Here is a 72,089-nt window from a genome sequence, read left to right as displayed (position 1 = left end):
ATACCACCCCCACACACACACTTTATGTTCTTCATCCTAATGTCCATAATATTAATACAGTATGTGAGACAAAAGGACTGTTGTCACAGGTGTCTTGGCTTGTAACACAAATGCAGAACTTTGAAGTCACTCAAAGTGTAGCTAAAAGTAAATATTCACCCAGTTTGTGCTTGAAAGGTTATGGCTCATTTCCCTCACTCATACAGTTGATCTACATGATGCTTAAAACTCGAGCTAGTACAATTATTACTGTTCTATGCATAACCAATAAATTTGCCATATTTTCTGATGAAGGTTTTAATGGTACAGTATTTAAAACCTGATACTATCGGGGCTTTCTAAGTAGGACTCTTACTGTTTTAATGGAAAAAGTTAGAAAGACATGGTTAACCCTCACCACTGAGTAAAAATACGAGGTAGGCTGTGTACAAAGTGGGGACCAGCAACATAACGTGCAAAACCAAAGATTAAAATGTATTTCCTGGGTTCATACATTAAACACATTTTGCCCTCAGAGAAATTAAAGGGTCAGTAGTAACAGCTATGTCATTAGAGGTTCTTACCAGTGATGAACAGTCTGGTACCATTTCTGGGTTTAACTGGTGTGCCAGCTTTAACACAGAAGTAAACAGCAAGATCGTCCATGGTGACATTTCTTATATATAAACTGTTATTAGCGTGAAGTGAATATTTCTCTTTAAAACTAATGTTCTCATACAGTGGCACTGGACTTATTTCAAATGAGCGGAAAAGCTGTATCGGAGAATAACATTCCTGTTTGTACCAGTATATCTCCCCTACAGTAAGATTACAGTTTATAGTCACATTCTCTCCAATGTTGACTTGAACATCTTCAGAACACACAACTGCTCCACACCATAGGATCAGACCTGGAATCAACACAAACACAGACCTCTGTTTTCTCATTTCTGCTGAGGCATTAGTTAGGTGTTGGTAAAGGTGTAATGTTTTGTACTTACATAATTTAAGTTGCACAAGCTTCACGTTGTGTTTAAATCCTGAATGAGCCATTCTGCCCAGAGACAGCGGAGTCTGGGGGAGATCACGGTCTCTGCATGACTAAAGCAGTGAGAGTCTCTACACTCAGTGAGAGGAAGTGAAACTGCTAACTAAAGTCTACAGTCAGTGAGACCCAGAATGCAGTGGTGTTTCTTCTGATGCATGAGAACATGCGCACACACACACACAAATACACAAAGGATCACACAAGTTAAAATTTACACAATTTTAATGCAAAAGTAATGAAAATAGAATAAAGTGCTCTTTGCATAAACAATGATATACATAAGAACATTTACTTTGTCAATATTCAAAGCATTTCAGTGTCTTGAAATCTCACATGTGGATGTATCACAAAAATCATACACAGACATATGTACAGACGTAAGATTGTTAGGATTCACAGGCCAAAAGAAGTAAAATCAAGTTTATCAGCGGATGATCCAAACCAGGTGGCAATCTCAAAAACAATGTCCAAGCCAGGTCAAAATCAGTAGTCCACAGGTCAAACAAATCAAAAATGTTAGGCAAAACACAGGTCAAGATTAACAGGGTCAGAATTCTGGTTTTCAGATGGCAAACTATACAAACAGGCTCAGAGAAACATACTAGCACAATTTGACAGTGAACAGGTACAGACACAGGACTTAAATACACCGAAAAGTTAACAGCAAAGACAGGTTATTGGTGGAAAACAGGCGATAACAATTCAGGTAATAACACTGATCAGGTGGTGGACAGAGACAAGAGCACACGAGAAAAAAACAGAAGCACAGGGCAATACCAAACACAAAAAAACCACTACTGACTACTGACAATGACGATTTTAAGATTTTGCTTGGAGTGTAAACTGTGTTACAGTATAAAACAGTTTAAACAGTAATGTTCTGTCATTGTCATCTGATGAAGCCAAGATGAGTGAAATTGTAAAGCACTGTCAAACAGTGCCCTCTATCGATCTCAACAGTGTAGTGCCCTGACACAGTCCCATTTACCAGTCTCAAACGTGTATGGTCATTACTATAACATGGCTTCAGGCTGTTGTTGTCATTGTTTCAGTACATTTAGATGTAGGGCTGAACGACTACAAGACACGTTGTGGACTAATGTGTTCGATACTGTAATAATTATTAACTGAAATTAAAGACTGTATTCCAAAAGTATTTTTCTGCTGCAATAACATGGCTACATCATCTCCTTTGATTTCAAATTAGTTCCAGAGAAGAGGCTGCTGTTTTTCTGGATTAACTCCTTGTGAAAGTTTAGAGATCTGCTTTGGTTGGTTGGGTGCACTTACCAAACATCTAGTCTAAATGATGAGAGAACCTTACTGTTTAAACTGTCTTAAACCTCATATGTTCAGGTGACAAGGCCTCAAACATTACATTTACATATATACATATTAAACTTAACTTACATATCTAAGTTAATTATTACTGAGGACAAATTACAGGAGACAAATGGTGCTTAAATTAGCAGCAAATGTCTCAGTAATACATGAGGAGTCACAAAGATTAAAGCACATCACTCCACTGCTCAGTTAAACAGTAGGATTTGTCGGAGGAGAGGGATCAGGAGAAGTGTGAGTACTGATGCAGGACTTGTTTTCATGCTGTCGTTTCTGGCTTCAGCAATTAATCTTTCATATCGCACTGTATGGAAACACATCAACACACAGTAATGGTTAGTATCATGTCAAAACTTCAAAATTTAACCCCTTGTGGATTCAAACTACTGAATGCGAGTATAACAAAAACATGTTTCGAATGGCTTGATTTTATGGTGTTACAACGGCAAATACACTTTAGATAAATATAGCTTTACAGATACTTTTGTCTATACTAAATATAGATAAGATTGAACAGTGTGATCACACTTCAACTAGAAATGGTTATAGAATAGAGTGTGTTCACAAATTACATTTCATATTCATTGTCTATCAGCACAGCAATACTTAATAAACAAACAAACAAACAAATAAAAAAATCCTTCCATCATTTGAAGAAAACCAGTCACAAGGGATGGTCTGATCTATGACTAAAAACAGTGCTGAGTCTGTTCAAATCATTCCCTACATGAGTAAATAAATCACACAACGACTTTTCAAACGAACCTTCATTGACCCGCAGCTCTATCGGTCGCCGAACATGCACAGGTGGAATAAAGCACAGGTATAGCCCAGCGTCTGTGGTCTGCAGATCGCGCAGTACGAGAGAGAAGTTGCCTTTGCTGTACTCTGTGGGGAAGGTGTCCACTCTGTTCTTGAACTGTGGGTCTTGTCGAGCCAGCGAGGTCGTGCTGGAGATGACGTCATACACATTCTTCTCATCTTTGAATCGCCACAGTATCATTGCATCTTCGCTTTTAATCGCTTTATGCGTGTATGTACACGGCAAAATAACCTGGCCTCCCGCGTTAGCCTCTACCGTCCTTAATAACGATACTGCAGACAAGACAGAGATCAAAAATTCAACTTTTGGTTAGAGTTTTGAATGAGAACGTAGCAGCGTTTTATGAACTTAAAAGATAGTTCAGTTACAATATTGATAATACAGCAATCAGACATTTTTGTACATTTGGTGATTTCTTATGGTTGTGTTTACCTTCATCAATCAGAGACATCAACAAATGTATCAGCAGGTACCTGTGGACAAAACACAAAAACAGAGCACGAAAGTTAAGGCACGTGTAGGCATACTTTGCGTGTAGGCATTGTGTTCGTTAGGGCGTCATGGGGAGTGGCCTGACCTGGACCAGCGCCAAAGGAGCTGGACTGAGACTCCTGACCGTCGGACAGAAGTCTGCTCGAACAGTTAATACGTGACGAGATGTCACAGAATAGCGTGGGTATCAAGAATAATGTATTTGAAACTAATGTATGGAAATGTATCCTCCATACACAGTCTGCTAGGCAAATAGAAAGTCGGCGCGGAACGAATTTTCCGTCCCATAAAACGGTCTGATACCCCTTTTCCACTGCCGCGGTGCCGGTGCCTGATCGAGCACCGGGGCCGCGCTTTTCCACTGACAAAATACTGGTGTCAGAGCCGAAAAGCCGGCACCGGCACGGCACCACAGAATTGCTGGTCCCAAAAGTTGGAACCGCTGACGTCAGAGGCTATGCAAATAAAAACCACGCGAGAACCAATCAGTTCAGCGTTTGATACGTGACGTTCTCTAGGGAGGCGGGAGTAACAAAAAACGTCTGACCAAGTAGCGGTAGGCTAAAGGATATTTGTAGCATGAAAATATGTATATGATTAAAAGATGTATGAGCAACAATTTGTGTCTGCATCAATACGGGCTGTTGTTTACATGTTACATGAACGTAGTCGGACCCAGAGTGGTAGAAAAAGACATTCTCTCTCTCAGCTCTAGCTGGTGCAAATAAACCACTTCAGACCTTCATTTAAACACTCGTTTTAACTTTTGAGCTAAGTGACAGACTTAATATTTTCATGAATTTTGCTCTCCAAGCGAAAAGTTATAGGGCAAAAATCGTGAGGTGTTTCGCTGTGTGGAAGCCTAGCGTAAAAGCAAATTTATAAAAAGCAAGCAGATGCGTTCTGTCCGACATAATTTTTTCCCCACGGAAATTACCCAAACTTTCGCTATGTAGCATTCGGTTCCCAAACCAGTGGAAATGCGGGCCGGTTCTCAAAAGGCACCAAGGCAGCACTGGCTCCGCACCGGCACCGGCACCGTCCTAGTGGAAAAGAGCTATGAGAGAGCCAGTTTTGCACACTATCTTTTTTTTGTAGCTCCCTCATTCGTCGTCTGAGAACTGGCAATTCAGTTTAATCCATTGCTGGGCAGCTGAGAAGGGCCTGTCTGCCGTCTCGCAGACTACACAACACACCCACTTTACTACATGACATACCCACTTCAGCAGAGTGCGAATTATACAATGACAATCGTGGGGGTCAACTTTTTCTCCAGGGCTATATGGCATAGGATATATAAATGTTTTGACCCCCCCCCCCCCCAACTGTTTTTTTTTTTTTTTTTTTTTTTTTACCTCTTTATTTTTTGGGGTTGGGGGGGTCAAGACTTAATTAGGGGGGTCAGAACCATGCACTTCAGTACACAACACATCTCCTTAGTTAACTTCCTAGATTACTATGAGACGTCACAGAACCCTCACCCTAACCTTACTACAGCCTCATCTATAACTATAGCGGGCATCTCATATAGTAGGTGTGTCGTGTAGTACTGAGCATCCGCGGTCAGACTTACTTGGGGGGGGGGGGCAGCCGGAGGCAATTAAGGAGTATAGCAAATATATAGAAAATAGAAAAACGAAACGGTTTCAAAAATAAACATGTAAACACGCACTTCCATTTGTGAGCGTTTCCTAAGGACAAACTCACATTCCTACAATAGAATTTTAAGAGAACTTCAGTGTTAACGAGAATAATTATTTCAATAATAATTAGTGTCTGCAGTCCTGGCCCCATAATGCAGCATAACACTTGAAAAAAAAAAATTCCGGGATCATGTGACTCAATTATTTGTGAACTTCGTGCAAATCGGTCCAACACTGCTCTCCTGTAATTTATGGAACTATTTTACATACAGAAGGGAGGACAGTGTTTAAAGTTTAAGAAAGTGAACAAACACTTTTGTGGTGCCCCATCAGTGCACGTTTTCCAATAAATCTTCTGTATAGAATCACACCTGAGGGTGTGGCCCATTGTCAGAGGAAGTCACATGTGCTCCAGTCCTCTGCTGTTTGGAGGTTTTGAAAGTAAACAACGCCCACTTTCAACTATGATGGCCATTTAAACTCTGGGTTGCATGGGCCACAAGTGAAAGTTGGTCATAGTAATTATTATTATTGTTAAACAATGTGCAGTGAGAATATAAGTCAAATATCATCTCATACAGGAGACATTAAGGTCTCTTTGGAAGGTGAAAATATTTCGTTAAAATATTTTGATGAAGAGTTCTGCATGTTTGGCCCTGTCACGGATGGCCCGTGATCTATGCAAAAAGAATAATTATAACTGCATAACTAACTGCTGAATTACATTTTTAGCATGTGCGAAGCAAGTCTTTCGTTGACAGTACATAAATACATTAGCCAAACACATTCGGTGAGTGCACATTGTGCACAGCGTAACAGCTAAATCCGAACAAAAACTGTTCGATATTTTTGAAATTCAAAATTAATATTGGTTTTAATCGAAAACCAATAGAAGACCAGAGACGATGATATGACAGGAAACAACTCCAGCTGAAACTTTCTCAAAGAATCTTACTCAGCCCAGTTTAATATTTTCCGCTTTGGAATAAGTTAGTTTAAACAGTTGACATCCGTGCTAATTACAGGACCCATGTATTATGTTTGTTTTGGTAAAAACAAATAAGTGAGATATAACTTTATAACTTTTCAAGCATCAACAATAGTCTTACCTTAGGGAAGCGCTGACAGCTGTATTTCGTACGACGATCATTCTGACGTCTTAGACACGTACAGTTCATTCGAATTTTCACAAAGGTGTTCACAAAGGTCTTTATAGATGCATTTGTGCCACACCTGCGAGGCTGATCCACCCAATCACACCAGAGATGTACGACACGTGATGCACCAAGCATTTCACTCTTGTTTTTCTTTAAAATGTGTATCATGGTGATATAACTGTCAGTGGTGTATGTTTTTGAAAGCCGCGTCATGATTTATGATCTTTGTCCCATGTCTTAATCCCAAAGGGTGTATGTTTTACTTTATACGATGTTGAAATAAAAATAGTTAAAAATGTTTCTGTCCCTACCTGTTGTAACTTTTCCTGATTATTGTTGCCCAGATCCTCAAGTCTGTAGGGAACTACATCTTCTAACTAACTTAAAAAAAAAAAAAATCCGACTTTTATCCGATATAGTTCATTAGTATCTTTACTGTCAAACAGTTTTAAGACTGCTTACTAAAATCTTCTTCTGTTCTCATAGGTGCACAACAACAGTGGACATACAGACAATATCACTCAACCGTTCTCAAAACCAGCACGGACTGAAGGATTGTAAAAACTGCAATCATTGCAAACAAATACAAACATTCCTGTTGATAATCAAATTCTTCATGATAGTGCTGTGGGTAAAATGTCCTCCCTAAAGACATCATGTAGTTGAACCCTACACATAAACTAAGCAGTTGAGGTAGTTTCATTCAAAGTTGATAACTGAATTTGATCACCAGGCCTTCTTAAAGAGTTTTATATGCTGGACATTCCATCAGGGAAGTAAAAACTGTGAACTAATTTCCATAAAACAACAACAAAAAAGTAACACATTGTCAGTATGATGTTTATTTGTGGTAAATTATCTTAACTTCTTACACTTAAAAGGACAAAGCTGTTTTCCTGAACAAAAGATTGCATTGTTATTAATCAATTAATATTGTCTAACATGATCTAACCTTCACCTCCAACTAGAGTGCAATTTGTGAAAAAATCAGAGGAGTGGGCATGTAAAGCCCTTTGAGACTGTAAACAGTGATATTGGGCTTTCAATACACTTGAACTTGAACTTCAACTAGATTTAAACATTATGAAAATTTGGCGCCCTCTAGAGACAAAGAAATGCCATTGGGCAAATTCCCAAACCACGTTAGGGAAAGGGTCAGAGCAGGTTTAGAAAATGGTAAGTTAATGTGTGAATCTGTGATCAGAGTAAATGAGAGAGCTTTCACAGTTTAGTTTGTAATAGTAAAGTACCATGTGCTTCACTGTCAGTAGCAGTGCTGTCTCAGGTTGTATTCAGCTACCAAAGCACCTCTGTCACTCATGTTGTCTGTTACACAGTCTATGAATGAAGCGCTGCCTCTGGGGCCAAGTGACTACTCTTTTCACGTTTTCCTTTTGTCCTATGAAATCACAAATCAGGATATTACCGTAAACCCTTTTTTGGATTTTGGTGCAATCACAAAATGAAATTAGTTTTATCAAATTTTACCTGCGTACAGTAACATTCTTTTATTGTCAGTTGATGACATCACTTTAGGTGACGTCACTTTATTTTGTTTTAAAATGTCACCAAACGCTGTATTCTGTTATGGATTTGACATGTTGTCTTACATCACATCAAACCATCACTCATTAAAGTACTATCAGTTACTTTTCCTCCCAAATTTCACATGATATATGTTACAAAGGTGAACAGCAGAAAAAAAAACATACTCACAGATCTAAGTATTACTGATGTCATGTTTAACTGAAAAGTAGAGGAGTACATGAATAGATGATTAAACATTGTTCAGAGTGTGACTAAGAATGTCTGAAAATGTCCCAGAGTTATACAGGTTATGCAAACTGTCCAAAGTGCACTTTTGTAAAATGAATGGTTTCATGTAAGAGAAGGTGGAAGGTGGAAGATGGAAGGTGAAAGGGTGGAAGTCTGGCATGCAGTTGCAACGACATGCTTAAGTTGAATCATAATACGGTAGCTCTTTTGTCAGACTTTACACTGTAAACTAGAGAGCCCTTACAACACTGAGGCCGCTGGATACAACTCTAAATATACTGTCACATTCAACATTGTACTACAGTTAGTGATCACTGTGGCTTTAACTATCATCACTATCTCCTACAACCTGTGGAACAAAACCATAGCATCGTTTATGTATAAGATGAGAAATCAGAAGATCTGAGAGGACTGCCCTCTCCATACCCATCCCTGTAAAAACTGTATTCATAATTTGACATGAAGACTTATTTCCCAATATAGACCACGTAACGGCCGGAATTATCAATGATGTCCTCACAGATCTATAAATCTGACATTGTCATGGAAGGCTGCCAGTCTACTGTGTAAATTTTTTTTGGTTTTATTAGCATGCCAATGCAGCAGACCACTCAGAATATGTATATGTGTGTGTGTGTGTGTGTGTGTGTGTATATATATATATATATATATATATATATATATATGTGGGATTAGATGGCTTTTTGTGTTATATATAAGGTATTACTGACTAGTATTTAGTGATGTGGCTAAAGTCAACTGTGTAAAAAAACAGTTTCTTTCTTTGCTTATATGTAAAATCTTTGTAAATACTCATGATCAATTAATGATCACATTTTGTTTCTTTGTGCTTTTTATTCTGTAAATATGAAACATATTGTGACAGTATCTTTCCCAGGCACAAGTCAAATTATGTTGGCGCAGGTTGTCATAATTGTTACTTCAAGGATTAAAATGAGATGTTTCTCTGTCATACGGCTGTCTGTGGTACGGTATGAAGTCTAGCATTCCTCTAATGTCCACAGGTTGGCCAAAGGCAGGTCCAAGTATACCAGATGAACTCTGATCATCATTTGTGCCACGTGAAAAGGAAACAGGAAATGGAACAACGGTTCTAAGAAAAGAAATTTTATCTGACGATCAGTGTGTCTACTCTTTTAACACAGCGCAGACGGTGCAACACGGTCTGGCAGGCAGAGTGTGAGTGTCTGAGGGTAGTATAGGGGAGGGGTGTTTAAAGAGACATGTTTCTTTTTAACTGTCACAGTGGAGCCTATGACACAACTTACACTGAGAAGAAAGAATTAAAAACAGGCGTAACGCTCACACACCTTTGCAGTCAGTCACAAAATAACCTCTAATTTGGTTTCTAACCTCTGATTTGGTCTGTTTTCAGGTCAAATATGGCATTTTTCGTTTGATCTGAAGTCTCTACAGTGGGCAGTTTCTCTCACTGCCTCACAGGAAACTAAAGGAAATGAGAATGAGAGTTTAATTCTGTGCTCTTACGAATAAAGTGAGAAACAAGATGTTCATTGCGCATTACTAGCTCCAGGTTATCGTATGAACTTTACGACAGAAATGAATACACCATACACAGCTTCACCCTTAACCTTTAAACAGAGACATAAAGCTGGTAATAGTGAGTCACGCTACTCACAGCTGATAGAGTGTCTTAGACATCCCCTTTCCTTTCCTTTTTCATGAGACTGGAGAGAACCATTAACAGTCATCCATTTTTTGCTGACAACATTGTCTGACTAAATCAGTGATTGAGCAACTATCTCCTGTTGTGGAAAATAAAAAAAAGTTATACGTTTTTTTCCCCCCTGAAGCACAATAGCCAAGGCGTGAAAAAAAAAAAAAAAAGCATTGTCATCTTTGCTTATGACAAAAAACATGAGACAACAGAAATTGAAACAAAATTGCCACACATTTCACATTTTCAGTAACGGAAACAAAACCTTGCGCGATACGACACATCGCGTACAACCTCAGCCATCGTATGTGCATCGTAACAGCCATCGTGTTTCTGTTGACTTCTTGAGTAACATCCTCCTCAAGATCAGTCTGTTCGATTTCCTCAGTTTACAAAAAAAAAAATCAGGCAGAGCCTGAGTTGTCAAAAATGAAGAAGCAAGATAATAAAAGTGAGAGGGAGAGAAGCAAACCGCGTGAGACCTGCTCATCAGACCTGACTCATGGTTGACGGAAACTGCAGTAAAGCATAGGTTCTGGTCAGATCACTCGACCTGATGCTGTTGGCTGATGGAGGCAGCTGTATTTCTGAATACTGCAAAAGCAATGGGCATGTATTACAATACAAACGTTAGTTTGATAACCTACGTTCATTTTCAAATTAAAACATGTTGATATGTTCCTCTTTACATTTATTCATTAACAGAACACAATCATTTCTATGTAGAGTATGGAATACGGCATGGACTAAGTCATATCACGCCTCTATTTTCTCTCCAATATGCACTGCCCAGTGTAACTGGGTGGTACAACTGCCATTGACATTAGTTTAAACAGTTTAGCTTTTGGTTTGAACAATGTTCAAGATTACTGGTAAGAAATTTGGTGAGTTATTTGAATAAGGACAAATAATTCAGTCAGTCAAGTAAATTCAGCAAACATGCTGTCAGTCTGGGATCATTTTAACTAACGTGTGTCAGGTGAATGATTAAAGTGTCATTAACCTTCATTAGTTTTGGCTCTTTATTAAATAAGTTAATGGACAGAAATGGATACATACGTGGGGAGCATCCGGGTCCTGAGACAGCTCCAAATCAGTGTCTCGAGGTTGTTCTGAACTCCCTGGAGGTTTTTTCCGGTGGCAAACATACCTCCTCAACAACACTGAAACAGTAAAAATGACCCGAAATTATCAGGTCAATAATCAGTGCTGACACTACAGTTAGGCACCAGCAAACTGCTGGTAAGGTGACGAGTTCATGTACTTTAATATTTCTACTATGAAACACTGACATCAAAAAGCTGTACAGAAAGGTTCCACAGAACTTTCTTAAACTTTCAAGTGACTACCCAGCCTCCAGCTATTCGGAAAAGTTAAATTCATCAAACAGGAACAACATTAAAACATTTATAATCATTTATATTCATTTTGTTTTACTTCAGCGCTATTAACACACTCACCTAATATCACAATAAACAGAACACAGTTTAAGAGACTGGACGCAAGGGTGAGAGTTTTCCACATTGCCTCAGCTGACATTGGATCGTTGTCTATATGTGACTGATTCCGGGGTTTTGAGGAACCTTCTGGAAAAAGGCAAATGGCAGTGAAACACATTTCAGAAAAGAACTTAATTGTAATTACATCACAGTATTCACACATCTTATTTTGGAGTTCAAAGGAAGGTCCTCAGAAAATCACATTATACCAAATTGCATTATGGGGACCTAGCACTCACAATGAAAAAAAAAAAAATCAAAGCTTATTGTTAATGTCAAAAGACCAGTACAATATGAGGGACAGTGGTAACGCTTTTTGTTTTATTCTCAGGCTCCTTACACTACAATTATGAAACGTGTATCCAGCAAAAAGGAGTACGTCTACAAACTGCTGATAATGTGTTTAAGCCTTTGTTCCAAATATAAAGTATTACGGCAATAATACTATTCAATGTAATATTCAGATGAGCTGTTCCAAGCACAGGATGCATTCACTGAGGAAAGTAGATAAGCAAAATTGACAAGTGGTTCTAAGGACACTCAGAACAATCCAAAGATTATAATACCACAAATAGTTCAGCATTAGAGCTAGCTTAACAAACATTTTTAGCTTTTCATCTCTTCACTGATAGCATTGTGATGAGAAAATACTGCAAACTTTTTTGATGTGTCTGTATTTTGCCCTGTGACGCATTTAATGCTGAAGTTCAAGACAATTGAAATTGGTCAAATGCCGCTTAAACTAAGATGGCCGATGGCAGTCATTCGCAGGATGTTCAGTTGTAATACGTGATCAATTTGATAATGTCATTAGAGGCTCTTACCAGTGGTGAACAGTCTCGTACCATTACTGGGTTTACCTGCTGCGCCAGTCTTAGCACAGAAGTAAACGGCAAGATCGTCCATGGTGACATTTCTTATAAATAAACTGTTATTAGTGTGAAGTAAATATTTCTCTTTAAAACTACTGTTGTCATAATGCACAACTGGAACACTCGCATCAAATGAGCGGAATAGCTGTACTGAAGAATCAGACAGCTGTTTGTACCAGTATATCTCCCCCACAGTAAAATCACAGTTTACAGTCACATTGTCTCCAATGTTGACTTGAACATCTTCAAAACACACAACTGCTCCACACCAAAGGATCAGACCTAGAAAGAGTAAAGACAAAGTAGCTTATTTTGCCAACTTCCTGTTAGTTAATATATGGAAAATATACTTAAAAAGAAAAACAGTCTACTTACATAAAAGCAGCCCAATCCTCATTTTGTGTTTAAATCCTGAATAAATGATTTAGATTTAAAAGATTTAAAACTTCATCACAAAACGCTTTTTACACGCTTTTCTTCAACGCTACTGTGTTGAAGAAGTGAAACTCCTGACCACAGTCAGTGAATCCCATAATGCAATGGTATTGCCTCCTACATAATAAATAACACACACACACACACACACATACACACACACACACACATAAAAAATAACCCAAAAATAACTTACTAATACAAAAAGCCTTTTAATACAAAGCAGACATAGCCATAATACAAATGTATACACAAACTGTCAATACACTTAAATACTATTAAATAAGACACTACAAAGTAAATACGAAGGAATAAAGCTGAAATGTTTTCAAAGATTTATGCAGGTTATATCTTCAGCTTTTTTAAACTGATACACTGAAGTGCATGCCTGCAGAAATGGGTGTCACTGAGCCTCATCTGAGGACAGGAGCACTCTTTTTCAATCAAGTGACATCATTTGGGGTGATAACCTATCATACTCCCTATTTGTGAACTGTAGCATTGAACACAGGCAGAATTCAGGAGAACTGTTCAAGAAATAAAGAGCCAATCAAAAAAACTGAAAAGAGTGGCATCCTATGAGTATAGCTCAACAACTAATGACTGAGTTATGTTTAAATAAATTCCTATTAAAGAAATACCACAATATTTAAATAAATAGTGCAAGCTCGAGGGACCTGGGAGAGCAAATAAGTGTTTGACATGCAAGAGTCAATTCCAAGTCCCTATAAGTGTGTGGTGGCCTTCTATACAGCAGCTTGCGAAAGTATTCCTACCTTACAGTTTTCAAATGTTGCTGATCTGTAACATCTCTTTCTAGTATTTAACCACAAAGTCACCTACTCAGGCAAAAAATGTTCAAATACAGAATGAGTTATTTGACTGCAGATGCCATACACAAAGGCTTAAAGCGAAATATGCTGTGTGCATAAGTATTCAGATCCCACACATTAATACTTGGTAAAGTGCCCTTTCGCTGTATTAACATCTCTGAATGCTTTGAGCAGGTGTCTATCATTTAGGCATACTGGTAAAGGTTAATGTTAACCCACTTCATGCAAGTGCCATATTTTACTTGTAGCCTTTGTTTAATAAACCATTTTGGCTTTAAACATTTTCCGTCTTAGTCTGTGACTTGAGAGAACAATATTAACTGGATAAAGACGTGTCAGTGTCATTTGTAACCCACTGACATTTGAAAACCTTTGCAGGGTATTAATTCTTTTGCAAGTTACTGTAGAAACTTTAGTAAGAATTTTCTTGCCAAAATCAGGGCATAAAACAATAACAACAACGTCCAATAACCGAACAATAAATAAACTCTGCAGTAAAAATGTATAACAAATGACTAACCACGTTCTGTAAAATGAAACTGCATTTAATGGTCCAGTTATTACTATTACTATTATTAATAATATTAGCAGCAGCAGCAGCAGTAGTAGTATCATTGCTGTTGTTGTTAGTGGTAGTAAAACAGATTACACATTTTAAGAGATGTGTATTTCCAAACAAGGTAAGAACTGTGTGCCCTGAGTTGAAACACCAGCAGATAAGCAGTTCAAAAGAAGAGCTTCAGTAACTTTCCAAAGTTGTTTTTTTTTTTTTTGACTAGAGACATATAGCAACAGCACTTCTCTGTATTGCTCACTGAAGTGGTAGCACATATTAGAGGAGCAGGATGAGGCAGAGTAGCACAGCTGGAACAAGACTGGCTCTCATGCTGCTGCTTCTGGCTTCAGGACCATCTGTACAAAACAAACAAACAAACAAACAAACAAAACACCCCCCGGGTTATTATCGATTTTAAATATGTAAGGTTGATCTTTTCGATCACAAAAGTGTCTTGGTGAGAACAACATCACTTAATCCTGTTCAGTTTAGTTTTGTTAAAGTAAAACAAAATTTGCACCTGCTCTTTTAAGAACGGATAATTGTCCCAACATCTACCCAAAAGAGCTGCAAACTACAATGTCAACAGACTTCCCCGTAACCTTAACCTCATCTGTTTTTTATCTCTGCAAATTCCTCTCATGTCAATTTCCAGTTCCAATTCAGCAGCATGAAACAAAGAGAGATCTGAATCCCCGTTTGACTGCATCAGAAACCACACAGAATAACCACAGAGAAAAAGACTGAGCTATTTCTGCAATCTGAATGTTTAAAAGAGTTCTAGAACGTGCAGTGACAACAACACGGAACTAACATTTGATACAAACCTTCAACGTGAAGCTGTATTTGTTGTTTCACGTTCAGGGGAGGAATATAACAGAAGTATGTCCCTACGTCTGTGACTCTCAGATCCCTCAGCGAGAGAGAGTAGTTGCCTTTGCTGTACTCCTCTGGGAAGGTCTGAGCTCGAGCCTTAAACTCCGGGTCTTGTTGAGTTAGGACTGTGTTTCCCGCGGCAACGTCATAGACCTTCTTCTCGTCGTTGAGGCGCCAGAATATGGTCACCATGTCACGTTCCATTATGGTTTTTGTGTACACGCACGGTAAGACAGCTTTCCCTCCTTTGACGCCTTCCACTTTGACTTGTGAAGACACTGCAAAAGAAAACCACATTGAAAACGGATCTTGATTAAACGACAACGCTGTGGTTGTTTCATAATTTCGGCGATTCCTTTATGTTCTGTTTTGCTGCGTTTATTCCACCACTGGATTTGTCACTGTTGCATGAAAACAGAAATGACTGAACCTTGAATATTATTTCTGTTGTTGATCCAAAACACGACTTGTTTCTTTAAGTTACCGCAGCCGGCTTTGTTGTGGTTAGGGACTAGTAAGACTGTGTTGGGTTTGCTGCTTTGCAGGAGCATAATGCACTGCAACCAACATTTACAGAAAAAAGACAGTTGTCAACGTGAGTGCTCAGTACACTGTATGTGAAAGACATAAGCTATACACAAACCTGCAGCTATACATAATCCTACAACCTGTTCCTCCACTGGGAACTTTCAGTTTCATTTCCATCACAACTGTTCTCTCTCAATGAAAACTCAAATTACAATCAACAACTAATTCACGAGTTTATGAAAATCAGAAAAGTGAATCTAAATTGCTATATTAAAGTAGTAACTGGCTAATTATCAAGACTGTTACATCTAATGTGAAATTACACTTTAACTATCCTCAAGTTTCTTATATGTTTTATTGCTCTGGTAGCAATGCATCTGCAACCATGGTGATCTGGTAACAAGTTAGAAATCAAGTGTAAATGAGAGAGAGAGAGAGAGAGAGAGAGAGAGAGAGAGAAATACACAGTAAAGTAAAGTGGATAGGATTAAATACTAAATGACAATGGATAAAAAAACACAGGGCATCAGAATAGGAAAATACCTCCCACCCTAAATGTTATGCTATGTTTAATTGTATGGCACTACTTTGTGTTACTGGTGCATGTATACACTGATGCATACTGTGACACACACTGAGTTGAGTGATTGCTCTGTTTTACCTCAAATTCAATAGTATAACATCTCGAGTTTATTTGGAAGCCTGATTATTGTGTCATCAAGGTCAAATAATAAAAGTGATAAGTGTTTGAATGGCAAACATAACACTAAACAAACCACTCGACTAACACACACTATTACCCGCAAAAAACTCCCATTCCAGTCCAGTGCTCAATAAGGTACGAAATATGGAGTTAAGCCAAGTGAAACAACTTTCTGTACAGAGCACAGCTCCAACAGATACCTGAAATGGTCATTTTTACATGATGATGGATCTGTTTTGTTTAGTCTAGTGTTTACCTTTGTCAGTAAGGGACACCAACAGCCATACCACCAAACATCTGTGGAAATTCAAAACATAACAAAGAAGTGAGAGTTCAACATACTGTTCATTCTATGCACTTTGGTCTTAGTGTTGTGTGTTATACAATGACAGGCTTCTCGCCCACATGAGTAAACAGTTAAAGAAACACTAGCTGTGAGGAGCATGGACTTGTCTGAACCTGCCTGACCGTGCTTAAATGCTGACTGTTCTTCATATTTGTTTGACCTACTTTTATATTACGTCATAAGGCTTTCCTGAATGGCAAGAGGATTTCTACAATCTAACATGAACTAGTCTGCACCACAGGAAACAAGAATGACCAGAAAACCTGACTGAACTGAGAAGTGAAGTTTCATAATAGGAAAAGGTCAAAGGTCCTTCTATTTGTTAGAGTTCATCTCACAGTTATGACAACTTTACATGCGGACTGGGAAATGACACTAATTGAACAAATATTCGCCAGTTTGTCATTCTAATGATGACGTTTCTAATTAGGCCATTAACAGATCGTGGTTACCCTTTGTGGGCTAGCTGTAGAGCTGCTCACTGAGCACAATGAACAACAGCTTCGCTAATAAGCTATCGCAGCTAGTTTTCTATGGGCGCGGTGGGTGTAATCTGCCTATGTCAGTGACGTTAACTATTCCATCCTAGAGTTTATATTGTGGCACATGTATCAGACAAACGTTTTTCAGGTATTTCTAAATGCAACCTATCCTGGATTGAACAAGAAGAAACAGAAACGTAAACTAGCCAGGTTGGTTAACAAACCGTAGCACTACCCTATTGCTGGACTACTAAAAAACTTGGTAATCGCTTAACAGATATAATACCTAGATAGCGAACCAAGTGCTGATAACAGTCGGTTCACTCTGGTTTACTATCTAACTCCGTAGTTGTGGTAATATAGCCATTTGAGGCCTACTGGCATACTGTGGGACTGAACTTCCGTAAAAAGCTAACACCAATACGGAAAACAAACGAAACAAAGGGGTATCTTAAGGGTTGCCTAAAATTAGCTGAGTAACCACTAGATAAAGGTAAAACAGTAACATACCTCCTATCCATACTGTACTAAATTGTTAAGAAAACACAAACGATAAACAAGAAACCTAAGCACACACTATTTACATGGGCGGAAATACTTGATGCTCATGACTTGCGCATGCGCAGTATTTCAGTCACGTTTTAGTCAAGTCCTGGAAGGTCCATATTCCATACAGACAAGTTCAGTACTTTGTACTCATTACTATTAGACTATTCCTGTCTTGTCGTTATATCTTTTATTGAGGTAGACATGTCAGCTACGACGTGAAACGTGGGTATAAACGTATGCCTATCAGGCTGCACATGAAAGCTGTGAATTATTCAAGACTACAACAGAGTTAAAAGCCACAGTCAAAATCCCTACAAAATCTAAAAGATCCCTTTGTGACTTATACTTACACACTCTGTGAACCTGTAACAGCATTTTTCTGCTGTATCCTTAACGTCACCTTGTCAAAGCGACAGAGTGTGAAAAACTAAACAGAAGGCAACCACACTCCTGAGGCCACAGCTTCGGGTGACTGAGAGAAATGTCGGGCGTCGGTTACAGACTTAACATAGAAAAAAATCATCAAAACGAAATAAAATGGCTCTCTGAAACGCGTTTTAAGTACATAATAAAAGCAGGCCATTTCTAGCCTATAGAGTCTTCGAGGAAACAAAATTTAATCAGGGCATATGAGCATGAGTTGTCATATGTTGACATGCACACATGACACCACCCTGAAATTACTAAAGAACTGGAATAATTAATAAAATATCCACAATAACAGTAGTATGCCAGTTAGTAATGACATACACAAAATAATCTCATAAACTAACGATACTCTCGACTCAGGTACAGCTGTTTAGCATAAACAGTGCGCGCCTGACTTAGTCACGTGATTTCGAAGCGCGATAGTACACTATTATAGCAACTATATACCGTTATCCTTCCATCTCTACATTAATACAGTTTCTCATCCGGAGTTCAGTGTTCTAAGCAATAGAGGAGGGTAGAGGACTTCACAAAATGTGACAATTTTTCAAATATAGCTTCTTGTGACAAATAGTACTCGTTTTTCCATCTTTGCTTAACTTTCAACGTGTATGTTGATTGCTGAATCACACACAAAGGGTGACACTAAATGTAGGGTTAGGTGGACTGCAGACTCTACCAGGAACCAGACTCTATACTATATAAGACTATATAAGTTGCCTCACCAGGCTCAGAACGCTCTGAACAGCCAGCTACACAGCACTGCAGTCTTGTCTGGACCTGTGGCAATGCCCGAGGGTGACATCCTCTCTTTGGCATCAGGAGCGAGTGCCACTTGCCAGTAGCCGTGTGCGGGTCGAATGGGTTTAACCCACCTGGACCCAGTGGCATCATCCATCATGTGGTGCAGCCGGTAGGAGTTTGTGGCGGTGCTAGTCATAGCCGCGAGAACACATTCTGAACAAGGGGTGCTGAAGAAAAGAAAAAGAAAGAAAGAAAAAAAAAAGGGGGGGGGGGGGGGCTAACTAAGCAGAATTGGGCCTGGCAGGAATGACGTTATGAGTGCGCATATAGACGCTTAACTAACATCATACTGATAAAATATACCGTCGCGGCTTGACTATGCAGAGTGCTTAGGCTGGCACTGAGCAAATGAAACTCAGCCCAAATTAGTTTTTCTTTTTGTATAAACCGGAGGTTGCACGTTTAATCTTTTCGGACCCTCTCTGTACTTTTTCATAAACTTTTTCATAAAATATGTATAAACGAATACGCATTTTCCCAAACACAGAGCTTTACAGTGAGGAACCGAAAATATTAAACATGCAACTTTATATGTTGGTAACTTTCTCACTGCCAACCAATAGATAGGAAAAACGAATATCCAAAATGTATACGGACCAGAGTCTATGAACAAGAACAATAACATAACATACATGGCCAAAGCCCAATCTCCAAGGACAAATGCATGCAGCAGCGGCAGCATTAAAAAACAACAACAACAAAAAAAACAAACACCATTGTCTTACCGCCTGCATCACAGAACTCCAAATGTGGCCGCTTTGACACGGACAAATTAGATAACGCGATCGCCATCCTCAGTATAATGCAGCCATGTCCATTTGTTGAACTAGCTTGCATTGAATGAACGACAAAACGTTTCTTTTCAAAACGGAAAACTGAAGCTGGTTGGTTGATGCGGTGCCTCTGAAACCTTGGCATTTTGACCTGCAACGTTAACAGCTGCGGGCGCACGGCTTCTGTCAGTGCGCTCCCGATCATCAAATTCTGGGGAGGGTTCGGTGGCCGTTGCACAAGGGACAGACGTTTAAATGTCATGTCTTTGTAATTAGGGGGGTTTAGCAACAAATAATTTACTAGGTTGTAATGTAGCTGATGCCGCTGCGCTTACAAAAAAAGTACAAGAGGACCAGAGCACGTAGAGTGCAGAGGTTGACCGGCTTAACAATTACATTTACATTAGGCTACATTACATTAATTCATATAGCAGGTTTATCCAAAGCGAATTCCATTCCATTCCATTAAGGAGCTAAGTTGCTAATTTCAGCATTAGACCAGATACAAAGACAAGAAAAGTAAGTAAGACAGTGAAGTACAGTCAGACACACCATGATACGTGTGAAGAACTCTCTCTCAAGAAAGGTGCAGTTGCATACAGTATTACAGTCGCCAAATGCGCACCAGCACCTATTCTCCCCAAATGAAGCAAGAACTCGATCACGTGGTGACGTGCCGACTCGCTCAATCAGAGCAGACGGAACTAAGTGCACCGATGGCTCGAGTTTAAAAGAACAAAGAAAGGTAAAAAAAAAAAAGGTTTCATATTGTTTAGGTGTTGAAGAGTGCTTTAGGATAGGATAGGAAGGTTACTTGTTTAAGAAGTATTTTGAAATGTTGATGCGTTTGGAAAAGGGAAAAACGAGTCTTTCACTCAAAAGAAAGGTGGATGTGGTGTGCTGGTAAATAGTAAAACTTACAACTAATACGTGGGAAAACATCCAGTTCACAAGGAAGGCAGCCTTTTCTCTCATACGAAGCTTTGCTGTTAGGAATTACTTGTTTTCGTTGTAAATATCTCATTTTTGCGCGATATCAATACGCATGTCATCTATAGCTACATCCTGTGCATTTTGGTGTGATCGCTAGTAGAGTGATTGGACAGTGATAACTGATAACGAATGAAAATGGGTGTATGCTCTTGCCACTTGTAAATAAAAGTCTAGTTTCCCCTCACGACCTCCCACTGATTTAGAAAGAATAACAACACAGAGCTATTTTCATTGTGCAATTCGCTCACTTTAGAAAGCAAGGCACGTGAGGATATCTATCGTGCCCTTAATATTTTCAACGGGATTCTGAGGTTTGTTCTGGAAAAAAAAGGCATAGTTTTCTCAAAATTTTGATCTTTAGACCGTCAATATAGACCTACTGCACATATTGTCCAACGGCGTAAATTTATGCTGGAAGGCTTACATGACAGCCGAATACAGAGATGATATAAACTGTTATTCGGAGCTGGGTCGAGACTCTCGAGAGGAGGGAGGACTCGTTTGATCTATTTATTTGTTTAGGTTACTCTTCCCGAGATTATGACAAATCCAGTTTGTTTATCGTGCATCATCATACCCGTTTTTTTTTTTTTTTTTTTTTTTTTTTTCGAGAATTAAGATTACTGCCAGCCATGCAGCGACTTGTCCAGGAGATGTCTCCAAAGATGAACCTTTCAGTGGTTTCACAACTAAATCACTCTTTATTTTATTTTGTCGCTATTTAATTATAACTACGGTTCTGCGATAAATGGCTTATCACATATGATAAAAATACTTTAAAATCTAGGTTTAATTTGGAAACACAGTAATAAGAATATGACCGCAATTATAGGTTGATATGTTCCCACTCTGTAGGCGATGTGCTTGTGCCAATGTTATGTAAATCACCGGAGAAGGCCAGGAACATAATTTTCCAGAGCATATTTTCATGAGAGTGCAGTGTCTCTACGTATAACAAATACAGTTTGTATCATAAACTTTTACCGAGCGTTTTTTGGCAACACACTCTTCCACTCTACGCCTTCTCCAGTATAATGTTTTTTATCATACCTTTAGGCCTACCTATGAAGTCACCCTTATTATCCATCACATGAAACCCACTCTTCACAAATAAATTCAGCACCATGACAGTTCAGATCTAGTATAACTTCCTATAACTTCCATAAATGTCTCAGAACTAGTTACAATGTTATGCATTTTGTTGTTGTTGTTGTTGTTGTTCCTTGATACATCTACACTCATCTGTATCTCCCATCTGTTATCTAACTGCTTTTATGATGAAATCTAAAAAAAACCCAAAACAACAAAAACAATGAAGCACACTCAATACTTCTGTGGTGTAGTTTGGGCTTGGAACATGCCAGTACAGTATCAACAACAAGAACAGGAAAAAAGTTCATGTGATGTGGTTTTGATGAGCTGTCATCTGCAGTTTTAATGCTTTTGCATGTCTTTAGCTGCTCGCTGACATATCTGTTGACATTCCTTATTAACCAAGACACATTGCACAATATCTTCCATTGAACAATGCTGAAATCATAACGTTATGTGGCTTATAAAAGGTCACTGTGGTTTTATTCAGCCGGACTCCTGTTATGTTTTTCTTTTGCAGTTACTTCACTGGTGGTAGTGGTAAGGCATTACAGGAGGCAATGTCATTTTGCCTTACACACACAGTGAATGCAATGAAAAATGAAGATATGACAATATTCTGGTACTTCAAAGGCAGCAAGAGTGTCTACTTCTCTCTCTTACTGAAGAATCTGACATCTGCAGACAAGGGAAGATCTTCTCACTATATCTCTGACTATGATGTGAAACAACATATGAACCTTGTCATCAGAGGTTTGTTTTTGAATAGTAATTCTGTGGTATAATCAGTCATGTTGAGTATGAATTGAACAGACTGTTAAGTCATGTTTTCCACACACATTTGCACTGTAGTGATTTCACAACTTTGGTAGAATTTTTTAATGTACAGTGTGCAGTTGCACATCTTTCAGATGCTGAACATCAAACAGAATTTGCAGCGATATGTGCATTTGTGGTTAAAGACAGAGAATGTTTGTTTGAAATTTTGTGGTTTTCAGTTCTTCTAGTGGCTGGATCTTCAGATTGGTTTAGATGGGGCAATTGGCTTACTCTGAGAAAAGTTGACACTCAGCCAGTTCTATCTTCACAGACCATAATATACCTGCTTTGGTCGTACAATATACAATCATTCATTTTTAAAGACCTATTTCTGTTAATTTTACAGAATCCTTTGTGATTTTATCAGAGTGACGTTTTTTGTCCAGATTTCATTCTGACCTGGAATGTTTGCCCATTTGTTTTCAGACAGAGTGATCAGTGACAGAACTTATATCAGCCTGAAGAACCTGAAAGGATAGACAGAAATGGAAACATGAAAACCAATCTCAGGGCCAACCCTGTTACTCTCAGATGATGTGCTTATCTGCAGGTCTCTTGACTCTCTTGAAAAAAAAACACTGTTGGAGCACATTTCTTACCCTGTTTTCAAAGATTTTAGTTAAACTAGGTGTCCTTTATAACCATCAGTGTGCTTAATTACCAAATCTATAAAGGCAGAAGCTTCTGCATAGCAGTATTTTGTTACAGTGCACTGTCTCATTAAACATTATGTAAACTGACATGTAAAAAAAAGAAAAAAACAAACAAAACAAACAAAAAACAATGCATACCAAACAGTTTTTAGGGAAACGGTTTTTACAGTGGTATTTGCATTTTCTTATCATGGTTTCACTGATTCATTTCTAGGGATTCAACAGTTTAAGTTATCATCAGAAAGTTCAAACTCACTGAATAAGTCAAGCAGTGAGCAAAGAACATGATTACAGTGTGATAATGGTTAGAAGTTTCACTTCCTTAACCCGACAACATTTTCATCTCTTTTGTATACACCCTGTTTTAGTCCTGCAGAGACTGTGTACTCTAACTGGTTGCTCCGTTTCAGGCATGTATGTATCGTTTAGAACTTAAATTCACAATGAGGACTCTGCACTTTAACTTATGTAAGTCTGTCTGGTGTTTTGACTGTTTTCCACAAATACTTAAAAGAAAACCGAGAAAATCAGTCTGTTTTTGTCTTCCTCATTTCTAGGTCTGATTTTTTGGTGTCAAACAGTTAGAAGCTTTGAACGTGTTTGGGTCAGCTTCGGACAGACTATAACAATAGACTGTGATTTGGTGGCAGAGGAGGTATTTTGGTTCAAACAGCAGTCAGAACCTCCTGTACTCATACTACGCTCATTTGAGGATACTCTACATGATAATGATGTCCATAGTGAGTTTGAACAGAAATATTCATTACAAACAAATCACACATTATTTATAAGAAATATCACATTGGACGAGCTCGGCATGTATTTCTGTGCTGATACTGAATCACCGTCTGTGTTCAGCACAGGTACTAGACTCCAAATTGTTGGTAAGTGTCTCAGATTACACTGTCAGATCCATTAATTATATTATATGTCTATTATAGTAGACATATAATGTAATTATTACATGTCTGTTTTGTGCACTATGCGCTAATGTTTAGACATTAATAGTGGGTGCCTACAGTTAGTTGTTTTATTTTACTCACTATTACCAGTGGATCTCACTGAAAAGTGTTTCACCCTTATTATCTCAAAGAGACATCCCCAGATCCTCACAATCAGACATGTGGATGCTGTGAGCCAACACTACCTCAGACACCATGGAAAACTCTTACTTTGGTGTTCAGTGTCCTCAACGTTGTTTTAATTATTATCATTTCTGGTGAGTTCAATGATAATGTTGAGTTAAGCTACACCTCAATATAATTTTAATACAGATTAATTTTATGCCTGGTTAAATTGAGCTTTTCCCTACCGCCAGGAAAAGTGAACATGGCAGAGGGAACCTATGTATAATATTTTATTGATATCTGACCTTTTGTCTCAGTGTTTTATACTGTATCATTGGATATTTACTACTGTGCATTCTCTGGGCCAATAATTACCAGTAATTGGTAGTCTTTACCATTTCAGTGTTGATCAAGTCCTACGTTTACCACCAAACTCTAAGAAGTTCACAACAAGGTCAAGACCATGAGCTACAACAGCCTCAAGAACATCTGGTATGTATCCCCTATCCATTCATCTGTTTCTTAATGAGATGGGATCACATGGTAACATGGAAGACGTATAAGGGCCTGTCATACTCGACGCATTGGTCTTTGCACACAAGCTGTGACGTCAGCATTGCGCCATAACCTTTTATACTCGCGCTTGAGGCGCACTTCACTCGCTGCAGTCTTCTCCTAAACGTTAGGCCTCGCTGCTGAGAAAAATACAATTTACGCCGCAGGAATGGCAATCAGAAGGGGTAAAAGAACGCAAAGAAGGTGGTTTGTTCACGTGATAAAATCGCTGTAAGTGCATGATCCATCCCGGGAGCACAGTCCGTTGTGCACATACGCATAATTACGTATTCAGAAACACAATTTATTCCTGTCCGATTTGTACCATGCATGTGTGAACATTTTACAGTGTTGAAACTGAATACAATGAACACTTTACGGCCGACAGTGAGTTCCGTTCTGCACGTGCATAATTATGTATTCGGAAACACAACTTATTCCTGTCCGATCTGTACCACGCATGTGTGAACATTTACAAGTTCTGGTTTGTTAAAAAAAATCCCTATGAGCACTGGGATTTTGGATAAATAACTGTTTGACCCGCGTTCAATTCTGTTCAATAAAATGCATGTGAATGTCGTCTCCATATAGACTTTAGACTTTAGACTGTAACTGCCTGATTTTCCTCGCTCCCAGATTTTCCCCGGAATTATGAAATCCGGAAGTCCAGTCTGCAACACACATGCGCAGTTGATTTTGAGAGCTGCCCGATTTTGCTGGAAGTACGCAAGTCCGGAAGTCCAGACTGTAATACGCATGTGCAGTATCCGAAGCATGCGCACACTGTCCCCATGTTTGAAATGCTCACTTGTTCACTCACTCACTATGTAGTGTTTGCTACATGGAACACTCACTAGGGCTAACGGTGAACTGCTGTTGATACATTTCGGACACTATTTGGATGTTACGCTACAACATAGTTATGCGCCAGATATTCGTAATTATTATCTCTGTTGCATAAACAAATGCCAGAATATATGCACCTGATTGGTCTGTAAAGACTTTCTGCTTTCACGAGACAGGCCGCAATGTATGATGGTCTAAGTCAATCGATGTAGGGTACAGCTTCTGTACACTACATTTTGTCATGCCTTGCGACGATTCTAAAGCGCACTACAAAATGGCTGACACACTATATAGCACACTATATAGTGAGAGAGTCTACATTTCGAACAGAGCATATATGACGTGATCCAGCGGTGCCAGATCTCTACTGGTCATGCGTAAACATTTTACGGCACAAAGAACACGTATTGTTTTCACTGAGAGATGGAGTGTGTTACATTTACTGATAATGTTATTGAAGTACTGTTTTTTTTTTTTTTCAAAGATTCTCTGAAGGCTTCGCATATTAGCATAGCATAGTTTAGTTTAGCATAGTTTATTGTCCGTATGCTTAGCATATTAGCATAGCATAAACAATAGCATAGTTATGAAATATGACCTAATAAAATATAGTAAATCGGGCAGGGAACGCAGAAATATGATGTAATGTCATAAAACACCATTGAAATTGGGTAGTGCAGTAAACTATTATTGCATGTCGCAGACCAGACCTCCGGATTTGGTCACTCCGGGGAAAATCTGGGAGCGGGGAAAATCGGGCAGTTACATGGGCAGCATCATAAAAGAGATTAAATTCTGCACATGCGCTGATTTTAGTGCATGTGCAGAACAGATTGTGCTTCCAGGCACGGAATCTGCTCTTACAACCGCAATAAACCCCTTGTTGACGCGACTAAAACCTGTTTCTACCAACCAGTATCATCTTCCCCGATGCTAACCATCTCTTCCCAGTGAATAAATTTCTTATGCGACATAAAAGATTTGATGCAAAGTTGAAGTGTCAATTTGCATTAAATAGGTGGATGAAACCCAGCTAGTGTTGTGACAGCATTACATTGTGTCTTTGTTGTGACAGGGCATGCGTTTTATGCTACTTCTGGTTAAAGTGTGCTTGATGAATAAAAATGCGGCTGTATTTTGTGGTTTACTACATATTCTGTTTGAATACAAATAAAGAACGGATTGCGATACAGGGTGTCCCTGTCATTCAGTTCAGCTGTAGGTCATACAGAATAAAGAATGTGTAGGCGTGTGAAGGACCGTGAAAGTCGTGCCCACTCACTTTTACCGACGTCTGTCCAAAAACGAATTTCTGGCTGTGCCACTGATTGTAGAGATGCCTGTAAAGATATGCATATCTTTACATGCTTATGCGGCATGTGCCTGGTTCCAAAAATTGAGAGGTGTGCGACCAGCCGGAACGAGGGTGGCAACACCAAATATAAACAAGGCTTCACATTACAGTCAGCGGGAAGACCTACATCAGTCTTCTGACAAGTGTCAGATACCTGGGGAGTATTCCAAGTACGTGGTTTCGTGACTCGGGACATAGGGCTCCTCTATTAGGAAGTTAACTACTTTGAGTTAGCTTATCCAGGTTAGTCACTACACCACATACTTGGAATACACCCCTGGACTGACGTGTACTGACAGCATGTTAGCTATCTGACCAAAGTATTTCTCTGTATTGGATACCCAGTGTTTGAGCAAAGCTTTTACACAGGCCATAGTAACACCTTAAGAGGTCAAATGTCAACCTGAGCAAGAGGAGTGTTTGTGATTTCTTTATTTGTTTGAATTGACAAGTTCAAAGAAAAATAATGTCAACAAACATGTCTTTATATAAAGATAGATATACAATACAGTCAAAGTGTGCATATACACAGGTCTGTACTGCTGATGTTATGTCTATTGTTTTTGCAGTACTCAGAGATACAGCCAGAGAGTAACAGAACTGACGGTGTGAGCAGCGTCTATGCTTTACAGCAGCTCCCTCAGCACAGAGTATCTGTCAGCACGTAACCTCTCAGGTCTCATTTCTCTCTCTCTCTATATATATCTTTCTCTCTCTCTCTCTCCGTCTGACTCTCCCTTTTTGTTTTTCTCATCAACTCAATTTTTAGTATTCATGTTTGGAGAGGAAATGGGGGCAGAGTTGTGGTTTTACTAAGAAAAAACTCATGTGACAGCAACAATGTCTCAGAAATCCCTGTTAACTATTTATAAATGTAGTGACACCTCATGTTCATGTTCATGTTCATGTTCTATTGATTCACTCATAGCTTTACATAATGATAAATGTACAATAGACCTGGTGTGTGTATATTCAGATATTGGAACCTTGTTGATTGGGACAACAATTGTTCTCTTTATTGACTGAACTGGTACATAAAAAGTCACATCATTTATGGTTTTGCTTTTCTTTTTTTCTTTCCTCTTTTTTGTGGCAGGTAATCATATGATTACCATATGTTATTTTCAGACCAGGACATCTCATACATTTCAGAGTAAGGGACAGATTTGCAATCATTTGTTTTGCTGCCTTGTCAAACAACATTACCGAGAAAACAAATTATAGCAAAATTAAGGATGACATAAACAGAGATTTCTTTGTCATCCTTGCTTTCTCTGGAGTGTTAAAAGTTTCGTGTTCTGCTCGTGACTGTATTTGAAAGCGTTTTTGTAACAGGCATCTGAATGTTTGGAGAAGGTGAAATATTGAGCTCTTATTCTATTTCTGTTGCTTCTTGTGTCCCTAAAGTAATCCTGTGTCCTCAAATAACCCTCCAAAGACAGAAATTTGTAAGGGAAATGACTAGGAGGTTCTGAAACTGAATTTTCCCTTTTTGTTGGCCCAATATAGACAAAAGTGTTTCAGTCAAGTGTTGCTAACAGACAACGCTGACACTCTGAGTGTGTCAGATTGTGCACCGGTGCAAGTAGCCCATCTGGTCATCCTGTAAATGATGCTGTCATAGCCTGGGTCCATGTTCCATAGGTTGTAGGAGATATCAATGACAGCTAAAGACAGACAACATGCTTAGTTATGTTTGTAGGTCAGGGTGAAAGGGCTGACTAAGTTACTCTTTATGACATGTACGCTATTTGCATTTTGCATGCTCATTTACAGGTTGTTTCAGAAAGTGCACTCACGTTTTTTGCCCCACAACTCACCACATTTTTGAAACTCACCCACTTGCGTGCACACACACACACACACACACACACACACATTTTTCTCGCACAAAAGTACCACTGATGTTCCAGTTAGATATACTATAAGCCGAGCAAATATGTGCGTGAAAGCCAGCAGTACGCAGATATGGTTTTCAACTTTTAGCTTTTAGACACATTTCTCTACAGTGCCAGGATATTTCAGTACAAAGCGGTTAAAAGACTCGTTAAGCGAATGAACGATGAGCAGATACATGTTTTGAATCTGGTGCGAGGTGTGATTTCCTGATCAAAATAAGAGCATAGTCCTCATTATTATCACCTCTTAACCACAGCATTCTTATTGCTTAGCTGTTGCAAAAACTGGGGAAGTGCAAAACATATGTGACCTCTTTAGTGTTTATGCCTCAAAGGCAGAAAACTCAAACTCTAAAATGCGTCCGTTCAACATATGCAATGTTGTAAACTGAGCCTTTCTCTGAGAATCTAGTCTGTTCATTACATTACATTACATTTATTACTTTTATCCAAAGCGACTTACATTCAGTACCCGCACTGCAACATGCTCGTTCTGACATTAAGGGGGTGTTAGGGGTGCTGTCAATGCCAAAATAAATGTATTTCAGCAACTACCATCTAAACAAAACCTGTCAATCTGCTTTCACACTGTTGATGGTTCTACTTTTGGCCCCGTGTGTACTGTGAAAGGTTATTGAATGTTTTTAACCTTATTGGGGTTGGGAAATAGCGATGACATTTTAAACTGTGTTATGTGAACTTGTACTGCAAACTTTAGGGCAAAAATAAAAATGAGTGAAAAATATTGGTCCTTCAGGTAGATGTAGTGTCATGTATGTACATTTGGGTGTGTCTGCACATAGACCCATCTGTAGGTCAGATTCTCTTGTAGTGCTGTTGGATGAGTTCCCTGTTGGAGCCATTTATTTCCACAGGGGCTGATGAGCCAGTGGTGCAGAGGGCTGACTGACTCTCCAGTCCCACATCGTTAAGAAAACAGAGCCTCTCAGAACTTCTGAGCACTTCTGAACTGAAAAACAAGTGTGCCCAGACCAGACCAGACCTGACTGACTGACGGACTGACTTACAGACTGACTGATTGAAAGTAAGACGTCGGAATCCTTCGGAATCCCTCTTTCAGGATCATTATGCTAAACGTTTAGAGCAATGAAACTCAGACTCCTTGGTGGTATTCCAGAAAGTGGGATTAGTGAAAACTCTGAGTTTGTTAACTCAGAACAAGTAGTAAACCTCCTCACAGTAGAACCCTAATGCTTTGTTTTGCTAAGAGAATGAAGCCATAAGGCCTCTCCTATCAGGAGGTCCACTGCTTACTCTGAGTTAACTAACACCGAGTTTTCACTAAACCCGCTCTCTGGGACACCCCCCTTGGTCTGTGACACAAGTCATTTCCTGAGGTGCCATAGAACTTAAACAGGTGGCTTTGTCTAAGCTTTGGAACATCGGAGATGGAATTTTTCTGGGTGATGATGGACAGCATAAGCATCACTTCTATGATACTGATTTTCATTCTGAATTCAAAGGTAAAGAGAAGCTGTTGAACTTGATCTTTCTTTTCATTCTGTGATTAGATTTAATTTACCTCTCACCTTCATGGCACAGTGGAACTTCCATGACTTTGAAAAGTACAATTTTTCTGTAAGACAAAAAAGTAACTGATCATCAAGTCTCTCTCTTTGTGAGTTAAAAACACAAATTTATTGTAGTGTGACTGTCAAAGGTACCTTCTTTGTTGGAAGCCCCAGTTTAATATTGTTCATGTAGTACCAGTATCATGGCTGTCTTTTGCAGTGGTGCCCAACATGTAATTCTCAGCTAAATCAGTCAATTAATCCATAAACAATGTGAAGCTGAGTAAGATTTAACTTAACACAGCAGAAACAAACAACCCAAAGAGCTGACACAACTGACATGATCATTTTGAAATGTTCAGAAAGAGAGCCTCAGTGACCTCTACTGGCCAGATAGGGACCTACTATATGTGACCAGTGGACAGTGATATTGTAGTGTAACATTCTCTCAGGTACATCATGCTGAAGGTGAGTAAATTGCTTGATGAAGGTGTGATACTGTGATTCAGGTGATTTAAGCAATGAACTCAAATGTGAAATCAGGTGACAGATTATTTTTTTCTGTCGTGGCTCACCTGATGTGAGTTAGATGTATTTTACGATATACTAACAAAAGACATACAGTTCTCAGGCGCTGAAAGAAAGAAAGTAAAGTAGATTTTCCTAATTTGCACCATCTGATACTTTGTTTATAAATATTAATAAATGAAAGGAAACAGGATATTTAAGGGTAGAAGGTTATTTTAATGATGCTTTTATGATTTTGTAATAGAAAAATGGAACTGAAACTGGAACAACCAGAGAATACTTCCTCAGGAGACGTCATGTGCAGAATCTCACAGACATGTGGTATTCCCCATTCACTCATGGCCTGCCGTCCTAGAAGCGGTCAGTGGTTAGCACTGTTGCCTCACAGCTAGAAGGGCCAGGGTTCAAACCCTGGCCGCTTCCAGGTCCTTTCCCAGGGCCACTTTCTGTGTGTAGTTTGCATGTTTTTCCCGTGTTTGCATGGGTTTCCTCCCACCATCAACAGCATCAACGACATGACCTGCTAGGATCAGTGACCTTGACTGAGGTACTGGGTAAAAGACCCGGACTTGGTCCCCGGGCGCCTGCGCCTGCTCACTGCTCCAAGCTCCAGGTGCATGTGTGTGCTCACTGGTGTATAGGATGGGTTAAATGTGGAGGCAGCATTTCACTGCTCACTGCTCTAGTGTGACGTGACCAATTAAGTCTTCTTCTTCTTTTATGGTTACACATGAAACATGGGGATATTAACCCACTCATAACACAGTTTTCAGAACCCTTTAATCTTGGAAACCAGTAGTTTGAGCATGTAGTTCTCTTTTGGGACTACACTACATGTGCACTTATCTGTTTATTTCACTTCAGTACAGGTATGTCAGTGTGATATTTTGTGTATGATGATGGTTCAATAAGACCATCTCTATTTATCATTATAACTTAGGGGAAGATCAGATTACATTTTATGAGCTATTCATGCAGAAATCCAGGCAGAGTCCTGACAAACTTTTTCTAAAAACTGTATCTTTGTGAAATTAACAAAACTGACAGATTTTCCCAATGTTTGCCACCCCAAATGTTCGTCAAACCATTAAAACAACAATAACACCACACACACACAGACAAACAAATACACACGCACACCTGTTATGGGCTTATTTTTGTCTAAAGACTTATGTATGAGCTGTATTGATACTTGAAGATGAAGATCAGAAGTAGAACTAGAGCAGACACAGGTCTGGTTTTCGTGCAGCTGTTACTGACACTAGAATCAGAAACTCGAGCAGACGCTATAGGATCAGATACTTCAGCAGATGCTTTGGACGGTGCCTCTGTACAAAAATAAACAAACAGACAAGCAATTAAACAACAATTCTGGCTGCAGATCAGATTTAAACTTACAAGATTGATTTTTTTTTAGTTGTGAAGAGCTAAAATACTTGATGTTATCACAGCACAAAATGCAAATCCTGCATTTTTTTTAATGTTCAAAATCCAATAGACAATACGTGTGCTTAAAACACAGAATAGTTGTACAAACAAACCTTTGACATGCAGTTGTATTATATGTTTGTGAACAGTACTGGTATAGCAGAAATATTTCCCTCTGTCTGTGAAGTTCAGATTCTTGAGTAAAAGGGAGAAGTTGCCCTTGCTGTACTCCTCGGGGAAGGTTTCTGTTCTGTTCTGGAACTGCGGGTCTTGTCGAGACCAGGACACGCCAGGTTTAATGTTATATACTTTCATTCTGTCCTTGAAGCGCCAATGTATTGCCCTGTTTTCACTTTTTGTAACATTGTCTCTGTATATGCAAGGCAAGAGAACATCTCCTCCTAGGTGACCTTCCACAGTCTTCAATGAAGTCACTGCAAAAGACAAACACAACCAGGGATTTAAGAGCAGTTGATGAATAAAACATCATGAATACAACTGTGGAGAGATCAGAAACAGATAAAGGCCCATCTTGAATTTCTTTTATGTACCTGGTATAGGCTGGTACTCACCATATTCAATGTGGAGTAATAATAAATACACCATCAGGCATCTGTGGACAGGGAAAATGCTATACAGGAGAATGAAAGTTCAAAGCATAATGGTTAGTAAGTGGCCATTGTATTTTACTGAACACATATATGCACAACTCGACAAAGACGAAAGACTGATGTGTAAAACCACGTAAGTCCATTGTGACGACATATGACCATTTCCTAAATCAGTTCAAATGAAAGAAATAAATCTTCCTAATGAAAATTTGCCCATTCCCAAACTCTGTTTATTTCATGCCTCCAGCCACTCAGATCTCACTAATGAAAACTGTTTACTAGTGCGTTGTAACCACCTCATCTATGGGTAGATCAAGCAAGAATAGGGAACATATCTACCTACAAAAATAATACGTTTATAACCACAATAAAGCATAGTAGCCAACTTTTACTTTTCATACCCGAGTACGTTTCAGAGCAAGCTCCATTGTACTCTTTGTATTTCAGCAGCTAAAACTGAAATGGAGGACTTTTAGTGGAGTAATATTTTACCGAAGGTACCTCTACTTTCACTCCAGTACAGGATTTGTGTTCTTCGTGGATATTTTACATGTTAATCAAATTTTCGCATATGGGTGATGAGAGATGCGCTTGTCTGTTATTTTTTCTTAACAAACAACCAATTCAACAGAGACGCAAACTTGGATTAGAGGATAATTATCTGAAATCTTACCCAGAGATGCCGATAAAGCTGAAGGTTTTCGTCTCAGATATTCTCATCGTTATATTACCCTTTTGTAAAGCTTTCGCGGTAGGTACCGTTTGGAACGTTCACTTGCTTTTAGTCAACTCGTCTTTAGACTTCCAAAGTCGTATACAATTTGGGTCGATCCTTAGGTTTAATGTGAAGTAAATAAGCAGAAAAATAACACCAAAAAACTCAAATGAAAACGTCCAACTCGGACAACTCAACTATGACTAACGCCAGCTCTGTATGATAGAAAAGGTCGAAAATATAAAATAGGAGCGCCCTAGTTTGTGGGCGAAACACATTTTTTTTCCGATCAGACACACCACTTACGGTGGTTTCATTTCATGATGAAAACATGAGCATGAGTGAATTTCCAGTAAGGGCGCACTGAGTATGGGGAAATTTACAAGCTCTAGTGTTAATTCCCTGACTAAATTGTATATTTAATTAATCCCCAGCCCTGTAAAATTTGCTTTAAATTATGCCAAACAAGTAAATAAAAAGCAACGAAAGCAGAAGAACGGATGTATGATCAGCACCGTTGACAGCGGCCATCTGTCTAAAAACATTGGCCTAGCTCACTACTTTGAGACACGTAGCGTTCGGTTCCCAAACCAGTGGAAATGCGGGCCGGTTCTCAAAAGGCACCAAGGCAGCACTGGCTCCGCACCGACACCGGCACGGGCACCAGCACCGTCCTAGTGGAAAAGAGCTATTAGAGCCGATCAGATCTTTCAAGAAAAGGGAACTGCAGAGTCCAGTTAGAGAAGGACATTCAGATCATCATCTTTCGTTTCACCTGCTTGTTTTTAACCCGCTCGCCCAGAAATGGTTTCGCCTTACTTGAGCATTTTGATGGCTAGCGACTTACTTTGGCTTCACTGTCTTCCATTCACAAACATTCAAAACAAACAAACAACAAAACAAACACCCCCACATAATTACATTTTACTATTCTGAATCGGTGCGACTTCATTCTCTTGATACTGCCTTTTCCGATTATGTTATGGACGTGGTGCCCTTCTCTGATCGATATCAGTGACGCCACATATTCTCTCTCTTCACACTGTAGCACTCTAGTTCGTAAGCTGGAGACTAGTTTCATATTACAAAAAAAGTTACTTCCCTCTTTCTTTGGTTAAAGATAATTATGCCTTAACAAGTGGTAAGGTTAAGAGGATGGGAATTAACCAGCTGAAGTCATACAAAGTGAGTATATCACTAAATGCTGTTCCAGCCAACTGGCCCTTAGAGAGGAATTTCTCTTTGTTGTGTTCACTTACACAGTTCACGAGTACATTTCATTAGAGCACACAAAAGCATACATTGTGTCATTGTAACACTGTTGTTTAACAGGCTATGAAACCAAGACTCATGGGATGTTGAGTGAAAAGAAATCCACAAGACACCGGACAAACTCTGTGTATTGAGTAAATAAAGATGTACGAAGATACATACAAAATTATGGCTACCACAAAAAACAATCAGTATGATGTGCAACAAAACAAAGGAACAAATGTTGAAATGAATGTCTCTCTAACCAACTGTAATGAATAGATTTGTAAGTGAAATACATGATTGTTGCAGGCCCCTGTATGTTCTGTGAGGTGTTTGTGTGTGTGTGTGTGTGTGTGTGTGTTTGTGTGTGTGTGTGTTTTTTTTCCTAGTCTCTCTGGTTTGTGTGTGTAAAGTGCTGCAGGTTGCTTTCTCTGCTGAATGAGAGGCAATGGAAAGAAAGACATCCGCGCTTAAACATAACATCCATCTGTTATTGTTATTGTGTTTAGTTATCACTGAACACTCTTAAGGTGTTTATCGTTTTCTGTTTCTTTTGTGGGCACATTCTGAGTTAGGCTGGGTCAGCTCTTCTCAAGCTATGACACCCTGGTCCATGACAGGAAACAGCTGGGGTGTGATCCAGAAAGCGGGTTTAGTGAAAACAGAAGAGCACTAAGCTTTGTTTTGCTAGAGGAATGAAGCCATAGGGCTCTTCTATTAGGAGGTCTACTGCTTACTCTGAGTTAACTAACTCTTAGTTTCCACTAAGCCCGCTATCTGGAATATCCCCCCCACCCCCCCGGTCCACAAAACCCCCCATTGCGTCAGTCAAGTTATGCTTGGTGCTTCTTTCACTCGCCAGGTGAAAACAGTTGCGTTTTAAGTAAGTTCTTGTGGGCGGGAACGCTTAACATTCTAGAGTCTTGGATAAAATGTTACTATTTTGACCTGGTGAGTGACAGAAGCACCGGACATAATTTGACTGGTGCAGCGGCAGGGCTCTGCAGACTGGCAGTTACTATTGTTACTATTTTCAAAGCAAGAAGTTCAGTTGAGGGGGCGGGACCTGGCGGTTTCCTCACCCCGTCCCAGCCTGGAGTTTGAGAAACGATGGGCTAGGTCACAGTTGTAGAAAAAGTGATTCAGTAGTATAGACTTCAGTGTGTTGAGGACAAAAAATATTTTATTTATTCATTCATTCTTAATTATCAAAATCACAAGAGATATCATCTTTTAGACAAGTACTGCTGAGTTGAAGAGTTAGTGCTTGTTGGGAGTGAAACAGTTCTATGTCTTTTAGTCAAGCCCTGTTTGGGACTTTAGGGGAGTATCATTCCTTTTCTGGCCATGTGGGGTCCTCAGTCTCTTTGTTTTGTACCTGTCACATGTTTAGTTTATTATTGACGTATTGTTTCACCTTTGCTCAGTCTTGAGTTGTCACCCTTGTGCAATTCCTTTGACCAAATCTTTTTTTTGAGTCTATGCTTTGTGATTTTTCTCGGATATTTACCTGGATTGTCTTCTGTTTTGCCTGATTCAATGTTGGATACTTCTGCCCTGATTTACCAAGTAAAGAAACTCTTTCTGAACTCCTTGCCTCTGTCTCTGCATCTGGGTCTAACACTCAGTTTGTAGCATGTGGGTAAGGCTCTGGGTTTTCAAGTCAGAGACCTTGGATCGACTCACCGGTCAGCCTCATGCTGTCCACTGCAGCTGATCAGTGATATTTGTGGTGAGTAAGGTAACAGCAGAACTGTACAGCTTCTGATATGACCTGTTCATCAATCACTGAACATCTAAGGTCCTGGTGTTAAACCATTATGACTGCTTAGGCTGCCTTCGTGTCTGTGTGATATTAGAGCGTCTCTTCTGTAGACTGCTGATTAGCATGTACGTGTGTGCTTGTGGAGCCGATGTGTAAATATAATAGTTTTTTACTTTTATTTCACCAATAATCCATTTTCAGTTTCTGTATGCACTTTGTTGTTGTTTTTTGTATACTCGTGCTTATGTATATGTTTTTCCTTTAGGGAGCTTTTATTTTATTTCTTGTAATTTTGTTGTGTGACCTCTGACCATCTCGTGACGTTACTTTGTAAATTCGCGGGTTTCTCCTCAGTCGACTGGACGCTGTAATGACGAGAGAGACATATGTATGTAGACGATCGCGTGAAGTTCTCTACTGCTGTTATTATGTGTCACACAGAGCCGGTTGGACGCGGTAAAAAAAAAAAAAAAGAGGAAAGAATAAATGCTGCCCCTTGATTGGTTAACCAGAGATTGTCGTCTTACTATACGTTCATACAACACAACGCAGCATTCTAACAGTGACAGACCAGACTGGTCACACTTGCTATGCTCAATGTTAAGAATTGTTGTTTTTGCTCATGAAAACCATGTATGTGTGAATGTTGTGCATGAGCTTGTCGAAACCACAAACTGGCCTTTTTTTTTTTTGTTTTAAAACAGTAACCCTAGTGGCCACTATAATCTGGTTTCCAAGTACAACTTTGATGCTATCTTTGTACCCTGATGGGCACAAATATTTCAAAATGTTATGTTACAATTACAGATGAATGCAGACTTTCTGTACATTGTCTCTAACTTATTTTGTATAAATCATGAACATTCCCTTGTTTTTCTAGAAACAAAATACTCTTCACAATGTTTGACAATATTTTAACCACTTCTGCTCTGAAGAATCTGAAATGTAACTGACAGACAATGTATGATTGCTCGATTTCAATTGATAGAATAGTCATTTAAGCAAGGGTACCTTTTTTTTTTTTAATTTCCTTTTCTGTTTTAAGTATCCCATAGTAACAAAGTGAATGTTAAATCTCAGTACAGTAGATGGCGATCAATTTCGCGCTGAAAGTAGCAGAGGAGCATGCCTTGTATGCACACACACACACACACACAAGGAGAGAGAGGGGAGTGAAAGTTGCGAAAGTTGCAAGGAAGTACAGTCCATCGCAACTTTCACAGATGAGTGGATTATCGGTTTACATTTCGCTTGCGATATGCGCCTATCATCTGCCGAGTATCTCGTATCCTAAATTTTTAAAACCAGTTAGGCTATTTATGTCGAATCATCATTTCGCGTTAGAGTTTCATGAATCACTCACCACTGTGTACACAGAGTCCTGTGGACTGCCAATGAAAGATTTAGGTTTATACAAATTATGTCGAATGCATACAGATAACAACTGAGTTTTTACAATAAATGCCTGTGTATCTGCAGTTACGGGCATATGTTAAAAGAAAGAGGTGGTCAAATTCTTAGTAATAATTTTGTCTGCTAAAAATCACAGCCTCCACGGAAGTGACTTTTCGTTTTGACTGTCATAAGTTCAAGCTTGTGTGCAGACTTAATTTCCGGTGGCAGTCCCCTTTCTTTCCAGCCTGTGCACTTTACTATTGAACGTGAGAGTGGCGTTTAGATTTAAAAAAAAAAAAAAAGGATGTGGCGCCCTCAACAGACTTACAGTGCCAGTGCACAAATTCATGAACATCGTTAAGAGAAAGCTCCGAGAGGATTTGATATTGAATGTGTTGTCTCCGTTTGATTAAACTAGGTCTGTCGTAAATATAACTAAAATCTTCTATGTTGTGTTTTTTATCCCTAAATGGCCATTGTCTTAAAGAGCAGGAGGAGCAACGAGGTCAGCACATCTTCTTTCAATGTGGTAACAGCACAACGGTCATCTGTGGGCCAAAACCACACCATTGGCTTATTTAGGACTTTCCTATCTCACAAGAACAGCTTTGTTTTCAGGGAATTTGTTTCAAAATTTGAATCACAGCAACTATTTTTGGAAAGGAAAGACGTAGCGTACTGTGTTTTTGAAAGAATTCAAAAGAACTGTAGCTGTCAGATTTACAAATGGGAACTAAAGGGTTAATTAAGACAGAAATGAAACAAATGAGAAGAATCCTAATGACAAGTAGATGAAACACTACGTGTATAGATTGTGTATGAATGTAAAGTTAATTTATCTGTATCTTACCAATTCATGCCAGAGTTTCCACTAGGACTTTCTCTTGCTGGTCCGGTGTCAAATTTACTTTACCGGACAAATTTAAAACGTACCGGTCAGGTTTCATTAACAGTGTGTGTTGCAAACGCAAATATAATGTACACCTAGGTTGACGAAAGTATGACAACGACCTCAAATCAGTTTGACTATTTAGCGAACAGCAACGATTGAGCAAAACCTCAACATTATCTGCTAAAGTGTATGCTATTACGAAGCATGTGCAACCTGTAACATCTGAAAGTCCTTTGCTGCCGACTTGAAATAAAACGTATCCAATGTGTTTGCAGCTTGCTGTTAATAGGCTGTTTCGCTGTCAAAACACAAATGTCCTGTTTAGAGAGAGTCTTCCTTATAGCTACGTTTTGTATGAGCATTATTACCGGACATTTTGACCGGCAAGTTTTTGACTGATAGTTTTTTTTTTCATATAAATTTTACCAGGCAAAAACCTGTTAATGGAAACCCTGATTCATGCTTCTTTGCATCTTCAGAGCACACGCATCTAGTCACAATACATATTACAAAGGAAAATAATGCACTTAATTTACACTAACATAAAGAACTCCTACAAAGCAACACCTCTCCCTCACATAGGCAATTCTGGCCACCTGTTTTGTTAAGGCCTGCATAGAAACCATGGGTGAAACTGGAAAAAACAGTTCTTAGAGAAGTCAAAGTGTGGCCACAAAGTGCCAGCCCCACACTGCAGGACTGTTTTGAAACCACACGGGACGAGGCTGCCATATATGACATCAGCACTGACTTGGAGGAATACACAGGAGTATGTCACTGGTTACACTGACAGGTGTATGGAGGATGTGACTGCTGTGAAAACCATCAAGACGAACGCCAACCAGAGATCCTGGCTTACTGGGGAAGTCCACTCACTGTTAAAGATCCAAAATGCTCCTTTCCGATCCGGAGACACTGCCGCATACAGACTGGCCAAAAGTAATCTGTCCCGGAGTATCACAGAGCCGAAGAGGAAGTATGGGCAGAATCTCAACAGTCACTTCACAGACAATAAGGACACGGGCCGCTTGTGACAAAGTTTCCAGACCATAACAGACAACAAGCCCGCTCCAGAGGCCCGCCTCCCCACAAATCTGGACCCCTTACACTTTGCATATAGAACCAGCTGGTCCACAGAAGATGCAATATCCACCACCCTTCACCTCACCTTCTCCCATCTGGAAAACCTGGATGCCTGTGCCAGACTCCTCTTCATCGATTTCAGCTCAGCCTTCAACACTATCATACCACAGCAACTGGTGGAAAAGCTGAAGTTGCTGGAGGTGGATACTGGCACCTCTCATTGGATCTTGGACTTGTTGACACAAAGTGCAGCAGACAGTCAACGTCAGCAGCAAGCAGCATCTCAGTGAGCATGGGCTTACCCTAGGGCTGCGACCTGAGCCCCCATGCTGTTCATCCTGCTGACCCACGACTGCACTGCCAGATTCAGCAACAACCACATCAAGTTTGCTGATGATACTACAGTTGTGGGTCTCATCAGCAAAAGTGATGAGTCAGCATACAGGATGGAGGGGGAGCAGCGGACAGCGCGGTGCAACAGACACAACCTCTCTCTGAATGTTGACAAGACCAAGGAAATGGTCATCGACTTCAGGAAGGCCCGCACAGAGCACGCACCACCCCCTGCTGACTATATAGATGGTGCGGCTGTGGAGAGGGTCAGTAGCATCAGGTTTCTGGGAGTGAGTGAGTGAGTGATTGTTGGTATAGGAGAAACAGTATTTCATTCTTGATTGTACGTATGTACGACAATAAAGGAATCTTGTATCTTGTATCAAATGTGCTGATTTGGGAAGTCAGGTTACATTCCCATGACCAATCAGATTTCAAGTCACTGCTGGAAGTCTCAGTGATTCATGACGTCTCTCCTCTGTTCAGTCCCTCTTTCATCCTGCACATCTCTCTGTGTTCTTGCTGTACTGAACATTTCTCTGACACATTACTGCCAGGGCTACAGTCTCTGCCCTCAACTTTGTTAAACTATCCTCTGATGGTAATGTTCTCCCACCAGTCATAAAGTACAAATGAAATTCTGACAGTTAAAAAGGGGGGGAAAAACCCAATATAAACAATGCTTTCTTTGTGGTTGAGCAAAAAGGAAGAGAAAGTGGGAAAATCTGGAACTGGTGGCATCACTAAAGGACTGATTGCCGATTGCTAAAAAGTGTATGTTTCGATATGACCATCAGTGTGTTTAACCAGAGCATACAGTCACCACAGCTGTAGCAGTGTGTTAACTAACGCTGTCTAATAAGTGGAATCGTAGGATTAGGTCTGTGAGGGAAGAATGAGGACAGACATATGTGGAAACCGCTATATAATCACCAGGCCTCTTATCTAACCTCAAAATCTCTCCACACTACTAGAACTGATTGGTGAAATCGGGTGCTCTGGTGAAATCGAGGTCTATGCATCATTTTTTTTTATCAGTATAGAAGATTATCTTTTCTAGAATTCCTTATATAACAATAGTTGTCAACAAAACATTGGCACTGCCGAGGGAAAGGACCTTCTTAAAGAGTTTTTTTGTTGTATGAGAATGATAGCTATCTCTATGGCCAATTTATGGTCACTAGCGACTTACAGGGTAAGTAGAAATAGAGGCAAAAGCACAGGAAAGGGTTTATCAGATTGATAATGATCTTTGTGTTACAGGTTCTGAGGCACAGTTATCTTGCTAAAAACCACGCCCCTGATATTTAGTCACTGATACACATGTCATTTCTGAGAATTTATAAAAATCACTGTGTTCACCTATTTATTGTGTCTCCAAATCAACAATATTAGGGTAGCAATGGTAATTGTATCAAGACTTTTGAGTTACTACTCAATGATCTGTTAAACAGTCGTTCACTGTATGGGTCAGTTAACCTCCTGTATTCACAATAGCATGGAGGAAATTCACTAGAGTAAAGATAGACTGCATACTGACAGCTTGCATACACAGCTTTGCTACGTCCTGTGCAGAGTAGCACATGACCGCAACATCAGTTCTGTTTTTGAACATGTCAGAGTGGAATAATATGGTGTAGGGAAAATAAACCCCCATGAACTTTGTGCACAAATGTTTGGAAACCACACAGTGAAGCGTACATGCAGTAGCCCTGGTCTGGTGCTTTACGGAGTGACTCTGATAGCCCTTACACTTCGACCTACAAATATAACTTTGAGTATGCCGTCATCTTCAGCATCACGCTATGGCTAATGATAACTCTGGCTTCAGCCATTGTCGCTAACGCTGACAACCTGTGGAGCATGGACCCAGACTACCACGGCATCATCTGCAGGATGACCAATCAGAAGATCCAGATAACCTGGTCGTTCTTGATATGACACAAGTGCGTTCAGACAAATGTACAACAGTCTGTTAATTGCTGTAATACTCATAAATATCCTTTCAGATTTACTGTGTTCTTCAGTTTCTTTTGTGCTTTTTTTTCTTTTTGGCTCATTCCATGAAAGAACCACAGTTTAAAAAAAGAGAGAAGAGGACCTAAAACAACCCAAAAAACCTCTCAGCCGTTTGAAGGTATATGTGTATCAAAAGGTGAAAGCAAAGAAAAAGCCAGAGAAGACCTAAAAGAAAAGTTACTGGCAGATTCACACTGTTTGTCTCTCAGAGAGATGCTGGGACAGTCAGTTAACGACGTTGGTCCCTGTGACGGGATATGGTGACAGTGGGTAAAAGGTAACAGTCGCACAGTGTAACAGTCACTACAACTCGTCTTTTTTCTTTTTGAAGCGGTTGCTTCCTCTACAGGATTTCATGTTTTATTTGAAGTCTCTACAGAGGGTTGTTTTAGTTGATGCCCATGGGGAGCTAGTACAAATGACAGTCCCAGTTTTTATTCCTGTAGTGATGCCCAGTGATGAGCGGGTCATGCAGCTCTAGCTATAAAGTAAAAGATATAGAAACTCACAGTATGAAAGAAGCCCATCAGTATGTTCAGTATACTGTAATGGTTCTTTTAGCATGTTCTGCTACCTAAGGTCTTGGCCTCGGCCTTAATATGGTTTGAAAAATGATTTCCACTGCTGGAAAATAGGCAAGCTATAAAACAATTTTTTCAACATGTCAGAAATTTGGTGACCAATCAAAAAAAGAAAAAGAAAAAAAGAAGGAAAAGTCCCAAAATTATTCCTGACTTCACATATTGACACAAGAAAGGAAAAGAAAGTCATCAGAAATCAGTGCTGTCCGATAATCTGTAGTAAGTGTCTTGTGACAGTATCTTATGACATTACAGTATTTAAAATGGAGGAAGTGAAGTGTTTCTGTCAGTTATTAAGTCAGGCCATGGGCACAAGTTCCCTTTTACGAGTCGGAGAAACCTTGAGGCCTAAAATAAGAAGTAGCAAAAGAAGAAAACAAAACAAAACAAAACAAAATAAAACAAAACAAAACAAAACAAAACAAAACGTGAGAAAGACACATCACGTGAGAACTGTATTTGGTTGTATAAACAAAAGCGTTTGTGCTATTTATGCTACCGGTCTTCATATCATCCTGAGACCCGATCAACTGTATCTGTCAATGCTCCAAAAGCATGCAGCGTCCAAAATAAAATATGTACACACTACTATTATAGTATATTTATTTTCAAATGAATGAGCGGAACGTATGTGTCTTATATTCATTAATAATTAACTTATGTCATAAACTAGAATAACTCATTCATTGGCGAGTCTGCAACTGAGTCCTAAGTTTTCCCTGACAACAAAAAAACAGTCCAAAAAACACAGAAGTCAATCAGAATAACAGAAGGCTAGCACGACATACTGGGGAAAGCGGTATGAACTGACAAACAAAGGGTAGAACAGGCAGGGTTTAAACAGACAGACTAATACAACCCCAACGAGAGACAGGTGAGCACAATGACACAATAAGTGAGGGGCGGGGCCAGAACACATGGAAAACCAAAATAAACAAAAGCACATGACCAAAAAACCAAAAACAAATGACAGCTAACACCAGAAATGACCAGCAGGGGCACAACAGAGAAAACAGTTCATGCAGGAACCCTGACACAGACAGAGAAATTCAGTGTGTTGATATACCTGTATATATGAAAAGTCACAAGAAAAGTAGAGCCACTCCAGTGTTAAATAATCATACTTTTTTTAAATGATGCGCTGGGAGACTATGAGAGGAAGTTGAGGTGACAGGACTGGTGGATGGAGGCCTGGGGGCAATGGCAGCGGCTGAGTTAGAGCGTCTGGCAGGGCAGGTGGAGGAGCAGGAGGCGACCCAGGTGACAGGACTGGAGACTCAAGTGGAGCTGGAAGCAGATACAGAGGGTCTGGAGACTCAGGTAGCGCTGTAGAGCCTGGAACTGGAGTCTCAGCAGTGACCGAAACAGGCACCAGAACAGGAGCCCCCGAGGCGACGGGAGCTAGAGCTGTAGCAGAAGCCTCTAAGGCGATGGGAACTGGACCAGGGACAGGGGACCCAGAGATGGCAGGCTCCTCTGCGATGATAGGCCGCTCAGGAGAGGCTGGAGCCCAAAGTGCTGCTACTGGCACTGGGACTGGTGCCTCGGCAGTGATGGGAGTAGGGACTGCGGTTCCAGAGGCAACAGGAAACAGGAGTTGGGCCTCAGGAGCTGGTGCAAACAGAGGGGCTTGAGTTTCAGAGGAGAGGTGACAGGATCCTCTGTGACAACAGGAGCAGACACTGGTATTGGGACTTCAGTGTTGACAGGATCAAGAACTGGGACTAGGAACTGGAGACTGAGAAGCAGAAGGAGGCACTGGAGATGGAGCAGCAGCAACAGGAACCTGGGCCTCTTGGGTGCCAGGCAAGAACTCTTCGACCAATCCTTTCAGATGGTTTCGCAGACAGCAGGAGAAACTGTGTCAGGAGCTTATACAGGGAGATGACACAGGGACCTGGAACCAGGGAAACAGGGACCTGTCAGAGACCTGACAGACTCTTTATATGATAATTGCATAAACTAACTATAGATAATAACATTCTTTTAAAACATCACATTCTTTAAAAACATGGCTAAAAGAACCCCCCCCCCAAAAAAACCCCCACAAGGCTGAACATGTCTACTGAGTGAAAACAGTGGACAGATAAGCATCAGAGAACATATGCAGTGTGATAAGAGATTCACACACACACACACACACACTGTCAGCAGATGAAATTCCTCTTTATCTGAATGACCCACTGCATGCTGAGAAAGCACATGTTTTAAATGAGACTGCAGTTCTCTTACGGTACATGATGCCTAAGATGTCACGTGTGAGACACCTCATAAACAGAACTGACTGTGTCACGACTGCCCTTGGTTGCACAAAGTTGTTATTATGACACCTTCATAGTATCAGTATTTGTTGTTGTGCGAGTGTTAACACTGTGGTGCTGAGTAAGCTCCTTCCTTTTTTAATAATGTGGATGTACCAACAAGACTTTTCTTTTTTGAAAGACTACTCTTCCACTCGTCAACTGAACTAAGAGGCCTGTGAAAAAGTTGACGAGCATGGGTGACTTCGGTGATATTTTGGAATAATGACTCTGTGTTTCTAAGTTTATGTACAACGAAGTGAGATCATCGAGTTTTTGACTGAAGTTAGTGTTTGAGTTTTATGTGTGCTAAACACTGAAAAGGTAAATGACTCATGGTCAAGGTGTGATTGCTGAAATGTGAGTCAAAAAAAATCCCCCAAAAAACATGTTCACACTAACTGTGCTCTCCCTACCTTCATGCTAGCATTCGTCAGTAACGTTTGTCTGTGAAAAACATACTGTGATAAAAATGTTTATGGTCAGCCTGCTGGCTGGGGCCACTGTGTAAGACCTCTGTTTCGTCCTCAAGTCTCGACAACCTGTTAGAATCTGTTCTTTACTCGGCCATAAGTAGACTCCTTCACGCTGTGAAATACAGCACAACCTCTTCTGTGTGCCTCTTGCTTATGACGAATGTGTGTGGGTTCTGCTCAGTATGCTGAGTTCCCAGGTGACTAAAACAGACATGGAGGTTTTTCTTTTGGTTAGAAAACTGTGTGTGTGCAAACATGGTGCTGTTAAATGTAAGTGGTTCAATGCACAAACCTTTTAAAAACCACATGCTGAGGCTGAGGTGTAAGTGTCGATAACCTTGTCTTACTCCACATTCCTGGCAGTCCTTGCACTTTGACCTACCAGTACTGATTTGAGTATGCTGTCGTCTTCAACATTGTACTATGGCCTATGATGGCTTTGGCTTTAGCCACCATCGCTATCTCCTAAAGCCTGTGGAACGTGAATGAAAGCTACGACAGCATTGTATACGGGATGACCAGTCAAACGGACAGGCTGACTGTCCCCCTCCCATGTACCATTATCTGAGGCATATTCGTCCATCACAGAAACTGCAACCCGAATTTGACAAGAAGACAGACGTAAGACACTATGTTGGCAGGGCAGGCTGCTCACTGCTGAAATAATCTTACATATCATCTCAGATTTCATTAATAATTAGACTTCCCTTTATCCCAAAATCATGCAGAAGTACTTAGGTTTTGTTTGTGCGTACTGACCATATACACATATATGGAATGCAAAAAATGTGAGATGTCCCTGATTGAGATTTAGCAGTGTAGATACAGCAAAAGTGCGACGTGATTTCCGTATTAGGCATAATACCCGAAGACAAAAAAAAGGCCCTAAAGAAATCAAAGCAGATCAAAAAAATAAAAAAAAGAGTAAAGATGACAAAACAGTTACAACGTTAAGCACTGGGGTCTTTTTGTCTCTCACATAGCCCACGCATGTTCCAGCTCAACACGACAACGTGGGAGGCCATTCCCAATTTTAAACCAGTCAAACATAATGCAGATGATTGCAGCCTCCCTCCCTAACAACAAATTCGTGTATGATCAGCACCAGTTTTTACACTTTGTAACAGCTTTCTACAGATGAGTGGATTATCAGTGTTCAAAGATACAGCAAAAGTGCGACGTGATTTCAGTATTATGCTAAAGGCTATTTCTCACATTAAGGAACTCTACAACCACTCTAAATGTATTTATTTTACTTTAATGTTAATTTAATATAATAAACATATTGTCACAAGACCATTCATGTGCACATGTCAAGACCTGCGATTTCAAACACGTGTTTCACTGCTGTCTATTGTATCACAGGCGTTTCTGACAAAATACACACGAAGCTCTGATCTTTTTTCAACCAAATACAATCATGTGATGATTAAACTCTCAACCTCCTCAGAGTTTTCATTATGGGTAGGGATGGGAAAAGCAGCTGCAAACCTAAAAAAAAAAATAAAAAATCACATCACATGCCACAAGCCTGAATCAGCCTTAGTTTCTCAGGTAAGAGGTGAGGGGGGCAGACTTTTAAAGGTTTCCTCTGAGCTGAAGCAGTGAACCACTGTGAACCACTCCCTCCACAGGAATGTGAAAAATGATCGTAACAAACATTAGCAGTCAAACACAGAACGGCCGATGTTTCAGTTTTAAACTCTGACATAGCCTGTTTTATAAAGCATTACGAATCTCTGTGGTGCTGTTTGGTTAATTTGGAGATTACAGGGGTTCATGTCTGTCTGACTCACAGGAAGCAGGAGACATTATAATCTCAGATTAACATTTTATACAGTTGCATAATGTTGGTTAGCATATATCACACCCTACTTAGCTGATAGATACTTCTCGACATTTGACTTTCCTTAATTTTTGCTGGATTATGAAAAAATACTTTTAAGGTTTTGAGTCATGCATTCTTTTGTTGACAACATAGTCTGACAAGACAACAAAAGGGCTGCGTGACACAAAGCTATGCATTATGATTTCCTCTGTGAAAACCAAACTGAGACAAAAAAAAACCCTTCCATTTTGACTCATGACAATATCATCTGATGAAAAAAAAAAAACTAGAAAAACAAATATCTCTCTGTCAGCTTTTTCGGCGACCAAAATAAATCCAACAGTGACGTGTCACATTCTTTTTTAGAGAGAGAAATAAAAGCCCATTAGCAGGAGTGTCATTTCTGAAACAATCTGTTGCAAGACAGAAATGACTTCTCTGCAAAGTCCTGCGTGACACTGCCCCATTTCCACATTTCACAAGAACTGCTACAATTTCATGAGTCAAGAGGTCAGTTAAGACCAGAAAAAAAGGAGCTAGAAACAGAGTGAAAGAAAAGAGAGACCTGTCATTGTAAAGGGTGATTCATGCTCAGGGATGTGGGTGTTGCACCAAACTGTAGATGCCGTCTGTGCTGCTGGTCCCCAAGTTGTTCGCTAGGACAACTAACGGTATCTCAGAGTACTCCAACAAACAAACAAACAAAAACAGACAGACAAACAAACAAACACACACAGACAGACAAAATGCAAATTTTTGCGATCTTCTGCAATCACTTTCAAATGAAAAAAAAACAAAACAAAACAAAAAACAAACAAACACTTGACTGGGTTTCCACTAAGTTTTTTAAAATATAGTCATTCAAACAAAATCGAATTTCTATGGAGAGAAGGGCATGTTTTTGCCTCTGACCTTTGGTTATTACAGTTTAAGGCGTGTTTCAGACGAAGCTGTTGATGATTACTTGGCAGTCTGGGGGTTAACTGACAAAACCAGATTACTTAGTGAGAAAATTATAATACAGTCCATGTTTGGGATCCTTGCTTTAAATTTTTCAGAGGAGTGAAATACATTTAGCTGGAGTTCTCTTCCAGTGAGACTCCTATCACTAATGTTTGCCATCAGTAACCTTGAACTTAACTGTCTTGCTCAGCGACCGCCACACTTACGGTTAAAAACCCCCATCTCTCTGGGGTCTTGGCTGCATACCTTGCTGAGAAACCAGTACCTGCCTGAGAAAACCAGGTCTCTTCAATCACTGAGTTCTCATTTTTCTGAGAGAAGTGATAAATGGATATGAAATACATACTGGGTGTATTTCTGAGTTCTGAGGCTCAACTAAACCACAGTCAGGAGGTTGTTGTGAACTTCCTGGAGATTCTTTCCACTGGCAAACGCATCTCTGTAATAACACTGAGTTCCCCCAACACAACAGAGAGACAAACCTCAGAACCCTCAATAAACAACTGAGTCTATTAAATTACACATATTGAACATTTTGATGAAACCAACTGCTTGCATTTTTTTTCTGTCGTCTTAACATTACATCATTTAACAGCAGGCCTCACAGACATGTGTAGTTATTCAAATATATCTCAACACTATCAACAAACTCACCTGAAGTCGCAATAAATAACACAAATGTTAGGATACTGAACACAATAGTGAGAGTTTTCCATGGTATCTGAGGTACTCTCTCACATTCTCTACATGCCTGACTCTGGGGTTCAGAGGAATTCTCTGGAAAGGCAAACAATAGTGCAACAGATTTCATATGCCTATCTCTGATTGTCAAGCATAAATGGTGAATAATTCAATAAACTGTGATCTGTTAAATAATTTACACTGCTTATTACTAATAGGTACAACATTAGCATATCTGATACAAATATACTGGTTTTGCCATATTGCTTGTCATGTCACAGTAATTGATCAGTGATAGTCACAGTCCTGTAGAACTCAAAGGCATTAGTACCTGAAGATAACAAAGGCCCCAGAACTTAAGCAGAACTTAAAAACTGAATAAAGATGACAAAAAAGTCACAAGATTAAGCTCTGGGGTCTTTTTGTCTCTCACATAGCCCACGCATGTTCCAGCTCAACACTACACTGTGGCAGGCCTTTCCCAATTTTAAACAAATTACAAATAATGCAGATGTTTGCAACCTCCCTCCCCCACAACAAATCCATGTATGGACTTTTCTGAGATCTCTACGACTTAAAGGTCTCACAGCAGATATAGCAGTTGTTATAATTTAACGATATAAAATCTTTAGTTGTTCTTACCTGTAGCTTTCAGTCTAGTGCCATTGCTAAATACAGGTGGCTGACCAGTACGAAAACAGTAATAATCTCCTATTTCATTCATGGAGATATTGTTTATAAATAAACTATTATATGATAGAAGTTTGTATTTGTGTTCAGATAAATAGTAGAAAGCATCACCAGAAGGTGAACCAAGAGAGCGTAATATGAGAACTGGAGGGTTTAACGGTTGTTGTATGAACCAGTATATCTCTGTTCGGTCATGGTAACACTTTAAAGTCACATTCTGTCCAAAGTTGACCATGACATTTTTAACACTCTCAGCGGCTGGAAACCACATGATCAAACCTGGAAAGAAATAAAAGACAAAACATAATATCCTGTCTGTCTGGGTTACACTATTGTAGAGAATTTTAAAAGCACTGGATAAACTTACATAACTGGAGATGCATCGTTCTCATGTTGTATTTATGTTCTGAGCGACTGATTCATTCCTGAACTGAAGTAATCTGTATAGCACAGTGTCGACACGACTGAACCAAACCAGGGTTTCTATAGAGAATGTGAGCATGAGCCTCTAAAGGAAGTGAAACCTGAAAACCACAGTCAATGACTCCCATAATGCAATGGCCCTTCCTTTGACATACTGAGTACCACCCACCCAAAAACACACAGACAACCAGCTTATCAGTACAAAATACTTCATTGTGCAAGAATAAAGTAAAAAAACATAAGTTAAAAAAAAGTTTGGGCAATTAGGCAAATGTTTACTAAACAAATTCTTCCATGTGAGGGCCTGATGGATAATTCAATTGTTGCAGATTTTCAGTACATTAATATAGTGCCCAAAATATAATACACATTGTAATAGTGAGAATGACACTCATCTCGCAGTCATGTTATAAAATAAATAGTTACATGGAAGCACTGTATAAAAAAAACATAAAATAAACACAACGGAAAAACATGTTACTAATACTGTCTACAACTGAAAAGCTTTGAGGTTACTCTACTTGGTACATACCCAGTGCAGTGCTAATCCTTTTAACATAAGCACTGGAGTGTGTGTGTACAAAAATTTGTTTTACTTTATTTGTTCTGACTTCACTATGTTTACGCACAAAAATGTTCTTCAAATAAATAACAGAGAATGAGTAACAAATAGTGCAATTCTTGTCTAAAGATTAGCCAGCTCCTACTGCTGTAAAGCTGTCAATTTGATTGACATGTAGCAATGCTGTTGGAGTACATACACATATGCAAAAGCTATAGTTCACATGCCATTCTGCAAACAGCCAGTTACTTACTAATCCTAAGCCAGTGCCAAAAACGGCCAGCAGAACAAAAGTCCTCTGTAAGATCTTTATAAGCAAACTGTGTGAGGCCCTCAGAGGTGATTGTAGACAACATGACTTAAGTTTCACTACTGCTCACACAAATTGTTGCGTTTGACTGCAGAGAAAGGTCAGGAAGAGCACCAAGGCTGGCACTGGGCTGGTTTTCACGCTGTCACTTCTGCCTGCAGGATCAGACTTTTCAGCAGGGCTAGATTCTGGAGGCAATCTTTCAATAACAATATCTGCAGAGAGATAAACAAGGACACAAACATTACTGGATAGGATTAACATCTGAACTTTCAAACTTGATCTTTAGTGTACATTCACCAAAGTACATGTAAGCGTAACCATAAGCAGTATCTAAAAAACTGTACATTTTATGTAATCAGACTGTAACAAATCACTCACTCATTACAGGAGGCATACTGTTTACATCAGTATGTAAGACCAAACAAGACAGACATCAAGCAGTCAAAAGCCCTGATTACTAGTGCACTAAAAACCGCACGACACACTTTTCCGTTTTCTAAACCACACCTGCACATATCTCTTCAAAAAATCTTCAGCGTCTAGAATCCAAAGTATGTACAACTGCTTTTTGACTGCACCATTATGTCTTCCAGCTTCTAACTGAAATCAGCACAAACTACTGTGTTATTACCGCAATAGAGTGACTGGTAAACAAGACTCGGCACCTCTACTGTATAATCGATGCTAAATATCCTAAGTGACTTTAAGCTGGACTGAGTACTCAAACAGACCTTTGACATGAAGCTCCAAATGTCGTTCAACACGAATATAAGGGACGTAGCAGGAATATTTCCCTGTGTCCGTAAGGTCCAGGTTGTTCAGTTTGAGAGAGAAGTTGCCGTTGACGTACTCCTCTGGGAAAGTCTGCGCTCTGTTCTGGAACTGTGGGTCTTGTTGAGACAGAGCGGCATTGCCTGAGGTGACATCGTAAACATTCTTGATGTCTTTAAAGCGCCAGAATATTTTGGTGTTTTCTCTTTTTATCGCAGAATTTGCCTGTGTGCATGGTAAGATAACACTGCCTCCTTTGGGTCCTTCCACTCTCTGTTGCAAATGTACTGCAAAAGGCAAACAAAACAAAAAAAAAGTCAACAGCAGTACAATGAGAGTGTGTTTTTGTGCTTTGAATACCATGAAATCAGAGTGCTGTCGTCATAACAGAGAGAACAGATTATCTGTACATTCTTGCTGATTTGTATCTATTTGAACGGTACTTACCTTTGTCAATAAGGGCAATCAAAAGATACGCCAGCAGGTAACTGTGTAGGTACAAAAACATTAAAGGAGACAATGAGAGTTTGCTCAAAGCATATGGCATATATTTGGCTCTTGGCCTAGTTAACTGGTTATGCAGTGATCCACTGCGCTCCGCTTCAAAACACCCTAAAGGAATCAATATTCAAACCGTGACTGCCGTGAAGATCATAAACCTGTCAGAACAGGTTTTGTTTACCATCATAATACTTCATTGCGCAAGACAGCTTCCGCATTCTTTCTGGCATGGTGACAAATGGGAAATAGTCTTTCCTAATTAGTTCATCAGTTCCCCAATTAGATTAAGGACATTTTTCATAACAGGAGCACTGCAAATATCTACTAAACCGGTACCCATATTGAACTCTTTTATGACAAGTCATCAACACAATCTTGCTTGTCAAACCTGCCAACCTGTCTTTGGTGTCTGACCTTTTAGACAGTAGCCCACGAGAGCAGACTGTACGTAGAGGTCAAATGTTCAGAAATTTAATTACTGGTCTATATTATTTTCCTAAATGGTTAATGAACTTACAAACTTGTGAACTGTAATTTTTAGGGCGTATGCCACAAAGTCTGCGGGTTCTTAACGAGGAACTTTCGATACTACAATGATACGTCCATTAACCAACTTGAGATATTCGGTTTGCACAGTCATAGCAGCGGGAAGTCAGGCTTGGTTAATGTTCTCTTCTCCTATTGTATCTTACTGCGGACTTCACAGGCTTGTGTGTTTACCAAGTGTGTTTACTCCTTAAGGAGCTTAAACGCACTAGGCAGGAAATGAAACAGTTTGTAATATACATGGCGGAATACGCCATTTCCATCATCATATGATTTGCTGTGTGGGGAACACGTCAATTGTTCTTGAAACAAAATTGTAACTTGATAAAAAAAAAAAATGTCAATATGCGCCCTCTTATTAGATATGTTGATTAATGCAAAAGCAAAAACCCACTACACTAGCTCAGCTAAACGGCTAGCTCATCTCGGATAGCTATTCCTGTCTCGCATATTGGCCCAGTTAACTACAAAGTTAGTTAAGCTAGTTAGCATGTTATTAGCAGTGCTAACTTTATGGAGATATTAATACTGGTTGATAAACCAGCTGTGTCGCGAGAGGCTTGTGTACTCTCAAGTTCAGCATTAAATTATTTGCCCAAAATTGAAATATATTCATTAAACGCCTACTGCGACCGGCAAGGCCTGTTTGAGCTAGCAAACATTCACGCCCCAATCAAACACCACTACAGTATTAGCATAAGGGACATCTAAAATGAATCAGGTAAACTATAATAACCTACCTTTTATCCATTCTTAACACAATTGTTAAGGAAACATTCAAACAGACAAGTTAGTTGAAATATTATGCTTCTATCAAGTTTTGTTTTCGTGGCCTTGATACAAATGGCGCATGCGCACATGGGGCTTCAACCTCTCTCCTCTCCGTCAAATCAAAGTATTGTCTTTTTCTTAAAGTCATCGAGTATAAATAAGTACAATATATTACATAGCCTGTTGTATCAGGACAGAATTATATACTGTAGGAATTAAATTGTTATGTCAACCTAGAATAATGCCCAATCACCAAATACGCCCTTACTTCCCATATATTTCATATTTACGTCCATATATGACATATTTACGTCCATTACGAATGTAGTCCATTGCTACATTCAAAGATCACCACCCATTGCACATTTGACTTTATTGACTCATTATCTAAGCCGCTTATCCTGATTAGGGTCGCGGGGAGTGCTAGAGCCTATCCCAGCGCTCATAGGGCGAAAGGCGGGGAGACACCCTGGACAGGTCGCCAGTCCATCGCAGAGCAGACACACAGACAAACACACATTCATACTTAGGGGCAATTTAGTGTCTCCAATTAAAGTTAACCTGCGTGTCTTTGGACTGTGGGAGGAAACCCACATAGACACGGGGAGAACATGCAAACTCCACACAGAAAGGACCCTGGCCACCCGGCCGGGAATAAGACCTTGCTGTGACAGCGCTACCCACTGCACCACCGTGCCGCCCTCGTTTGGCTTTACTGTAATCTATTTCAGACCAGACACATTGCGAGCAGCCGTGGTTTTGGAGATATGGGCATTAAACACAATTCTATGAATTTTATTTTATTTGGACCAGAGTTTTACTATTATGTGCCCCAGACAGCAATTTGACAGCAATTTGACCCTGTATTATTTTCACTCATCATACACTATCTGTCCTTCATGATCCTGATGCTTACAAGTCACGCATTTTGAAAGGCCTGCTATCACCTATTACTGCCCCTACTGGAAAAGTACGGTTCTGCATGTTGAGTCAAGTTATCCTCCTAAAATTAAGGTCAAAATACTTTTCGGCAGGTCTTTGGCTTTTCCTCTACTTCTGGAAATGAGTGATCATTCTAACTAACTGTCAGCTCTGCTGACAAATTTGCTTAGCATAGCTATTCGCTATATTTCAATTAGAAGAGTATTTACAGTAAGGACTGTAGCAGTGCTGGCTCCATGTCAGTCAAGATTTATTTGGAAACTGTGTGCTTTCCCCTTTCTTTTCCTAATTCTGGGGGGTATTCCAAGTATGTGGTTTAGTGACTAACCCAGCCAAGTTAACTCAGAGTAAGTAGTAAACCTCCTATCAGATGAGCCCTATGGCTCCATTCTCCTTGCAAAACAAAGCCATAGGGCTCTTATATTAGGAGCTTTACTACGTACTCTGAGTTAATTTAGCTGGGTCAGTCACTAAACCACATACTTGGAATAGCCTGCTGATCAGGTTTAAACCCAAGATTTAATGTGGTGTTCAGTGCTGACTATTCCTTTTATAATACAGGCAGACACCTGAAGCTCGAAATTCAGGAAAAAAGGAAAATTCTGAATCCCGGCCGCCCACTGAACCCAGGACCTTTTTGCTGTAAGGCAACAGCGCTACCCACTGAGCCACCGTATTGCTCTCATACAGTAGTTGTATTGTATAATGAATTGGTGGATGGAATAACTGTCATTGTCTTGCTTAGGTAAATAAATTTGTAATGCTATTGACAGTATTAATGCTAACACGTTTACTCGTAACTTTTTACAAACCACAGAAATCAGAGGAACACTGCGGTTACTGTTTGGTCAGATCTTTGCAGCTCTGTCGCTTTTTAGGATTTTGCAAGAGGTTGCCATCATTTTCAGAGGCAGTAAATGACCATAATCAGTCAGTGGTGGAAGTCAAATGGTTTTGAATAATTAAGAGAGGAATACATCTCTCTTTAGCTGGAAGTATCACTGTTAGCCTAATAACTGACATATCTAAGTTTATAGATCAGAGAAGTACAACTGTAATTCTCGCTTTCTTGTTGTTGGGTTTTTTTTGTGATCATTGACCCAAAAGAGTTGTAACATATATTGACAAGAAAGAGCACTGGATTTGGATACCTCTCTTAGCAAAACCGGTGGTATTTGTAGTGTGGACGTTCTTCACCGAGGCAACACACTTCAATCCTGTCAGCTTCTATGCAAACAAATCAGGTGTAATTATCCCAGGTCAGTGTTATGCATCCACTAACAAGTTCTGATAGGTGCGCGTGACACTCACTATTGTTTCACAGTTTTCACTAGGTATTACTTGTTTAAACTGTTTGCTGTCAGCAGTGTAACAGTGCCGAGAGAGGTCTAGTTTTCACTAAGACGTACAGCTCCCACTTGCGCTGTGCAGTTTGTCGGCAGCTTGGTGTTTATGACAAGAATGCTATGTTGGGCAGCGCCATCTTGTGGTAGCGCCTATTTATCACCTCATCAACTCATCTCTTTCACTTGATGAGAGGCCCCACAAAAGGGTCTTCCACTCTGCTCATTCCTGGGCTGTCAGCAGTTTAACGACCCTATGTTGCTCAACTCCAGAGAACAGTTCTTATTACAACTTTTCTCAAAATGACTGGAGTTATTTGCCCTAGTCTGCCCTCCTCTGACCTGTGACTTCCCAAGAGCCTTTCTGAACTTGGGGAAGCTACTACAAGGTCTGAAACTGTCCATGACTTAACTGGGCAAATGAGACAATTTTTTGTTGTTGTTGTTGTTTACACTTTTTTTGTTTGTTGGTTATCATTTTGTGTGGTCCCGCTCCCGTTTATTTGTATTCTTGTTGTGTCCTTCTGAGAAGTGACTTTCCCACAACCCCTCGTCACACAGCAGAGAGAGGATAGGGATTTTTGGAGTACCACTAACCAGGAACTACCTTTTCACTCAGGGTTCCATGCAAACTGATCATCTATTCCTCACTTGCCAGTTGTTGGACCACTGTGTTTAGATGAATTCAAACACCTGAAAGTAGAAAACCCCTTTTTACATGCTACAGGTCTGCATGACACTGTATCTTCTGCTCAATGCACTCTGTGCAGAATATAAGTGTTATTTTGTATGAGAAATCTAGGTGTATGTGAGAAACAAACCTAATAGATGAAATGTTCTCAAAACCACACGCTGAAGAGTGTGTGCTTAAGCGTTGTTGCCTTCAGCAGGGCATTACAGCCTTTATGCCATCAGTGCATGCAGCCCAATAACTCCTGTTGCCCCCTGCAATACAACTCTCAGTATTCTGTAATATTCAGTGTTGAACTCTGACTCATGATTGCTATAAGTTTAACAGTTATTGCTGTTGTCTGCAGAGAGAATGTGTCATACTCTTTTTGGCAGCCAAATTTCCCATTCAGCATTTCTCCTTTCATTTGGAATTATTTTGGTTTACCCATTTATTTGCTGTAACTCTTTCTGACAAGACAGAATAATTAATGTCCTCACAATTATCCCTGATGTAGAAAAATTAAGTAAGAACACTTAATGACTTTAAGAAGTAAGAAAAACATGAGCAGACTCAGCGTGAAAACAGCAGTGCTGTGTGATTTCCTCTAATGAAAAATAGCAAAAGCTGTGCTGACAAGACAAAAAAGGAGATGTTAAAACAAACAGAACAAAGCCTCATTCATTTTAGGTTTGAAGCAACCAATGTGCCATATTACAGTAATCATAGAGAGAAAGCCATCATAGAATCGGCAACAAGTTTTCTCTTAATATTATGGTAACATTATGGTAATAGCTATTGTAATTCAGAGAGAATAACGTCTTTCTTAAGGACATTTTTTTTTTACCTCACAGCAGGGGTTATTCCAGAAAGCGGATTTGGTGAAAACTCTGAGTTAACTAACTCAGAGGAAGTAGTAAACCCCCTAATAAAGGAGTCCTATGGCTTTGTTTTGCTAGGAGAATGAAGCCATAGTTTTTTTCAGGTGACAAATGTACCACGTTGTAAAAACTGAAAATGTAAAGATTACTGCATTACCACATTAGTGGACTTAATATCTGTGTCCTGAAACATCAGGAATTCAAAGATTATGAATAATAACCTGACCTGCTTAATGTCGCAGACACAAGTTCACTGAATCTTCACCTCAACACTACATCCTAAACTCATCTAAAGTCAGGATAAACAGAACACACTTAAAAGAAAAAAAACTGGACTGGACACAACGGTAAGAGTTTTCCATGGTGTGTGAGGCACTGTCAGATCTGGGCATCCACACATCTGATTCTGGAGTTCTGAGGCATCTTTTAGGCGAACAAATAACTAAACTAAATTAAATGACTGCACCAGTGAGTGATCAACCTCATTGTTTTTATGAGAGCACTTATTTGTACATGAGAAACTGGGACACTTTGTCTTTCTCTGAGGTTCCTTTCATTAGTGTGCACAATGGTATAAATTATGTCCAGACAACGTTCATAGATACCAGTAGGGCAGAACAGCCTTCAGTCCAAATTGAAAGGAGTTAACCTCAAGAGTAAAACTTCAAAGTTCATACAAATTCCTACAAAATGCATAACAAATGCTACCTCACCCAGTGGGCATTTGGAGTCATTTCTCTCTGCTATGGCCACCTACAAAGTTGATGCACACATGTTAATTACACTGGAATACACCGATTTTTTTTACTTGTAAATGATAAATCAATATTGAAACTTTCTGATAACAGTCTGTTTCACTCAGCAATTCAAAACCTGCCCCACCAACTGGGATGTATTTACCTTTTCTCATGTTCTTAACTGGGCTGTTCAAATACAAACTAAGGATTTGAATAAGGAAAAAAAACTTAAGCTGTGACCTAAATCAATATGTTAGGAGGTTGTACGCAAAAGAGGTAAGTAGTTTAAACTGAAGAAGGCAGCTAATACAACACCCTACATCAAGTGTTTAAAGGAGTAAAACATGAAGCTGAAAACACATCCTCCTCACAAAATAAAACTAATGGATTATCATGCATATGAAAGAGCTTAGAGCCCGAGAAACATAAAGGAATCGACAAGACTTTGCAAGGATATAGACAGAGGACCGGGTTTAACATAACAAAAACAGCGAAGGGTCTTTGCGACCTCTGTTGATCATAAGTAGTATAACCCGTGAAAAACTCATCTTTAACACATGGACCAAGTGAAGAGACACTACTTATCGAATTTCATCAGGCTTGTGTACCTATCGTTAAGAAATTACCATCCCATGTGCTCTTCACAATAACGCACATTTCAGTGTTTGGAATGGTAGTTATGAATCTAATTGGATATCGAGTTCATATCATCCAATTTTACCATGTGGTACAAACTGTTGCTAAGGGAAAAATGCTTTCAAGGATATATTACAGTAATATTTGAACAATATAGTAAATTTATTACATTATTTAACTATACACACAATAAAAGTTTTGACTTTAAGACAAGGAACTAACTTCATAGTTGTTCAGTGAGGAAATTCCAACACGTGGTGTGAAAGACTGTTGTGTTTCAATTTCAGCATTAACAAACACGCAGGACATGTGGCTTTAGATTTTCAGTTGATATCAGACCTCGGGGAACCGACGACGCCCAGCGCTGTTCTCCTAAAAGTCTTCTTTAATATCCGCATGGTAATATAGATTTCTGGATGATCAATCAATCCCGATTCGAATAGCCCGGGCCAGAGTTGAGAGAGAGAGACTGACTTCAACACTGATTGATCTCACGATCACGTGGTTCACTTTCAATAGTTCCAAAGCCCGCGCAATCAAGTTCTCTTATGGGACAGGCAGCAGCGATTGCGGTATTAAATGGTAAATATTAAAATATTAAACCATTTGTGTGCATTTTTAACTGCCTTTATATTTAGCGCATATATGCTAATGTCAGTTTGGTATGTGGAGTGGCGGAGTGACAATTTTATCAGTTTATCAGTTATTTATATCAGTTTTATTTTTTTGGAGGGAAAGAATTCGTTACATAACGCAAGATCATGGAGTAGCGGGATTTATTTTTTTATTTTTAAATTTATAACGATGATGATGATTATAGCGTAAATCGTCCTTATCCTGAGGATTTCTAATATTAAATGGTTTGGGCCATACACTGCGCATCAGCTATGCTATTGGGTTCGTAAGATTTGCCTGTAGTGACTGAGCAGACGCAAAACAAAACAAGAACAAAAACAAAAAACAAACAAAAAAACCTACCCTATATCACTTACCTGCACTGTCAAAGGACTGTCAAACATTTGATGTTGGAATGTGTTAGTGAGTTGGCACTCAGTCTGTCGGTGTCCAGGTTTTTGATGAGACAGAGATGGCAACTCCACCACACATCCCTGATATGATTTTAAGACTTTCGCATACAACATAAGCATGTATCATGACAAATAAATGTCAACAAATACCAATAGCTGCTCAAATTAAATAAGCAAGTTTGGTCAATACTGCAAAACTTAACTTAAAAGGGAGGCAGACATAAATTTAGGGGTTAAATAAATAAAAGAATTGAATTACTAATTTTTTTTTCTACCGCTCTGAACACGGTTACTGAGATGGACTGGCGACCTGTCCAGGGTGTTTCCTTGCCTTTCGCCGCTGAATGCTGCGAACGGCTCTAGCACCCCCAGCGACCCTAATTCGGACAATGATTGGACACGGTTATTACAATTTTTTTTCTTTCTTTTTTTTTTTTTTAATCGCCATCATTATTTTGTCCAATCTATAGTCAAATTTTCAAAACTCTAAACACAATTAGCACAACGTCCGTCTGTTGAGGACCATACCATTAACACAATTCATGTTGTTTACACAGAATATGCAGTCAGTTAACACGTTTCTAAAATGCTTAAATTGCTTTACATACAAGCTTACTCAATACCAAAATTATGGATCTTTCTTGTCTTATTTAGCAATCCCCGCACACAGCATGCCAGAAATGAAAACGTAATGTTCAATACTTTAAATATAGTATAAAGCATCTAAAGCTCAACAGTTATACTGAAACTGTCGAAAAGCTATTTTGAATGAACGGATCATTGAAACATTGAGAAATAGCTGATTTACTGTAAGTTGTGTAAAATAGACCAACCACAGCTGATTCCAATCTCAGTCGAAGATGTAGTGGTAAAAACAGGTTAAGTTTTGTTCCTTTTGTTTCCTATGTTCCATTAAACTCTCCCACTTTTATCCACTTCATTGGGAGTCGGGTGCAGTTCTCTGAAGCGTGTTATAATGAAAATAAAAATGCATTATTGTTGTTCTTCGTGTTGAATTCATGTGCAAAATAGGATGAACACAAAACTGCAAAAATAAACGTAAAGTCCATCCAAAAGTTTCACAGGTTCCACTTGGTCGTGCAAACACAGTCAAAAATCATTTCTGCTCTCACCCGTCTCACAGATGGCAGACAGAGAAAGACATCCAGATCATGCTCTGTACTCCATGCTAATTTCTCGTCCAGTCGACAAATAGTTCGGGTTGATTTGAGTATTTCAGTTTCACTGTCTTCCAATCACAAACCAGCACTCTGACAACTTCAGACGAACGGCAAGCTCACCTCATCCGTTACTTACACGCACGTTCCATTTTCACTCAGAAAGAAAAAGAAAGATGAGTAAATATAAATTCATATCTCTCAAAATCACATCTCTCAATCTGTCGATTGCGCTTTTCCCAGTTATATAAGCGGTTTTCCGATCGATGTCCATGCAAGTTTCGTATCACATTAAAGTTATTTCCCTCTTTCCTGAACTTCAGGTTTGATCATTTTGCCTTAACAGGTAGTGCATTTGAAGGAATGGGATGTGTCATGCAGTTGCAGTTTATGATATGATCGGAATAGTAAGTGCATAACAGCTCTGATGGTAACTAAAACACAGGTATATGAACAATCCATCAGCATTTGTTTGACTGTTTACAATATGTAAAGAACAGAAACTGTGAAGGAGGCCACATGCTTAAGTTCTGCCACTGTGCAAATAGAAGAGCATTTTGTGTCCATCGTGGCTGGAATCCTCTTGAGCACTTTGGGACGGCAGATTGTGTATACACCCAAAGGAAGAAAGAATGACAGAGAGAAAGAGGCATGACTCCTTGGTCATTGACGCCGGGTGGATTCGACTATGTAGGTGTGAAGTACCAGATTAATTTTACAGTCCCAGGGACGGTGAGGAGGGAGACGAGTGACGTCGGTCTTGCTGCAGACTTCAGAGAGGCCTTGACACTGAGGAGGGATCTCCAGAAAAGTGTTCTCACTCAGCTCTAAATGCTGGTGGAGGCAAAAGGGAGGTGTAGACAGATATGTTGACAGGAAAGGGAAACAGTAATGATTCTCCTCTCTGTCCAGGAAATGATGAGGCTGCGCTTCTGTAACCATAGGAGCCTAAAGATGACAGGATGAGTGGAGACTGGCAGAATAATAAAAAAAAAAACAGGAAATCCTCTTGATGGGCCGCCCCCAACAACGAGCAGACAACAGAGGGGACCTGACTGATCAAGCCTGGTCCATCCAGAGCATGTACAAAGATGGGCACAGAGTGTCATGGTTAAGGCTATTTTGTCAGTCTATTCTTTATGTTTCTAGTGTTTCCCTTTCCCTGTGCTCCCCCTGTTGGTTTGTCTTCTCTGTTGTGCATGCGTGTGGGTGTTGCGGGCATGGTCTCTCTACACTTCCAGATTGCCTACACACCTGCGATCAGTCACCTCATCACGTCAGAGTATTTAAACCCCGGTGTTTCCTCCACTTGTCGCCAGATCGTTGTTTCAGCCAGTGTGGTAGAACTCGCTTCTTGGTCTCTCTTTGTATTCAATTGGTGTTTGTGGTTTGCATATCAGTGTTATCTGCCTGTTCTTTCTCGAAAGGATTACCTCCGTGTGCCTTTCGCCTGCCTGTCACCCTTCAGCTCCATCTCCTTAGTCCCACTACTCCTCCTCGCTCACAGCTCCACTCTGCAAACTCGCTCATCATCCGCTTCTCTGCTTGCTACCTTCATTTCCTCTGCCTGTTCCCACCTCCATACTGCAACTTGTCAATAAACCCTCCTTCATTCTAAGTCTGAGTTGTGTTCTGCATTTGGGTTCCTTAGTTGATTATCACACAGAGAGGCAATGGAAAGAGAGCTGGAGGACTTGGACAAGGGTCTCACAGGTGAAATTTCCCACTGTTTCCAAATGTAGCCTCGCTGAAACAGACATGGTTTGGTTACCAAAGTAGAAGAGGAGGCAACAATATTGTTGATTCAAAATTTCATGTGTTTGGTTTTTTTTCGTGTGTTTTTTTCTCAATTCTCTGTGCTGTTGAAATAAAACACATCACGTATTAGTTTGGGGCCTTCTGTAATCCTCTGACCAACAGATGGCGCTAATATGATGAAGTATGAGGATGATATGAGGAAAAAAGAACTTGTTTATGGCAGCATAAGTATATTGCATTTGACATTAGATAACACACAGACACACACACACGTATACACACGCACATGCACACACAAAATCAGTTCAAAAGCAACATGTCAAAAAACTCTTAATTGAAGGCAATAAATAAATGATACTTTGCTCTGGGACAGCCCTGCTCGAGGTCGAACCCTGGACAGCTCGCAAGGACACTTCCTCTGGACTATCTGGCCAGCAGTGCTCTGTATGTGGGGGTAGAGCAGACAATTGCCGTGGGGTGCCAGACCTCTATGGGCCTCACTCCACTATTGGTTTATGATGGAAGCACTCCCTTATGTTTATAGTATTGGCAAGATGACAAACTGTCAGTTGGCTACTCAACACGCAAAGCAAGATCTACCCTCAATGATGTTAAGATGAAGTGTTCATATGACTCAAAGTACTCAAAACAGGCATTGCTCTCATGATAGAGCAAAAATGCTCATTAATTTAAGGTTTGAAATAAAAGTTTTATTAATGGATCAGACTACCCAAAAGGAAATATACACACATCTGGAATGCAACAACAACAACAAAAAAGAGATAGTACTGATTTAGATTTCTAGTAGTGTAGGTGCATCAAAGTGTGATGTGATTTGTGTGTTGTATAAAAAAACTTTTTCTCACATTCAAAAACTCCAGAAACACTCTGAATTTGTTTCACTTTAATTTTAGTTCCATACAAAAAACATCGTCACAAGACCATTCAACCGCATGTGTCAATACCCAAAATTTCAGATACACATTTCACTGCTGTGCACTGTATTACAGCTGTTTCTGGTGTCCAAAAAAATATCCTGGTGCTGAAATGTTAAATACACACGAAGCCCTGATCTTTTTTAACTACAATTATAAAGTGATGATTAAACTCTCACCCATCTCATAGTTTTCTTTATGGGTGTGTGAAAAAGAATGAGAAGCCAGAAAAGCAGCTGCAGACCTTGAAATAAACTGTGATCTTAGCAGTGGTGTCTGTATACGATACAGACAGTTGATACTTTAACAGATTCCACTTTAAGAGGAAATGAACATTTGTTTCCTTAAGACTGCGATGATTTTTTGGTTACATCTTGACTGACACTGTCCTGTTTCCCCATTTCATAGAAATTTGTGGAGTTTTAAATTTTAAGAGGTGAAATAACAACAGAAAAAAACTTGAAAAGAGAGTTACAGGGAAAACTGAGATGTGTCAATACATAGCCGTCCACACTCAGGGTTGTGGGAGTGGCAGTAAGGTGTAGGTGACACTTGTACTGATGTTGTTCTCTAGGACAGGTAGCCGTTTCTCTGAGTACTGCAAAAACAATGTATATCTCAGTGATTACACTGTGGAAACTGATATACATTCCCAGAAAATGTTTTACAGTAATCTATTGTATTCCTTAAATGCAGTCCATTACAAAAAGATGCAAATGTTTTACATTACAATAGGTGATAGCAGTGCTGTAATTATACTGTACATCAAAATATAGGTATGTGCAGTTACTGTCATGTTATAATACAATACCAATACTATAATAATGCAGTATATTTCTGACAAACTGATACCCGTAAAGTCCTACAATTTTACAGTGAAATTTACAGTGAAATACAGTGAAAGTGTATAGTATATCGTATATTCATTTTCAAATGAAGATATGCTAGACAGTCTTGCTTAGAGACTTCTCACGCTAAGGGTAAATGCCCTCATTTTTCTGAGAGAAGTGATAAATGGATATGAAATACATACTGGGTGTATTTCTGAGTTCTGAGACTCAACTAAACCACAGTTAGGAGGTTGTTGTGAACTTCCTGGAGATTCTTTCCACTGGCAAACACATCTCTGTAATAACACTCAACACAACAAAGAGACAAACTTTATTGAACAAATGAATCTGTTAAATTGCACATACTGAACATTTTAATGAAATAAGTTCCCTTATTTTTTGTCATCCTAACTTAATATTGTTTGACAGCTCACTTCTGAGACATTTTACATGTAATTATTCATTATTAGATTTTTCTCCACACTATCAAGAAACTCACCTGAAGTAACAATAGATAAAACAAATGTTAGGATACTGAACACAACAGTGAGAGTTTTCCATGGTGTCTGAGGTATTCTCTCACACTCTTTACATGCCTGATATTGGGGTTCAGAAGAATTTTCTGGAAAGGCAAACAGCAGTGCAACAGATTTCATGTGCTCAAAATTATTAAATAATATATGATGAATCATTCAATAAACTGTCATGTGTTAAATAATTAATACTGCTTTTATAAATAGTTCCTACATTATTTTATATGACATGAGTATATTGTATTATTGTGTAGCTTGTCATGCCTTAATAATTTATCAGTCATTACCATAGCCCTTAAGAAGTCAAAAGCAGTACACTAGAGGACCTCAAAAGCCCCGATAAAAACAAAACTAAAAAGTATATTGATTTAAAAACAAAGTGTGAATAATACAGATAATAGCTTTCCCCCCTCAAACAAAGCCCCTCACATGTGGCACTGCATCTGTTTTAACATTTTGTAACAGCTTTCTACAGATGAGTGGATTATCAGTGTTCAAATATGTAAAACACAATGTAATCTAGGACAAAAGACATTCCTAAAGACTTTTCTGAGACCTCTACAACTTAAAAAGTCCCACAGTAGATACAGCAGTTGTTATAATTTAACAATATTAAAAAATATCATTACGTGTACTTACCCCCAGCTTGCAGTCTAGTGCCATTGCTAAATACAGGTGGTTGGCCAGTAGGAATACAATAGTAATCTCCTGTTTCATTCATGGTGATATTGTTTATAAATAAACTATTATTTGATAGAAGTTTGTATTTGTGTTTAGACATATAGTACTGAGCACGACCAGATGATGAATCAAAAGAGCGTAATATGAGAACTGGAGGATTTAACGGTTGTTGTATGAACCAGTATATCTCCTCACTGTCATCATCACATTTTAAAGTCACATTCTGTCCAAAGTTGACCAGGACATTTTTAACACTCTCAGCAGCTTGAAACCACGTGAACAAACCTGGAAAGAAATAAAAGACAAAACATAATATCCTGTCTGTCTGGGTTACACTATTGTAGAGAATTTTAAAAGCACTGGATAAACTTACATAACTGGAGCTGCATCGTTCTCATGTTGTATTTATGTTCTGATCGACTGATTCATTCCTGAACTGAGGTAATCTGTACAGCACAGTGTCGACACGACTGAACCAAACCAGGGTTTCTATAGAGAATGTGAGCATGAGCCTCTAAAGGAAGTGAAACCTGAAAACCACAGTCAATGAGTCCCATAATGCAATGGCCCTTCCTTTGACATACTGAATACCACCCACCCACCACTGCTCCTGTCCTACACTGAGGCCTACAAGGTCTGTGCCTGTCCCTACTAGAACCCAACATCCCTTACACGGTTATCCGTCATACTACCAGCCTGAGATCCACCTGTGATGCGGCCTGATTGTGGAACTGTGACTCGCCTGCCCGCTTCATCTACCCCAAAACCCCACTCTTAAGTATGGTATTGCTAACTATCATTTGGCTGCTAGTACTTAAAGATGCATTTAGTGATGTGAAAACCATTTGGTTGTCATATTAACTCATACACCGTAGTATCTAGAACTGCCAGAACATTCTATACCGTAAATCATTTCTACAGTACACATAATGATTATATTTTGTAAATAATTTTCCATGCCATAGAATCTGGAAGCTTTGGACTCTTTATGTTGTGAATATCTTTATTCTTAGTGCCGATCAGAGGAATACGGGCTTCTGCTGTCGAGTACTGGTTCCTCCCAAGGTTTCTTCCTCCAATTGTCTTCTTTTTAGGGAGTTTTTAATTGCAACTTTCACCTTGGGCTGGCTCACTGGGGGTTGAGGCACATTGTCTTTAATGCTTCTTTTGACTATTAAAGAACTATTAAAAGTGCTTCACAAATACATTTGAATTTGACTTGGAACATGTCACTGCCTCAGACATGCACCACATCATAATAAACCTGTGTGTCCTGGTGGGACCTCACAGCCTATTAACATTAATACATTTCACAGATGTTCCAACATCAGAGGTCACATGTTACATGCACTGGGGTTAAGATGCTTTTGAAAGAGATAACTCATGTCCTATATATATAGATAGATAGAGATAGATAGATAGATAGATAGATAGATAGATAGATAGATAGATAGATAGATAGATAATAGATATAGATATAGATATAGATATAGATATAGATATAGATATATGTGTGTGTGTGTGTGTGTGTGTGTGAATAACTATCACTCTGTTGTTGCCTCTGGGCTGGCACCTACTGCATGCCTGGCTGGCCTAGAAGGGGTCTCCTCTCTTTGTGGTCCTTCTCAAGATTTCTCCTATTTTTCCCTAACGTCTGGGTTTTTTGAGGAGTTTTTTCTTGCCCGCTATGAGGATCAAGTCAGGGGGTGCCACCCTGCTCTGTTTTGTTGTAATCCTGTGGGCATGTAAAGCCCTTTGAGACTGTAAACAGTGATATTGGGCTCTAAATAAACTTAAACTTGAAACTTGAACTTGAAACAAATATCATATTTTAGATTTCCAAACATTTCTTTTGAAAATAATGAAATGTGCCACTAAGACTAAATAAAGAAAGAGAGTGGCATACTAACACAATGTCCTTCACATGTCCTTCCAAAACTACACAATATACAGGTTTAAACTCATCCCATAAGACAAGAACTACGTACTCCCCCAATAAACAACAACTCTGAAAAGAGCTGAAAAGAAGTTGATGATGGTTTTTGTTTTGTAGTTACTGGGACACAGTCATATACAGACCAACCCCCTAACTCTCTGAATATATCTGGATCGGAGGACATATGCTGTTGCAAAGGCACCAACACCGCTGTTTTTTTTGTGTGTGTGTCTAAACAAGCTTTTCCCTCTCCCCTGACTGTTTACCAATCAAGTGTCCTTGTCAACAATCTTGTAGTAAATGTGGCAATGGTGCAATTTTGAGGTGATCTGTTCATCATTCGCAAGTGAAATGCTTCTATAAAAGGTTATCTTGGACCATCATAATACTTTTGTCCATTTCACATGAGTCTAAAATTAGAAGATCACTTTGACCTCTGAATGTGCGTGCTCTGCTCAGCATGTTCTGTGGTTGGAGCATGAAGGGAGTGTTTTTGCAAGAAAACCATGCGTGTCTGACAATGTGGTGTGGAAAGGACGATGTAACTATGTGCATGGGCTTTCAAAACCACAGTTGTCATTAAAGTAAATGTGGAAATACCCCTCCTCTAATGAACGTTACAGCCCCTCCAACCCGGCCTACACATGCAACTTTGATGTTTGTTAATAACATCAAACCTCAGCATTTCACTGTGATCAGAGATAGACATAAGCACATCAAAGTAGATTTTGTCCCAATCATAAATGCCCTTTCAACAAATACTGAAGTGCAAAACACTGGTGGATATAAATGTATTATCCGTCAGTCGCTGTTTATTTTTTAAATTTCAAATGGCGAAAAGGTTTGAGACCAAGTGGCCAGCAGCAGTGGCAATGCTGTTAATCAGCTCTGAAAAACTGAATGAAAAACAAGGCTGAGCTTAGCACATTACGTACTGTAATGATACACATAACACATACTCAGTTGTGAAGGACTGTTAACATATCACATTGTCTAGATTTATTTACATTTTACTAAATGATACAGAGGACTTCTTGAAGTGTGTGTGTGTGTGTGTGTGTGTATGTGTGTGTATATATATATATATATATATATTAATGAGTGTCAATAACAAATATCATATTCAAGATTTCCAAACATTTCTTTTGAAAATAATGAAATGTGCCACTAAATAAATAAAGACAGTGGCAAACTAACACAAAACCTTCTGGACCTTTTTTGGTAGGCATATATACCAATGCATTATAAAATAACTATACCAAACAACTGAATAAAACAGGTGGTAATCATTAGCAACATAAGCAGGTTTAACCACAACCATTAACTCATGCAGAAACATGTTTGTAGAGGGAATAAAACTGGGTGAGGATCAGCCACACTGAAACGGTGAGGTTGGTGAAGAAATTGTGAATCTTACACCATGACAGGGGTGAGCATAGACAAAAGACACAAGGTGGTCATCCTGTATCAGCAAGGTCTCTAACAGGCAGACATTTCGAAGCAGACATGTGTTTCAAGATGTGCTATCCAAGCTCTTCTGAAGAAGCACAAAGAAAAGACCCTGGTACACCAATCTACAGTCTGGAGAAGTCTGGACAGAAGTGGTCTCAAGGGAAGACTTGTAGCCAAAAAGCCATTCCTCAGACACGGAAACAAAGCCAAGTGACTCATCTATGCACAAAAACACAAGACCTGGGATGCAGTGCAATTGCAGCAGGTGCTCTGGACTGATGAATCCAAATTTGAAATATTTGGCTCTAGAAGAAGGCAGTTTGTTCATTGAAGGGCTGGAGAATGTTACAAGGATGAGGGTCTGCAGGCAAAAGCAAAGCATGATGGAGGTTCCTTGTAGGTTTGAGGCTGCATTGCTGCAAATGGAGTTGGGGATTTGGTGGTCTCCTCAACGCTGAGAAATACAAGCTGATTATTAACAATCATGCACTACCATCAGGGAGGTGTCTGATTGGTCCTAGATTTATTCTGCAGCCTGACAACAACCCTAAACATACAGCCAGTGATAAAAAAAGAATCTTCATCAAAAAGAGAAACAAGGAGCCCTGCAACAGATGGTGTGGCCCCCACAAAGCCCTGATCTCAACATCATCGCGTCAGTCTGGGATTACATGAGGAGAAAGAGAGAATTGGAACAGCCAAAATCCATAGAAGAACTGTGGCAAGTTCTAAGATGCTTGGAAAAACCTACCTGCCGAGCACCTTATAGCACTTTGCACAAGTATATCTAAGCGAATCAGTGATGTTTTGAAGACAAAGGGCGGTCATAACAAATATTGTTTAACTAATACCAATGATTTAACTAAAACCAAAACTATTGATTTTTCTGTTTCGTGCACTTTGTATGTTGTTAATATATATTCATTGTTTTGAAAGCATGCTGAATTTACAGCACTTTTTCACACATGCCCAAGACTTTTACACAGTTCTCTATGTAAGTTTAAATCATCATTCCTTTTTTGGATTTTGAATTTAATGCAATTTTGCTGACCAAGGATTTTAATAGTGTAGTTCATTATGATTTGATGTTTATTTCTTTTTTTTTTAAAATTGTTTTTACATTTTGAAATGAAGACATATTTGATCTATAACATCTATAAAACTACTGTCATAAAAACCATGATAATCAATTTAAATTCAGCTTAAACGTTTTGAGTTCCATGCAGAATGCAACATGATTTGTTTCTTGACTCACTGACTCTGGCTGATTTGCACATCTAAATGAGTTATTTCACTTAAACAGTTTTCTGCTTGTGGTAAACCACCTTAAAGCGTAAACATTAACCGTTGATACTGGTTCTCACAAATATGTGCACTGTGCTCTGCTTGGTCTGTCTCGTGTGACTGGAACATAACTGATTTTTTTGTGCAAGAAAACCATACGTGTGTGTGAGAATGAGATGTGGAGAGGACAACATGAACTTTATACATGAATTTGAAACTGCGAAAACCACATGCTTTACCGTGGCCAGAGATTACAGGTCTTATCTGCCCTGTGTCTGCAAAATGCACAACATGAAGCAAAGTTACCATGTTATGATATACAGAATGTTCCATCTCACTAGATGTTTGATAGAATGGGAGAGTTATTTGATTATGTACTTATTTGAGGTTTTACTAGTGGATGGAAAGGAAACAGGGATACATCTGTTGATGTGTATAGTAGTAAAGAACTTAATTGTGATATTGTAATAAAAGCTGTTTCTCTGTTATGTATTCATGCCTGAAAAACTCTGAATTTCTCATTTAATTTCATTGTGTCCTTTTCATCTATATCCACGGAGCCTGTGACAAAAGGTTTTCCTGATGAAGACGTGAAAAGGAAGAGAAGGCAAGACAAATGTAAAAACAAACAAAAACAACACAGGAAACACCTCTTTTTGTTTCACCGTGGTGTCATGCTGTGTAGAGACTGGATGCATGTGCAGGGGGGTCTTCCAGAAAGCAGATTTAGTGAAAACTCAGAGTTTGTTAACTCAGAACACATAGTAAACCTCCTAATAGAGGAGTCCTATGGCTTCATTCTCCTAGCAAATCAAAGCCATGAGGCTCTTCTATTAGGAGGTTTACCACTTGTTCTGAGTTAACTAACTCAGAGTTTTCACTAAACCTGCTTTCTGGAACACCCACCAGGTCAGTTGTCATTTTATTTAAAGTAAACATAACAAAAGACTTACAGAACGCAGATTCGGGATTTCAGGCAGGCACACAAACCAACGTAACGTAAAGCAAACCCAAACAGGCATCAACAATTTCACACAAAAAAATGAAGCGAAAAGAAGGAGTACTTATACACAGGTTAACAAGCTGAACTAACCGACAACAGGTGGTACCGATGGTTGAACTAACAAGACTAAACAAAGAAATCAGGAAGTGACACACAACTTAACCAAAACTGACCACTAGAGGGGGAAACGAGAGGAACAGTGTGTGACACGTGGTGAAACATGTCTGTGTGTTGCACACACTAACTCCCATGCTATATGTGAATTCTGCCTACAGACATAATTTACAATACAGGTATGACTGATCCTTTTATGTTTGTTTTCAAATGAAAACATGATGCATGTATAACAGCATTTCTGTGTGGAACAGAACAGAAGTTATA

The 72,089-nt window shown here is 39.4% G+C and overlaps 2 protein-coding genes across 2 annotated transcripts; both read right to left on the bottom strand.

Moving 5' to 3' along the window:
- Positions 1-14,333: 14,333 nt before the first annotated feature.
- On the bottom strand, positions 14,334-17,679 carry LOC115818216 (CD276 antigen homolog). Its single transcript, XM_030781535.1, has 4 exons — positions 17,599-17,679; positions 16,517-16,557; positions 14,981-15,307; positions 14,334-14,509 (listed from the first exon to the last, which is right to left on the bottom strand). The coding sequence occupies exons 1-4, from the start codon at positions 17,607-17,609 to the stop codon at positions 14,430-14,432; spliced, it is 459 nt and encodes a 152-aa protein (XP_030637395.1). The 5' UTR covers positions 17,610-17,679; the 3' UTR covers positions 14,334-14,429.
- Positions 17,680-51,343: 33,664 nt separating this feature from the next.
- Positions 51,344-53,861, bottom strand: LOC115819311 (V-set domain-containing T-cell activation inhibitor 1-like). Its single transcript, XM_030782873.1, has 4 exons — positions 53,851-53,861; positions 52,511-52,551; positions 52,024-52,236; positions 51,344-51,504 (listed from the first exon to the last, which is right to left on the bottom strand). Exons 1-4 carry the CDS (start codon positions 53,859-53,861, stop codon positions 51,356-51,358), a joined length of 414 nt encoding a protein of 137 aa, XP_030638733.1. The 3' UTR covers positions 51,344-51,355.
- Between the last annotated feature and the right edge of the window lie 18,228 nt (positions 53,862-72,089).

This window comes from Chanos chanos, chromosome 8, assembly GCF_902362185.1.
Source record: "Chanos chanos chromosome 8, fChaCha1.1, whole genome shotgun sequence".
NCBI classification, from domain to species: domain Eukaryota; kingdom Metazoa; phylum Chordata; class Actinopteri; order Gonorynchiformes; family Chanidae; genus Chanos; species Chanos chanos.
The sequence above is the reverse complement of the archived record's forward strand: the minus strand, read 5'-3'. Positions and strand labels throughout refer to the sequence as shown.

Bases quoted from the DNA above. Each gene is read 5' to 3' on its own strand.
- LOC115818216 (XM_030781535.1), bottom strand. The intron at 15,308-16,516 runs GTAAACACTAGA...TTTCTTTTGCAG, and splicing joins GGTGTCCCTTACTGACAAAG to TGTCTTCACAAGTCAAAGTG. The intron at 14,510-14,980 runs GTTTGTATCAAA...TGTTTTGTACAG, and splicing joins AATACAGCTTCACGTTGAAG to ATGGTCCTGAAGCCAGAAGC.
- LOC115819311 (XM_030782873.1), bottom strand. The intron at 52,237-52,510 runs GTAAGTACCGTT...GGCGCTTTAAAG, and splicing joins GATTGCCCTTATTGACAAAG to ACATCAAGAATGTTTACGAT. The intron at 51,505-52,023 runs GTCTGTTTGAGT...ATCTCTCTGCAG, and splicing joins TTTGGAGCTTCATGTCAAAG to ATATTGTTATTGAAAGATTG.